This window comes from Hakea prostrata, chromosome 9, assembly GCF_041222555.1.
Source record: "Hakea prostrata isolate BN-2017 chromosome 9, UWA_Hpros_2, whole genome shotgun sequence".
NCBI classification, from domain to species: domain Eukaryota; kingdom Viridiplantae; phylum Streptophyta; class Magnoliopsida; order Proteales; family Proteaceae; genus Hakea; species Hakea prostrata.
The window spans coordinates 27,994,149-28,066,237 of NC_142608.1; the positions used below are offsets into that span (position 1 = coordinate 27,994,149).

General features: G+C 40.1%; 1 protein-coding gene across 1 annotated transcript; it reads left to right on the top strand.

Annotated features, from left to right (window-relative positions):
* Nucleotides 1-13,978: 13,978 nt before the first annotated feature.
* LOC149005082 (DNAJ heat shock N-terminal domain-containing protein) lies at nucleotides 13,979-55,792 on the top strand. The gene is made up of 9 exons (XM_089168131.1): nucleotides 13,979-14,278; nucleotides 15,429-15,557; nucleotides 15,643-15,772; nucleotides 16,023-16,143; nucleotides 17,006-17,087; nucleotides 46,414-46,467; nucleotides 47,091-47,129; nucleotides 50,320-50,419; nucleotides 55,344-55,792. Exons 1-9 carry the CDS (start codon nucleotides 14,051-14,053, stop codon nucleotides 55,469-55,471), a joined length of 1,011 nt encoding a protein of 336 aa, XP_089024257.1. The 5' UTR covers nucleotides 13,979-14,050; the 3' UTR covers nucleotides 55,472-55,792.
* The last annotated feature ends 16,297 nt before the right edge of the window (nucleotides 55,793-72,089 follow it).

A 72,089-nucleotide genomic window follows, 5' to 3' on the forward strand; every position in this document is an offset into this window, starting at 1 on the left:
AAAATCCATTCTCACGAACATCGACAAACTAGAAAACATTGCAAAAACTTATAGGAAGGTATTGCTGATACACCACGAGCAAAAGACCCAAAAGCCTCAGGAAGGAGAGTAGATAGACGGGCGGACCGCCGGGAGAGGAGAAAACGAATGCGAGCGAACCGGACGGAAGAGGCTGAAGAAGAAAGAGGGAAGGGCCAACACTATGGATAGGGTAATCACCCTAAGAGGGAAGACTCAAAGAGGGGATAACATTATCGAAGGGATAACCATGCATAACCTAAAGGTTATCTGGAGTCCTCTACAGCCCAAACAGTAGAAGTAGCTAGAATCTACGAGAGATCCAAGAAGCGAAGAAGGCTCAAGGCATCCAAGAAGGAGATTGAAGGTACACTCTAATAAACCTCACTACCATACAAGGGAGGGAGGATCAATGATAAAAGAATAAGAGAGAGAGATACATCCGATAGACCAAACTATGGGGCATCAGATCACCTTCCCGTTCTCATTCATTAGCTCGTGCTCTAGCGAGCGTTGGATAAGTTCATCAACGACTAGCCTTCGGAGGTGGACTCCCGACCACAGCGGTAGGGCCACATGAGTCCGCTTGGCGGACATCAGGGAGATCCAAGGGCTGAGCAGATTTTGGACGCATCAGGCGCCGTCCGTAGGAAAGACAGAAAAGCCAGGTGACTAGATCAGCCACGCGCACAACGCAATTCCGGTGTTGAGATACACGGAGAGAATAATCCAGATATTCCCGGAAAGCCAAAATCCTATCGAAGTGGATGATGGCGGGAGGGCGTAATCCTCCCCGATACAATCCAAGATCAATTGGATCAGGTAAAGATTCAACTCGGAGGTGAGCCAAGCACTCCGCATGCTCACGGACGAGTGGTTTTACCACAAGAGCACGATCAACGCGATTTAGGGAGACGTGCATTGCCACGTGACCGGAGAAGGTGAAGACCGGAATGTTGATCGAAATTCCGTGAAGGAGACCGAGGACTTCGAAGGATCGATGATCAACCGAGGCGAGGCGATCGGCTGACAGACCGCAAGAGAGTAAAACTAATTCAAATACAAGGTTGGATACGGGGGTAAGAACTCACTCACCCACCGGAAGAACGTCGTGAGATCGAGCAGTCGTGACGAGAGGAATGCTCGGGAAGGACGGGCTGTTCGTGATGATCGAGTAGCACGGGATGATCGTGTTAATCGAGGTCGTGATCATATTGCTGAAGATCACCCGACTCAGATTGGTCAAGAAGTGGCCAACATCAATGAGAAGTTAGGGCGGTTGGCTAAGGGAAGAATAAGCGAGGATATTTACTCATTCATTCGGAAGACTCCTTTGCTGAGCCAATTGCGGGATATCGGTTTCCCCACAACTTCCGTTTGCCTACCTTCTCAACATTCGATGGCTCCGGAGATCCAACAGCTCACATCGGCTATTACCAACAGACCATGGCGATTTCGGGTAATTACGATGAAATTTTATGCGAGGTTTTGGTTCATCTCTAAGCGGGAGCAGACACAAAAGTGGTTTTCTAACCTCCCCTCTAGAAGGATCGTAAACTTTGACGAATTGGCGCGTCAATTCATAGGGCGATTCAGTGGGATACGAGGTCAAGAAAACGGAAGAAACCTGTTTCTTGTCAAACAAGGAAAGAAACGAATCGATCGAGAGAGTTTCGAAAAGATTCAACAAAGTGACGATGGAGATAGAAAACTTGGATGAACAAGCAGCGGAACCGCTCATTCACAGGACTCACTAACCGGAAACTCCCGGAGTTATTACTACGGGATATACCTACGACTTATCCGAGTTAGTCGGAGAGATGCGAAGCGGCTGAAGTCATGGAGATTCTAGATGCGCGCCAAGGAGATAATAAAGTCTCCAATAAGGAACAAAAGGCTCCGAGCGAAGCGGAAGCCAAGGAAGAATGTTCGCGATCGGGTTGGAAAATCCCAGCCTTGGCGCCAAAGATCCCCGGTAAAAGTGAGTACACTCCATTGAATGCTCCTCGGGCTGATATTTTGAATATCCTCAAAAGAAAAAATATTTTAAAGTGGCCGCCTAAAATTCTTTTGAAACTCGGAGAGCAGCGGGATCGGGAAAAGTATTGCCGATTCCACAAGGACTATGGTCATTATACTAATGAGTATCGTCATCCGAAGGCGGATATTGAGAGATTGATATCTCGGGGACATCCGTCCCGGTTTGTTAGCGAGGAGAAGGAGGAGCCACATGGGCCATGTGCGGCTGCTCCAAAGAGGGATCGTTCGGTTAGTTCGAACGATCGAGGGAGCCCCGAAGTCTAAAAAAGGCAAGGAGGTGATTGAAGCCGCTACTCGGTCACCGATCCTTACCATCTTCGGGGGACCCAGAGCCAGAATCATTCAGAGTCGAAAACAAAATCCAAATTTGTTGGAGCCGGAGAGGCGCGAAGCGGAAGAAGCTGAATGGTGAAGATTCTATCACCTTTAGCGAAGAAGACGAAAGAGACGTTTGTTTACCTCATGATGATGCTATAGTCATCAAGGTAGAGATTGCACGGCGGGAAGTGCATAGAGTTTTGATTGATACGGAGTCTGCAGCTGACCTAATTTCCTACCAAGTGTATCAAAAATTGAAGGTGGATCGGGACTTGATGAAACCTTCATCTACACACCTATATGGCTGCGGGGTCATCTGCGGTAGCGGAAGGATCGGTTCGGTTGGATTTATCCATTGGAAGTTTTCCTAAGGAAACAAGCTGTCGAATCAATTTTTTGGTGGTTCGAGAACTACCAGCCTATAATATGATTCTCGGGCGACCATCTTTATCCAAGATAGGTGCTATTGTTTCAACAAAACACCCGAAGATAAAATTCCCGACCGATATGGGAATTGGTCAAGTCTCCTCGACCGGAAGATCTCTCGGCGGTGTTATGTTGCCTATTTAAAAGACAAGGAGGGTCCAAGGAAGGTTACCGCCCTCCCCATAGAAGTTCGAGATGATCGGGAAGAGACAGAGATGCAAAGGCCCGAACCGATGGAGAAAGCTGGAGCAAATCCAGTGTGTACCGAAGATGAGAAAAAGATTACTTATATCGGTCGAGCAATCTGGAAGAGTTTAAAAGATGAGTTGAAGTTTTTCTTCAACGAGAATAAGGATGTATTCGCATGGTCTGCCGAGGACATGCAGGATCTATCGAGCCATTGCAGAGCACAAACTCGGATAGACCCTAAGGCGAAACCGTGATACGAGAAAAAGAAGAAATTTCTCTATTGAAAAGTATGAAGCCGTTCGGAGCGAAGTTGAAAAACTTAAGAATTCTGGTTTCATTGAACCAATCGAGTGCCCAACTGGTTGGCCAACGTGGTGATGGTGAAAAGGCGAATGGGAAGTGGAGGATGTGTACGGACTACACGGATCTAAACAAAGCTTGCCCAAAAGATTGCTACCCGTTGCCTTGGATTGACCTCTTGATAGATGCGACTGCAGGATATGAAACTTTAAGTTTCATGGATGCCTACTCAGGGTATAATCAGATCCTTATGAATAAGGAGAATGAGAAGTATACGGCTTTCATGACTGATCGTGAAAGCTATTATACAGGCAGCCCCCCCGAGAGGGCAAATCAACAAGATTTTCAAAGAGCTGATAGGAAAGAATGTTGAAGCGTATGTTGACGATATGCTAGTGACAAGCTTTACAAAAGCAAATCATATTGCAGATTTGAATGAGGTTTTCTCAGTACTGAGGAAGCATCAAATGAAGTTAAACCCAGAAAAATGTGCCTTTGGAGTCTCCTCGGGCAAATTTTTGGGTTTCATGGTATCACGAGAGGGAATTGAGGCTAATCCGCCAAAATACAAGCTACGATTGATATGGAGGCTCCCAAAACCGTTTGGGATGTACAATGTTTGACGAGGGAGAGTTCTTGCTTTAAATCGATTTATCTCCAAGTACGGAGAAAAATGTTTGCCCTTTTCAAGGCACTTAAAGACCCGAAGAGGCGATAAGGAAGCAAAGTGGGTGAAGAGTGCTAGAAAGCTTTCGAGGAATTAAAAGAAGCACTTGGACAACCACCGATCTGTCCGGCCGGAGAAGGGGAAATATTACAGCTATATCTAGCGACATCCCTTTGGCGATCGGTGCGGTACTTGTTCGGGAGAAAGATAAGAAACAAGTGGCCGATTTACTATGTAAGCCACGTGTTGCTAGATGCGGAGACGAGATATTCGCGAGATTGAGAAGCGAGCTACGGCTCTCATGATGGCCGCCAGGAAGCTAAGGCCATATTTTCAGGCTCATCCAATTGAGGTATTTACAACTTTTCCTCTTAGTAAAGTTCTTAACAAACCTGATTTGTGCGGAAGGATGGTATCTGGTCGGTTGAGCTCAGTGAGTTCCAAGTGAGCTTTAAGCCCAGAACGCAATCAAGGCTCGGGCATTAGCCGACTTTGTAGTAGAAACTACTGCACCGGTGGAGCCCACCATTGAGGATCCCATTATACCAACCACTTGGGAGGTATATGTGGATGGTTCGAGTAATAAAGATGGAGCAGGCGCTGGAATTCTATTAAAAAGTCCAGCAGGATTTATTATTCGATATGCTTTGAGATTCGCATTTGATGCAAGTAATAACGAAGCGGAATATGAGGCCCTGATAGTAGGACTTCGGTTGTCAAAAGCATTAGCTATTGCAGATGTTACTATTTATAGTGACTCTCAGCTTATAGTCAACCAAGTCCAGGGGGAGTATGGCATTAAAGAACCACTCTTGCAAAAATATCGGGAGATAGTGCAGGCATTTCAAAACCAATTTTGGAATTTGAAGATATCTCATATTTCGAGGAATGAAAATTCAGTGGCAGATGAGCTATCCCGACTAGCCAATGCCAAGGAAAAGAATCTAGACCCTTCGGTCTACATTGAAGAAATAACTTTTCCAAGTTATCATGAGAAAGAAATTTCTTATATTGAAGCAGAACGTTGCTGGATGGATCCAATAATCGAATATCTAAGGGATGACAAATTACCCGAGGATCCAGTAGAGGCAAGGTTGATCAAGATTCGATCAGCTAGATTTGTCATTCAGAATGGGAGACTATACAAAAGATCTTATGCTTGGACCCCTTATGAGATGTATAGGCCTCGAAGGAGCAAAATCGCTTTGGTGAAGTTCATGAAGGAATTTGTGGAGCTCACATGGGTGGCAGAGCCCTGGCCCACAAAATTCTAAGACTTGGGTTATATTGGCCTAAGATCCAAGAAGCTGCTATGGACTACGTTCGTCGATGTAGTAACTGTCAAATTCATGCTACAATATCGAAGCACCCGGCGGAAACTATGACTTCAATTCTAAATCTCATTCCCTTTGCAATGTGGGGAATTGATATCATGGGCAAATTCACCAAGGCATCGGGTGGACGGGAATATCGATAGTAGCAATTGATTACTTCACAAAATGGGTAGAAGCCGGTACTGCTGGCGACAATAACGAGAAAAAAGTGGAGAAATTTGTGCTTGAATCAATCATATATCGCTTTGGGATTCCAAAGATTATTGTCCATGACCATGGTACTCGGTTCGATTGTCCACAATTTGAGCAATTGTGGAACATATATGATCGAGCATCGTATGTCCTCAGTGGCATACCCCCAAAGCAATGGCCAGGTAGAGGTTACTAACCGAACGCTACTAGAAGGAATAAAGAGAAGACTCGAAGTTGACAAAGCTTCTTGGGTCGTAGAACTACATAATGTACTGTGGGCTTATAGAACTATGGTTCGAACACCCACGGAGAAACTCCATTCAGGTTGGCATATGGATCCGAAGCATTGGCACTGTGGAGATAATGGCGGGGACGTTACGGGATCGTGAGTTGAGGAAAAAGCAAATGAACAAGGACTGCTTGATAGTCTTGATTTGTTGGACGAAGTTCGGGCAAAGGCAATAGCACGAACTCAACATTATCAAAGAAGGATAGCGTCTCATTATAATACTCGAGTGAAGAATCGTCGGTACTTAGCCGGAGATCTGGTGTTGAGAAACACCCTAGCGTCCGACCCGCGTCACCAAAGAAAGTTGGACCCTTCCTGGGAAGGACCTTATATGGTTGTGAAACCGGTCGGTTCAGGAGCTTACAGGCTGAAGAACGTCGATTCCCAGAAAGAGTTGGATCGTTCGTGGAATGCTAGGCATCTCAAAAAGTTTTATCCTTGAGGATGATTTCAATTTTGTTCGCGATGTAATCATTTTCAACTCAATCAATGCAATTTTTGGCTTTCAACAAACTATCTTTTGATTGGGGGGCATCATACACCACATTCAAGAACAAGATCCAACTAAAAGGCATCGGATGAAAATTCGTATGGGTCCTTCAACACTTCAACACTTCAACACTTATGGAAATTTTTCGAACTTTCTTAAGTCGGGGCATCGAATGAAAGTCCGAGTGAGTTCCTTTTGCAAGGCGTCGGTTTGGAACCCGAGTGAGTTCCTTCGAGACTTATTGAATTTTTGAATTATCCTTAAGTAAAGGCATTGGTTTAAAACCCGAGTGAGTTCCTTCTCAGACTTATTTTATTTCTCCGGAAATCCTTAAGTAAAGGCATCGGTTTAAAACCCGAGTGAGTTCCTTCTCAGACTTATTGTATTTCTCCGGAAATCCTTAAGTAAAGGCATCGGTTTAAAACCCGAGTGAGTTCCTTCTCAGACTTATTGTATTTTTCCGGAAATCCTTAAGTAAAGGCATTGTTTCAGACAACTAAGACCTAATACAACGGCGATTCAAGTGGCTAGCAAAGTTCAAGATAAAGTAATTTCTTATTTCTTTAAAAGATCCAAAGAGGCCAGTATCAAAACAATTACAAGAGCTGGATACAATCTTCGATCAAAGAAGAAAGTCATTACAGGTGACTGTTAACAAGTTATACAAGATCGACGCGACTTTGCTAGAACAAACATATGAGTCAACCATTGGTGGGGATACAAGGAAAAGAAGAGAAGAAATGAGGATTACAAAAATATTTCGGTATGCATAAAATCCTCCGCAATTTCATACTCTTTGTCCAGCTTGTCCAGGAGAAGAATGGTCCTCGACCAAACTCGCATTCGGTACAAGCTCGTCATAATTGACTTCTTCCAGCGGAGAATAAACAGGAGAATCTTTCGAGATATTGCATAATATCCGGATCGGAAGGTGGATGATCAATCTTATCCTTGGTCCAGTCGGGAGGAGGAATACCCGGGTCGGTAAATACTTCGGGATGGCAAACAACCTTTGTAGGGAGTCGTATCAAAATGAGGATCTTTCCTTAATATTGATTCCCATACTTCGTTCTCACCATCCCGAGACGCTTGCAAGTTATAAGCATTCAGCATATCAACAAAGGGCTTACTTGTGTAAATACTTGAAGACACGAGCTCTGCGAACATCAGTTGGAAGGGATTCGGGCAAAGGAACGACAGACTTGCCTTTCGGGTAGCGTTTCGGATCCTTTGGCTCTGACTTTCCAGCTGTTCGCTCCGATCGCCGGATCTTCTCCCTGGCATCATCCAAGTCCGACCGAAGACGACCAATCATCGAATTTTTTTCTCCTGCCACCTCCCAAGCTAGATTCCGAAGGCGAGCAATCTCAACATCTTTAGCTTCAGAGATTTCCCGAAGCCTAGAAACTTCATTGCTCAACCTCTTGAGTCTAGTGCTTGCTTCCACTTGGTTGTGGAAGTTACCAGCAAGACTCCTGCCAAACAACTTCCGAGTTAGCGAGGAGCGGAAAAGTAATTTTTCAAAATCGGAGGATAATGAAGAAAGACTTACATCACCAGTGACTTCGTAAAAACTTCATCTGGAAGTTTGGAAAGAACTGCGCTCTCAGAAGTCATTCGAGCAGCAGTACACCATTCCAACGCTCTGTCAAACTCGTTTGACACTAATTAAGGCGAAGGATGAGAAGGATGAACTACACCAAGAGAAGGATGAGCTTCATCACTTGTCACCCGACGGCGCTTCCTAGTGGCAAAATCCTCCAACTCAGAAGGAGAGGAGGAGGATGCCAAACAAGCACTAGAGTTAGAAATAGGAGCAGCACCCTGTGGGACCACACCTTCATCGGACGCCAACATAGTTGCCTCAGATGCCCAAAGAGTCTCCTTCGGGGGTGCACCAACAGGCTCACCAACAGGCTCACCAGCAGGAGCGCCGGTAGCACCATCGGCAACGGAGTGATCAACATCTTCCTGGGAAAGATGAGCGATCACTTCGGGCAAAGGAGGCGCAGGGACGGCATCAATAGAAACTGCGGGAATCTGACTTGAAGATTCACCGCCAGCAGTCGCCTTACGCTTGGAGGATTCACTAGCTGAAACCACCGCACTGGCCCCAACCACCACCGACGGAACGCTTTTCTTGCAAGATTTTGCTCTGATAAAGTTCGGGTTGATCTTGGGAGCCACTATGCAAAACAACAACAAAAAAAAACCAGCCGTATCGATCTGGAAATAAGCGCAAGGACAACGTGGGGAAACCCTAGTTTTCTACGACTTCGACAAACCAACAAACTAAATCCCAAGTATAACTACGTGCGGTTTACTCGGGGGGGAAGTGGGGAAAGAGATGAGTAATCAAAAAACTCACTTGTTCGGAAATAGATAGAGCTGTTGTTGGAGTACGAGGAATCCGAGCGAGGCCGAAGGACGAAAGGTTGCTTTGGCACTTTAGCAAATCTAACTTGCAAAAGTCAGGATAGATGGAGAGTATCCACGAAGGCTTTAAATAGCCTAAGGTATAAGACGACGGTTGAAGGCTAAGGACAACCGACGACCCAGATCGAAATGACGCTTCGAAATCCGCAAAAAGCAAGATCAACGGTCGAAGGGATGCCACATGGAAACATGTGGAAGCGAGCACCTGATGCAGAGATACCTCCAATTGTCGCACTGCCATTAAAATAATGGATGTATTTCCGATTCATTGGAAGCGGGTGAATGGTATACAAAAGCGAGGAAAACGTTTGAACTTCGCGAGAAGGAAAACGTGCGGACTTTGCAATAAATGAAGTAGTGGGGAAGATTAATGCATCTTCCCGAAACGCATCTTCACAATATTTCTACAAGATTATTATTCGGCGAGGAATGAAAAGTTATGTGATAAGTTTTATCATACTTTGATATTCAAGGCAAGATTTCGGCAGGAGAAAAAAGAAATGTCTATTCATTAAATTGAGGGTAAATCTTTACAAAAGAACAACTCCCTAAGCCTTTTCTTCATTGTTGCCCGAGGGACCACGGTCGGGAGGACTTTTCTCAGGACCATGAGAAGAGCCTTCCTCAAGAGTGGCATCGGCTGAACTCTCTACAACAACAACTTGAGACTCGGCTTGTGATTTCTCCTCTGGAAGTGCCGGCTCGTCATTCAGGTATGCCTCATATTGAGGGTCAGCTGGAAAAGGATCATCTTCTCCCCGAGCCCCGGTCCAGGAGATCCATACCAACTTTCCCGAAGACCTCTTGGTGGCATACCTCAAGAAAAGGAGCGAGTGTCGAAGTCGGGGATCGTTCTAAGGATTTGCTCCCAAACGTCGTTACCGCCCCATGCGATAAGCTTGAATGTTGTAGAAACCTAGCAACTCGGAGAAAGGTACTTCTGTTCGGGTATTTCCGAATGCACTCCTACCGAAGCTCGGCTTTATATGCTCGGGCTTGCTAGGGATCGCCAACTCGGATGTTCTTCGAGCTCCCTACTTTTGATTTCAAAGCTGTCACCAAACAACGTGGCAGCTACCTTTTGCTTCCTGGCCTCGTGCTCGGCAGCAGTGACACGAATTTTCGAAGCTTCGAGGGCTTCCTTGAGGGAGATCACTTCTTCCTCATGCTTTTTCTGCAGCTCCACGGTAGCTGCGGTCAGCTGGTCTATTTCGGAATTGGCCTTGGCCAATTTCTCTTCACAAGTTTGCGGCAAGGAGAGCTGGTGCGACCAACCCGGCTCAATGCTTCCATGTGTTGATAAAAGCTCAACACGGCATTCCTGGGAAGGCGGAAGATATCGGAAGAAGTCATAAGAAATTATGAAAACATAAGTAAGCAAGAAGACCGGTACCTTGTAGATTGACTAACAAGGGAGGTGTCATCCAGGGCTTCAAACTCTGGCGATCGAAGGAGCAAGGCGAGGGAGCTCCATTCTGCGGCTTTCTCGAGATCCCGAGTAACCCTGTCGGTCATCTTCAGGGTCCACTAGGGGATGAAGACCTCCTCACCATCCGTCGAAGCTTTGGATTTTTTATTGGAGGGAGCATCAATTGTGTCATGCCTCCTCTTGGTTCGGGCGGAGGAAGAGACATTAGCCCTCTCCACCATTGGTTTCTTCCCTTTACCCGAAGCATCGGCTACGGGCTGATATTCCCGATACCCCTATAAGAGGGGTCGGGAGAGGGAAGAGAAGCCTCTTGATCTACGGTCAAGACTCGGGCGATCGTTGCTCGGCTGTCACAACGGCCCTAGCGGCCTTCACCCGCGAGGCTTTCGGGGTTCGTTCCGGGAGGCACTGCAAAGAAGAAGGACAAGAATCGGAATTCGGAACATATCACTTCAGTCAAATCAAAGGATGATGGTTAGAAGCTCACAATGAGCCAAGCCCCGATCTTGAAGGATGGAGTTATACTCCACTTCATATCCATGTATCTCTTGATACCACGGAATGAATTTGATCTTCCTGATGGCCGCCTCGTCTTCTCTGGATAAGGGAAGGCCTTGGTTACTCTCGGACGAAGAAGTAAACCTCCTCCAGGTGGTTGGGAAGTTAAGATCTGATGGAGGCGCTCGACAGAAAAAGTATCGTTCGCGCCATCTTTTGTGGTTAGAAGGGAAAGTTCCTTTGACAAGGATGCTGCCCCTCCAATCAAGTTCAGCCTTATTGCGTTTGGAAAGAAAGACCCATCCGGGAGGATGGGAGATAGAAAGAACATGAAAATGTACAAAAAGAGAAAGAGATGGCGTAATGTCAAGCTCAAAACACAAACCCAAGAAGCCGACGATGAGACGCCAGCTATTGGGGAGGAGCATTCCGGGACAAATGTTCCAGTGATTCAAAACTGCGGAGAACAAAGGATTAAAAAGGGAAAACGAACCCCGCTTTCCAGTGCATCTATATACAGAGAAAATTCACCCGAAAGGGATGAATCAACCCTCTCATCAGGATGGGGAGCCCTAACCTGATATGAGGAAGGAAGATCAAAATCTTGGACAACTGAAAGAAGGGTTTCCTCATTGTAAATGGAGGGAACAGAGCCAGGTCCACCATTGGACCCGGAGGTTTGAGGCTGCCTAAAAGACTCGACAATCTTGGAAGATCCAGACTCGAGAAGGATAGGAGAAGTTTCGGTTTTTCTTTCAAAACCTTTTTGAGAAACTTCAGCGAACTCCTACCAAAGGATGGTTAGGGTTTTGTTATCACTATCCGACTGTTCGGGAGCAGGAGAAGCAAAAGCATCACTGCTATTACCAACATGGGGTTCTAAAGAAGCCCTATCGTCCGTCATTACTCGTTTCAGTAAACTACAAAAGGAAAAGACCAGTAAACTTACTGATTCAGTGAGACGGAAGCTTGAGAGCAGGAAGGCGCGAAGGAACAACAAAGGTTCAAATTCCAGACGGGAAGAATGAAACCTACGAAGACAACGAATCGCTTTTAAAACTCCCGCACGAGTGTTCGGGAATCGAACGATCGAGATTGATTCAAAATCAACGATCAAGATTGAAAGACGTTTTGAAAGTTTGAACTCACGAATCCGAAATAGGCGTTCGGAAACCGTCGCTTGGATGACGTGAGCCACGATAGATCAACTGCAACGAGATATGTGGCCTTACATTCACAACGCTAGAGGAAAAGTGACCACCGCATTAAATGTGATATGACATTTAATGAAGCACGCAGAGATCATCACACGACGGCGAACCCGAGTTAAAAACCAAGCCCTCGGGATCGACCGAGCGGCTTGGTGCCGGGGGCTCGTGATATGGAGAGTTTATGATCAGACCGGGTTCATACCTGGTCCGACCCTCGACCCCGGTCGAGACGGAGAAAACCGAATCGCTCCCGAGCGAACCGGATCCGGAAGATGGCTTGCTGAAGAAGAAAGCTTATTCGGCTGCAAGCGTGCCCTAATCTTACTTATGGATTAGGGTAATCACCCTAATGAGGGCAGACTCAAACTGACGGCTGCGGATAATCATTATCGAAGGGATAACCATCGCATAACCTAAAGGTTATCTCAGGAGTCCTCTACTAGCCCAAATTAGTAGAAGTCTATCGCTCAACGGATCTCACTGATGAGATCCAACGACTACCCGAAGAAGGCTCAAGTGCATCCAACGAAGGAGATTCGAAGGTACACTCTATATAAACCTCACTACCATACAAGGTGAGGGACGAATCAATCGATCAAAAAGAATACTATCTGAGACTCAGGTTCAGATACATACTGATAGACCTAAACTATCAGCGTTCTGCTATCTAGATCACCTTTCCCGTTTCTTCATTCATTAGCTCTGTGCTTCTAACAGAGCCGTTTGTGATTAAGTTCATCAACTGACTTAGCCTTCAGAGGTGGACTCCCGACCACAGCGGTCGGGCCACATCTGACGTTTTCGTTTTGCAGGACATCACGTGGAGATCCAAGGGCTGAGCAGATTTTGGACGCATCGGTCTCAAAACCGAATGTGTCAACAAAAATTAGGGTTTATTGTTCAACAAACTAAATGAAAAAGAAAAAAAAAATGGGATATCATTGATCGAAAGAGTGAGGTGCCTTGAAGAGAATGACGGGATTCTCTAAGGACACAAGTCCTGATACTAGCGTTACATTGGAGGCGTGTCACAAATCAATGCTCCCATTGATGCCTGTGCTCGCACCGTTTGTGTCAATCAACACCATGTCCCCAATTGGAATGACATTTGCCTTCGCAAATGCTAGAGCGAATGCCTCAAGCTTTCTTCCTATTTTTCATAGGATTGTCTCTTTTCTCTTTCTTGTCCATGTCGCTCATTTGGTATCATCATTGGCTTTAGTGCATAGTTGGGGTTTTGGCTTTTCCTTTTATTATAATTAATTATATCTGCGAAATGGGCATCCATTTCTTTCACATCTAAAACTAAAACAAGCTGCTAAGAATCAAGAATTTTGTTAACACTAAGACACTGCACAAATCATCCATGCGGAAAATGGGTTATAGGTGCTGTAATTTATTAGCAGGAATCATGGGTCTTCGGTTCAAGATTATGCGACATGGATGATGGGTGCATGCCATTCTTTCAATCTTTTCCTTTTATTGTTGTTTCATTTTGATTGCATCTCATCTCATGTAACGGTGATGACGATACATTTACTTTGAGATAGAGAGCTACGAAGGGATGGGTGCAGGAATTAGAATGGAAAGAAAGAGAAGAAGAAGAAAGGGGAATGGGGGATTTGACATGGAAAAACCTTAAATCGAGTTCAGCTAAATTGAATGAATCTAGGGATTTTTTTTTTAATTTGAAAAATGTGGGTGGAGTTTGGAAAAATGAAAAACTAGTATTTATACTTAAGTCTCTACTTTATCTTCCATAATTATTAATTTTTTTTGTACACGTGACGTGAGAGTAACGATTTGCTACCATAAAAATCCCAAAGCGGATAACTTAGCGCGTTCGCATGTGTTAGAGCACTGTGGACACTTAATAGCACGCATCGATACAGGACTGACACGTGGTGGCTTATGTTAAAGGAAGATACATTTTCTTGGGCAAAATTACTTGGTCGAGAGCTTGATCGAGCATGAGGAAGATACGTTCGGTCCCAATTAATAGAGGAAAATAATATTATAAAATAAAAATCCAAGAAACATGGATGAGAGAATGCCACATCAGCATTGGAAGAATCTCGAATCAGTTTCGTCCTGAATTATAATTTTCTTGTTTAAGTTGAAGAAAAGGAAAAGAACAAAAATGAATCTCACTCACTTCTCCCGCTATTTTCCGTTTCTCACGGCAAAGAACAGAGCAAAACATTTTCGCGTCAATGGCTCAGTTAATGTCCCCCGTCTGCACGGATTCAATCAAATTTCAGAACCCATCACAATTCTCTTCCTCGGATTACCGATGGCGTTGTTTTTCGTCGCAGACCAACGCTCAGTGGTCGGCGACGATAGGTGTTGGCCGGAGAAGATGCTCTAGACTAAAAGCTGCTACCAAAGAATCCAGTTCTCAGGATGACATTGCGGATGATTATTATTCCGTTTTGGGTCTGGTAAGAGTTCGTGTGATACGAGCTTCCCTGGTATTAATTTCCTTCTCTTATTTGTTTTCTGAGTATATCATAGCTAAGTTTTCCCCCCTGATATTAATTCATAAAATTTATGTTATTCATGAACATTTCAGATTCTGCATCTTACTTTGAGGCTTTATGTCGATCTAGAATAAATGATCTTATGTTTCTACTGGTTAAGGGTATTAAATTAGCCGGAAGATTCAGTATGATAAGCATTGACGAAGCTAGGAATTACTTTAGTACCTTATTCTCTATTTCATTAGTCGAATTCGATGTATGTCGTTAAGGAGGAAATATTTTCTGGGTTGGTTTCGGTGCTTAATTCTGCACAGGACATGAGTGCTTTGTAGGGCTAGAGATCAAGGCTGAACTTAAGCTTAGTGTTAAGTAATACTTGGTAGGGAACGGCCCCTAGCATGTCGGATATATTATGTTGTCCCTGTGGATTTGGACTTATTTCGAATATTGCTGAGGTTGTTCTTGATTTCAGTAACTCTTGGATATGATATGCCTATGACAAAGCAATGCTTCTGTTATATCCGCAGCCTATTGAGTCACAAGACATTGAGGTGAGGTGAACCAAATAAGCCACATACAGAGGGTCTTACTCCTACTGAAATTATGCTGTGATGGATCTCATTTTCTCAATCACAATGTTTTTACTTTTGAAAAGATTGACAAATATATTTCCTTACTCCCAACAGGTCCAAATATTTTGACCACTTCAACTTATTCAGTCACGAGAGTTGATGATAATCAGAAGGTTGGACTTTTGGGTTCAGTGGATGTAACATTTTTATTTTTTGTTTGGGGGCAAGGGGTCGGGGGAGTTCTCTAAGAGGTTGACACTGACGGAATCTCATTCCCTTGGTTACCCTGTTATTTCCTTCTCTATGTACAAGATTCTTTGAAAGACATGATCGTCGGGATGCTTCGTTGAATGTTTTATACTAACATCATATATGGGTAGATTGTCATGTCTTAAGTAGTATCTAGATGGCCTAAGTAATTAATTTTATGATTGCTGGTCCTGATTGACTGTTTGTCCTCTTTCCAGATCTCATTTTGAATTTTCTCATTCTGTTGGGGATAATTTCATTTCTAATTACTGCATGGCCTATTTTACCAGCTGCCTGATGCAACAACAGAGCAGATTAAGAAGTCATATTATAATTGCATGAAAGCTTGCCATCCTGACTTGAGTGGCAATGATCCTGAGACAACAAACTTTTGCATGTTTGTCAATGAGGTTTATACGGTGGGGTTTGACTCTGAAAAATGTTTAATGGTATCCTTCACTTTTGGTGTTTGAACTTTTTCTAGTTAATGAATTTCATGAACAGGTACTCAGTGACCCAGTGCAGCGTAGGGTGTATGATGAAATTCATGGTTATGCATTGACTGCAATCAACCCTTTCTTGGATGATGAAGCTCCAAAAGACCATGCATTTGTTGATGAGTTTAGTTGTATAGGTACGATCTGTTTTCACACCTGAATTACTGCATGTCATTTTCATGGGAGATGGAAAATTTTCATGGGCCCTCATTGTCTCTCATTCTTTTCTGAGGCTTATTGTTCCTTGTTATGCTGCATTACATTCCATGGAAGCTAAATGCAGCTGGAAATAGCATTTGTAATGTTGAAGAACAGTTGTAATTAAGTCCAACCATGAGCATCTTAACTTCACCAAATGGTTATTACATGGTTTTTTTGCAATCACAGGTTGTAAAAATTGTGCTAACGTGGCTCCTGATGTCTTCCAAATTGAGGAAGACTTTGGAAGAGCTAGAGTCTACAACCAATTTGGAAATCCTGATTTAGTTCAACAGGCTATTGACAGTTGGTAAGCGCCTGCTTTATGGACATGGCTGTTGACACTTGACAGAAGTTCTCCTTCAACAAAATGTTTAAACATTTCAAAAAGCTTCAGCAACATATCTATTTTGAAAATTAGTTTACATATTAGTTTATTAGTTGGTTTGCATTCTGGCATTTTATTTTGATAGAGTGGTCACTGAAGATGCACTCCAGGTCTTTCTAATTAGTGGAAATCGTTCTCTAGGTTTGGTGATGGGGGTGTAAATATATGTAGTGTTCTAACACAGATACAGGTATCCAGCAGTAACTTTTTGGCACCTGATTTGAAAATTGTGAGTCATTTTTAAGTTGAAAAGTGTCAGTGATGGTGTTTTTCTAGTCCTTGGGTACCTTTTAATGCTCTTCCTCTGTATTATTATATGCAATTCAAAGACAGGCGGAAAACTCATGAGAATACAATAAGAATAAAAGCAGTACCAAAGAAGCTTAAAATTGAAATCCTCATATTCTAGACATTTTTTTGTTAGGCTGTTTAGAGTATTTCTAGTTTCAGGCCATGAATTTTGGGAACTTAGAATTGAAGTAACTGAGAGATAAGTCTGGTCATGAGATGCCATGCTGAAGTCCTTGTACATATCCCAGATATGCAGCTTCTATTGATTGTAACACGAAGTCATTGTGTGTATATTGTTGAATCTTTCTATAAGAACATCTGTGCTGTAACACTGTTGTAGTTAACTTTGTTAGATATCTCATATGTCTTGCACTCTTGAGAGCACTCATTGGAGTATCTCCAATTATTTATGTGTACTAATTAGTCAAAATTATGAACTGGACAGTAAGAGCTTGTAGGTAGTTTCATAACTTATTTTTCTGTTCTCTCTCAGCCCAGTTGATTGTATTCATTGGACTTCTGCTGCACAGCTATCTCTACTTGAAGATGAAATGCGAAGGGTAGAAAGAGTAAACGTAAGATACACACCCATGATTTGCATTTTTTTCTTCTTTTCTGGCTAACTTCTTGTTTTCCTTCATGATTATTTTGATGATAATCTTCTTGTTTGACAGTTATTGTTGAACTACATGCTATGCTAACAGATTTCGAAGGTTATTCATTTTACTTTTTATCTAGGTTGAGGATTTTGAGATTGTGGGAAGTACTAAACTAGAGATGATGAAGAAAGGAGGTGAGAGAGTTGCTCAGAATGCTTAGCAAACTCTCCTCCTCACAAGGAGAACAATTGTGAAACCAGGACCTGAGAAGAGGAATAAAGAGCGGAGAAGAGATGGAAAGGAAAAGGAGAAAGAGGTGCAGGGAGAGTTGTGCAAGATGCAGCAACTCTCCCCCACAATATCTTTATTTGCAAGAGCTGGGATTAGGAGAAGTTTCCCCACCTTGGATGTTACAAAAATAAGAAAATAAATCAAAATAGAATATTAGAAACTGTAGAGCTTACGACAGGTTACTTGGACTCCATGTAAGGGTAAAAAGTAAAAAGTATAAGGGGGGAACCCTTCAACTAAAATGTACATGACCAAGTGTACCCCAGGGATACAGGGCCATGCATCCCTGCATAATGTTTCAACTTGAGCAACTAAGCCCACAATAGATATCTTAAAAAATAACTTTCAGGGACATAAAAGTAAACTTACATTATCCATGTGTATCCTTGTGGTACATATGGGTAATGTACACACAACTAGCTATTGTTTAGACTCCCCCTCAAGCTGGTGCAAATAAATTACCTATGCCCAATTTGAAGTTGAAACACCCATCTCTAGAAGTAGGACCAAACAAGGGCTCTATAAAGATGTTACTAAGTTGCTTTGCTGAAGGAACAAAGGGAATAGCAAATTTTTCTTTAGGGAGCCATCCCAGGCAAAAAGATGGTCAACCTCAATGTGCTTTATGTGCTTGTGGAAGACAGAATTGCTTGCAATGTTGATAGCAAGGTTCAAAATCTCAGTTTTGACTAGCCTCGAAATTGAGATGCGACCGAAATTTCTGAAATGTCGGTCAAAACCTGGAAATATCCATAGTTGTTTCGACACCAAGTTTTAGGGCTTTTATAAGGTTTTTTGGTTTGGTTTCTGGCGTACTATGTATTTAAAGCATAAAGAACATGGCGGCATAGGTATTTTGCTAAAAATTGAATGAAAAGTCATCTTTAAGTGTTAATACACATGAGATGTTTCGAGAAATACAAACGTTTGATAGAAAATTATAAATACAAAAATATACAATCCAGGGAGAAGCTCTTACGTTTCAGTTCCAAGTTGAGTGCCTAGGTGGATCCATCCCTTGAGTCATATAGTACTCTAAATACTGTACAAAAGCAAGCCATGGCATGGTACACATAAACTTGTCCATGTAGTCCGTCATTGGCCTTCTATAGGTGGCCTTGTTGACATAAGCTAGAATTCCAAGCCTAGGGAATGTGTTGTCAGGCCATGGACTACAACCCGATAACGACGGTTGAACTAGCATAATTAGCTTTGATGGTCTTGATGGATATCCAGAGATGGAGTCCACGAATGACGCACTTGATCCATCCCTATACCCATATGCAAACATACTATTGGCTTATGAGCCCCTAACTCCACCATATGCTCCATCATATTCATATTCATATTCATATCCATATCTATAACCCCCGTATGGTGCAGATCCTACACTCTCCATGCCACTGTCTTGGGATTGGGAATCCATGAATGATGATGGTCTCCAGTATCGAGATCCTCTACCTTCAGACTCATCCAAGCTTATAGATCCCATTAAAGTTGCTAAGCTGGCCATATCCATTTGAGAACTGTCATCTTGATTCCATGGTTCTGTCTGTGACAATTGTGTATACATGCTCCATGGTGTGAATCCTGTGTTGCACGCGTGAATTGAGATTCCCCTGTGAACTTCATTGGCAGTACCTCCTTATGGTAGGAACTCCCTCTATAGTAGGGTCAGTTGGTGCTCGACCATCACTATTACATCATCATCATCCCCAGATCCATCACCCCCCCCCATCATCATCACCCTAGGCCCCCTAGATGGCTCCAAGAAGCCCCCATGAGCTGGCCGAGCCCCCTAGTAGGATTGTTTATGGCATTTTCAAGCCTCTTTTATTGTTGGAATTATTTCCAGATTTATTCCTAGAGTTTAATTTGGGTTTTACTTCTTAATTCGAGTTGTGTTTGAATTGGTTAAGCTGTGGATAAGAAAGGTTCTTATCTTTTAGGAGTTTTCTTTTGAATTTTGATTAGTGTTTGTTATGAGTTAGTTGTTGAGTCGTTGGTAATTTTAAACTCTAGCATGTGTGCCATTAGACTTTTAATTGAAATAGAATTCAAGCATGTGCTTATGAGAGTTTGAGATAACTTAAAGTTTTATTTTCAGCGTGTCTTTTTTAGATTTCATTTCAAGAGTCCAGATTATGTGGTGGGATCCTAGTTTGTTAAGGAATCCCACTTAGTGTTAGAGTTTTTTAGTAGGCTATAAATAAGCCTATTGTTCTTTGTAATTGCTTAAGTGTGATTGAATAAAATTAAAAGTATTTGAGACATAGGATCGTGGTTTTTTTGGGAGTGCCGCAGCAGTTTTTGAAGTATTCTTCTACAATCAGCAACTAATCTTCTTCAACAGCATCCATTAATCACCACAGGAAGCCTCAATCAAGTATACTCAAGTCCCAGCCCCCGCCCCAACACCCTTGGGCCATCACACCCTTCCCTACCCCTTCCCTTCCTTGTGCAACCCTAATAGACCCCTCTCTCCCCATTGCAGCCCCTCCCTGCTACTTCTGCACTCCCAACCGCAACCTAATTCCCCTTCCCTACTCCTTGCGACAGCCCCCAACCCCTCCTCCATCTCTCCTCTGGCCCTGTTACTTATTCACCCCTTTTTCTTCCCTACGGCAGCACCAAAACCTCACCCCCTGCAGCTCCCATTCCCCAGCCCCTTAACCTCTCTTTTTCTCTCACTAGGATCACACCAACCCCTAGATCTCAGTCCTACTGTTATTTTGCCAAATAAATCCTATTTTCCCTAGGTCTGAAATTTTCCTACACATCATCTTCTTCCTCTAAATTTTCTGCAACTTATCTTCAACCTTCTGAAACCTAAACCCACTTCAGACCATCCTCTACATTCAAAAATCATTAAAACAAGGCAGCAACTACAGCCCCTCCTCCCACCCTAGCTGAAAGCCTGAAACACCCCAAACCATAGTTTTTCAGATTGTAAATTTTCAGATCCGAATTGGACATTACAGCAGGATTTTCTGTGCTTTAAAACACCCTACACATTCTAGAATAACCATTCTTTTTGCTGGAAAATCCTAGGCAGCCCTTAGTTTTAGGGAAATCGCCACTGTTAGGGTTTACATCAGAAGGTCCAGTACCTTCTAAGTAGTACAAACTTGATTGGTCAAGCCCTCCAGCATCCATCCTCCTGGTCTGCAGATCCTATAAGACACTACAAGAAGGTAAAAAGTAATTGAACAATTAAGATTCTTTATGAGTTTAATAACATATAACAAGCCAAGGGGAGTTTAGGCACAAAAGTGATAGAATGCAAATTCATGGAGTTTGTGAGAGACATAACGCCATGACCTGTGAGCTTAGTAGGGGAAATCAGCAGGAATAGCTGGTGAAGAACTAATACGATTAGATAAGGAGGAAAATAAAGTGGAGATACCAGTCATGTAGCACGAAGCCACAGAGTCAATTTCCATCTACTAAAAGTGAGAGCAAGAAGAGGCATATTACTTGTATATGCTAAGCTAGAACTGGAACTGGAGGCACTAATGGCTTCAAGCTGTCGTACATGCTGGACAAGCATAGCATAGCAAGAAACATTGGACACAGTAGCAGGCCCCTTTGGCACAGATGGCATAGTAGTAGTAGTAGTGGATGTGTGATCAGTAGAAGTATCAGTAAAACTGTGTTGGCCAAGTCAAGAGCCCAATAAGCTTCCCACAGATTGTATACTTGCAAGAAGATCTAAGGGTCTATTGTCAGCCAGTGACACAATTGGTTGAGCCATGATCACAGCCACAAAGTTGTCCATGACCTCTACTGTTTGTTTTACCACGATCAACAACAAAATCAGTGTTCTTTGGTAGGGGTAGCATTAGAGGGCTTGAAGAGCCATTAGCTAGTTGATTTAGATGAGAGAAAACTCTATTGAGAGAAGGCACGGTCTCACGAGTGAGCAATTGACTTTTAACAACCTCATAATGAGGGTGAAGGCCAGCTAAAAACTTGGCCACAGGGAACTCAGCCTGTTGTTGCTTTAATTGATCAAGATCAGTAGTAAGGGGCTGATATCTTTGTAACTCCTCAAGTCACCTGTTGTAAGTATGAAAGTTATCATTAAGAGATTTATCTCCATGGGAAAATTGAGAAAGTTTCTCATACAGTTCATAGGTACATGAAATATTTGACTTGGGAGGCAGTTTGGAGTAGCTCTCAGCAAGGTCATCCCAGACTCCCTTAGCCAATACATGGAACATTACATTGGCAGCAATATTTGGTTCACCACTATTCCGCAGTGAGATTTAGCAATAAAGTTCTCACGCATCCAGGCCAAAAAATAGAGCCGAAACAGATCTTAGATAAAGGAAACTTCTGAAAGTTATTTGTAGTTGAATTACCTTGAACTACAGATGGAAAGTGATTCCTGAATAATTAGAATAAGAGGAGATAGGCTAAGAACCTGGAGGTAAAGTTGCTTGAGTGGAAAAACTATAAAAAAACAGGGGTTCCACAAGCTCTGAGAAGAAGAATCAGGAAATAAAATCAGGCCTTTGAGAAGACCTGAAAATTGGATGGAGTCCTCCTTTTGTTGAGACTAATTAGCTGTCAAAGTATAAGTATTATTAGATGGCAGCAGCAGCAGGTACAGCTTCTACAAAATTCTGAGAGGAATAACCCAGAAATACCATTGCAGGCATACTAGGTAGTTATGTCTGACATGGAAGATCTTAATTCATTATCCTGTTGATAGTCTGATCCAAGAATACCAGTAAAATATTAAGCAGCAATCAGATGTGAAAGGTAGGAGTTGAGAGAGAATCAAAGGAGATTCTCAAAACTAATAAGTTCTTAGTTTTGAAGGTTTGAATGTGAGTTCATAGCTCCGATGCCATGTCACTTAGAACATTACTGTGAAACTAGAATCCAGAGAAGAGGAAGAAGAGATATAGGAGAAGGGAAAGTTGCGCAAGATGCAGCATGATGAGCACATTTATGTGTGAAATATTAGGGCATAAAGCATGCATTTTACACACTTAGAGTGGAGCTACCTTGAGTTTTATGTTGTTTTTGCAGATTTTAGGACTTTTCAATATTTAAGCAAATATTTGGAGTTTTGGGTATGAATCATGCAATTTTACACGTCAAGAGGTCCATTCAAATTCTCAAATGCGAAAATGGGCCTGATCTGGAGCATGATGGGCTAGAGATGTGATTATGGGCCAACTCTGAAATATTTAAGAGATAAAGAAGCCAAATTTGATCTACGGCTGAGATTATAAATTATCAATCAAATCTACAGAGATATTATTGAGAGAGTCCAAATGGAGAAAAGAGTCCTTGCATACCTCAATATCTTATTTCCTATTTGTGATTTGATTAAAGAAAGAAAAAGAGGAAAAAAGAATTATATTCAGATAAGGAAGAAGGAAAAATCCCGTTTTTGAATGTCTCTGTTCAATTTCGATCAAAGCCCTTCATCGAACGGTCATCCGGTGTGTGATCGAGCTGATTTTTGGAGGAGAGCTTCACGACTTCTTGATCCTCAAATCCAACGGTGGAATTGTGCGTTTGATCTCTCTAAGTTAGTCCGATTAGTACGTCAAAACCCTAATTGGTTGAGTCAGATAGAAACCCTGAGTTTGATTCAAATTCTGTCAAGATTCTTATCCCATGTAAACTCTATAAAAGGAGAATGTGTTTTAGAGCTTAGTAGAAGCACTATTTCTTCTCTCTTTAGTTTATTTAGGCTTTCTCTAGTTTTCTTTGCTTGCATTTGTGAGATTTAAATTTATAGATTGAATGTTTAGGTTTAATTTTTCTATGTAATGCAATTCAAGTTCAAGTTTCAAGTTTTAAGATTCGTTTTTCTCTGGGTCTAGCAATTGTAGATCTAGATCATTCTAGATCTAGATCTGGTTGTTAGGGTTGGTTGAGATTCGAATCGTTTGTTCAATTTGCAAGTAAGTAACCTTCTTCAATAATCTTCTCTCCTCCCTCCATTCTTGCTTCTATCTACCTCTCGATATTCTTAATTTAGGATTTACTTTCAGCATTTATTTATTGTTCTCCCTTCCCCTGGGTCCTTGATCAGAGATGCCTACAGTCGTGTCTCTCTTTGGTTAAGGTTTCCCTTTCTTTTTATTACTTTGTTATTTACTTTCTGCAATTTACTTTTAGCATTTATTTATTGTTCTCCCTTCCCCTGGGTCCTTGTCTCTCTTTGGTTAAGGTTTCCCTTTCTTTTTATTACTCTGTTATTTACTTTCTGCAATTTACTTTTAGCATTTATTTATTGTTCTCCCTTCCCCTGGGTCCTTGATCAGAGATGCCTACAGTCGTGCCTCTTTTTGGTTAAGGTTTCCCTTTCCTTTTATTGTTTTGATTATTTCTTTTCTGCAATTTCTTTTTCTCTAATATTCATTCCCCCGATCGGTGGACTGTAAGCTATGGCAAAGGGTCCACGGTCAAAGTCATTATAATTATACTCTCCTTCCCTAGATCCAGAGTTGACACTTGGATCACTTCCCTTTTATTTTTATTTATTTATTATTCGCATTTTTTTTGCCTTTATTAATTATGCGTTGGTTATGTTTGCTTTATTTTTTGTCTCAATTCGATTGCATTAGATGTATGGATTAGGACCGTTCGTTTAGTTTAATTAAGTAATTAACAAATTTGAATCATTGCACTCTCGCATCATTAAGAAGTTAATTCTAAAGTGGCATATCTCCTTGAGATCGACATGTTAGCTACACGATACCGTGCGCTTGCGGTTACAACACTCACCTTAACAACAACAACCATAGCTTTATCCCAACTCAATGGGATTGGCTATATGGAACCTTAAAGGTAAGCAAAAGAGACAAGAGAAGTAACACTAATAAATTTATGCATGTATGAAGATTGTTAGGAAACATAGTCAAGGTAGCATGCCAGGAACATCTCTTTATATTGGATCAGTCGCACTGGTCCTAGTCTTCCAGACAGCTCTATCAACACTCATATGGGCATCTAGTCCTAGCACATGCATATCCTTTCTTCTACTTGAACAATCGATTTAGGCCTACCCCTAATTCTTTTAGCTCCATCAAGTCGAATCTGATTACTCTTCCTTACCGAGATTCCGATCCTTGCCCCCATGGTAAACATAGACCCATATACCTTTACATATTTTTTGGTTAACAGTGTTGAATTCCTTTGGAGTGTAAAAAGGGTTCTGTCCCTCGTACAGAAATTATGCTTTAGTTCCTTTGTCTGAAACTAGTATGCTTGCTTCCAAACCAGCGATACACCTATGTAGCCACACTGGAAGTTTAAAAGAAATGTTGTCGAGGAATTTGATAATAAGCACTGGTAAGGAAATTAGTTGGAGAACTCATTTATCTTACTCTTACTGAACTGGACATATCATTTTCAGTTGGGTTATTAGTCAGCTTATGAAATTACCTGAAAAGCCTCTGGAGGTGGCGAGTCAAATATTAAATCTTGAGGACTCTTCCAGAAGGAAGCTCATTGATTAATCTAATCAACATATTTATGTTTCTGTCTACTTGATGCAGAGTGGAATGATTTCAATGGTGATTGAAGGTCTGCCAAAGGTTACTGTTTGCTCATTGGTGGCAATATTGTCACATAGAGAAGCAAGCAACAGGCTACTATGGCTTGGTCAAGCTTGGAACAGTGCTGAGGCTGGGATTAGAGTTATGGCTCATACAGCTGCCGACCTAATGAGGTTGAAGTTGTAGCTTCAAGAGTTGGAACTCCCAGTCACTAAACCTACAGAGATGTTCTTTGATAGTCAAGTTGGTATCTATATTGCAAGCATCTTGGCATGTCTGGTTCAAACACATTGAAGTTGATGTCACTTAGAATTTTAGTAACATGGAATTTGATTGCCACTTTTACTCTGTTTCCTCTTCAAATCTGTTGGTTTTCAGAAGAGTCGTGCAATGCTGGGTGTAACAAAATTAAAATTGAAGTAACTAGAAATAACAGAGAGCTCAAGGAAGAGAGAAGAAGTGGTGGAGAAGGAGGGAATGGAGAATTGTGCAAGATGCAGCTCTCTCCCTCAGCAGTTTATTTGTTGGTGAAAAGTTTCCAGATTGGAGAGATCTTCAAAATATCCCAGCGACAAGTCTACCGTCAGAATCAGGACAAAGACAAACCAGATGCTAGAATGAAGATGGAAGCAAGGAGGTAGAAGAAGAAGAAGGAGAAGAAGAAAAACCAGCAGGATTAGCACAGCTCCCTGCGATTGTAGATTGATTTTTTGGAATCGTGGGCTCTTTATATATATGGGCTGCAGTCTGCAATTATAATCTACTAGGACAGGATATCTGTCCACTAAAAAAGGAAAACAAATATTATAGAATATGACAGAATATTCTATCCAAAATAGAAACAAATGTTGCAGAATATGCAGTCCAATATGCTGTTCATATAAAAATAGAAAGCAAGAAAAAGGAAACTCCAGGAAGATCTCCAATCCAACTGCAGCTGTATCCAAATCTCATGCAGATCTTGACACTCCCTCTTAAGCTAGAGCATACAATTACTCATGCCCATCTTCCAATAGATGGACTGAAAACCAAGGTACGAAGTGTCACTGACACAAGGGGTGTCAGTGGCTGTCAAAACCGCCAAAACCCTGAATGTCGGCCGACATTTGGAATGGTTTCGGTGAAAAATCGACCCCTAGTTTCCCGGGGGGGGGGGGGAGGTATTTAGGGTCATTTTGGCTTGATTTTTGTTGCCTAGCCTAATTTGAGGCCAATAAACATACTGGGAGCATTATTTTGGCCTAAAACATCACCTAAACTAATGTTCCCGATCGGCACATGCCCAGCTGTATGCAGACAAAACTGGAAGTGTGGAAAACTTATATAAACCAATGTAAACATGCAAATAGAACACAAGTACACTCTAGTGAAGAGAAGTACTAAAGTCTACAATTCTTTATACAAATATACAATTGGTGAAGTTAGGTACATATACAAGATACAATGGAACTACAAAAGTACAACTATGTAGGCAAGTACATAAAGTCAATCATCTCAAATCTTATTATTAAGAACTGTGCCTAGGTGGATCCATCTCCTCTTGAGTCTCCGACGTCATACCCACAGTGGCAAACACCCTCTCGCCCAACCATTCTACATATTGATCCCATCTCATTTTATACTGATAGTTGTCCAGATAGTCTCGAACTACAGTTCTATAACGGTCATCTTCCATGGCCAAGAGAACTCCCATGTTAGGGAAGTGGAATAGGGCCAAGGAAGGTGCTGTAGTGAGGGTGGTGATACTACTGGTGCTAGTGATAGTGCAGATGGTGGGCCTATCTGCCATGACCCAAATATGGACTCCGCAACTGACTCTGACCCCGAGAGACCTCGCTCATAATAACCATCGTCATGTGCGTGCCCATAATACGAACCATTGGAGGGGATACCCATACCCATACCGTAATGTCCATAAGGAAGTGGGACTCCATAAAGACCGATAAGCCTATAAAGTAGATGTGGAGCCTACAGACTCATCCAAGCTCATGGATTCATCGCTTCCGCTAAGCTGTCCACCAGATCTGGAGTTGAAGGATTTACGTAAACATTGTACAAATCCGTAAGATTGGTGTAGAAATGTGACATCATTATAACCACCTCCGTGCTGGTGTTACTTCCCATGGCCCTTCCCCTTTTGGTTGTAGGTCGTAGTACGACCACGATGATGGTCACCACCATAATCCTGATTCTGGGTGGCATGTGTGAACTGAGTCTCCCTAGTGTATCTCACTGGGGGCTATTATGGCTCTGATATTGAAACCTACAAATGCTCCTCAAGTCCACCACCACCACCACCACCACCATCATCTGAATCACTCCGACTCGGATTAGGAGCTGTTCCATTTGGATCATCATGCTGCGTGCAAGTGTTACCATCCAATCCTCATCAACAGTAGCAGCCACCTTCGGTGTATGTGCCTGCTCATCTCGGGATGCCACAAACTCATCCACATCAAGCCCTGCAGCTTGAGCTTACTCTGCATTAGGCCTTCCTCTAGGTTGATCCAACGCTAGTTCACCCCTATCCATCAACCAGTGAGTGAGGGGATCCTGCTTCTCTGCACCAACCTCGAATATATCATCGAGGTCGATGTCCTGTCAACTACTCTCAGCCTATTCTTTGGCGTGTTAAATCTTCAACCTCACATTATAGTGGCAAAACACTAGATCGTTTAGGCATTAGCTTCCCAACTGGTTCCTCCTCTTTGAGTGAATTATGTTGAATGTACTCCAATTCCTCTTGGACCCAGAGGCGGAGCAAGTCTGAGACGAGATCCTAATTGCCAGTCTATGAAGGTTGGGTGCACTATTCCCATAGAGAAACCTCCATTTAACAACATTATCACAAATATATTAAGTTTGAATTTTAATACTTAACATAAAATCAACTTATCAGTAGTAGCAGGAGTTGTAGTAGGAGCAGGAGTTGTAGTAGGAGTAGGAGTAGCAGTAGTAGTAGCAAGAGCAGTAGCAAGACCAATAGTAGTAGGAATAGTAGGCGGGGCAATGGCAGTAGTAGGAGCAGGAGCAGTAGGAGTAGGAGGAGTAATTATTATTAATATATCAAGGATGTATTCGTGCATCTAAGATCTAACTTGGATTAGTGTTTTCTCGACCCTATATAATAGCATCTAAATTGAAGGACCCAAATGTGTACCTAAGCAACTTGATTTACAATCATTTGTATTAATGGTTAGCTAAATTCTTTAAGGAATAAAATACAAGTTCTAACCATTTGAAATCCTTGATATCTCACCTCGTTGTGGAAAAATGATTGGACCATCAGGTCCGGCTCCAACCCCAACACGGCATCCAACAGGTTTGGTTTCCAACCCCAAAGGTTCACTATACTAATATTTAGGGTTGAGATAATAGACTGCACAATTAAAAAACTTAAAGTTAGAAGTTAGAGGCTTAGAGTTAGGATTGAATGAATTACCAATACTTATAAGTCAACAACCCACAATATTTACTTATCGGCCTTATGCAGTGGATGCATCAGATGAGCGGTCCATCATTCATGCACAATATTCAAGGAAGCCCGGTGCCCTTTGGGTTTGCTCTCTGTATGGAAACCTTCATACACTCAAGGGCTGCATACAGGTGGGGCATATTGGATCCCCTAAAGGAGTCCACCATATGCAAAACCTTTATAATGGGCTCTAAGGTGTGCAACACCACAATCACATTTCTCCAAAACTCTTTAGATGATATTGCGCTCTATGCCTTATGCCTACTGTTTGTATTGAATTATCACAAACACATTAAGTCAGTAGATAGTAGATATACAAGATAGTCATAGTATAATAATTTGTAAAATGAAACAGTAGATAGTTATCTTACTTGTATCCAACTTAATCAAACCACTCTTTGGATGTAAACATGGATTTGAGGCCTAACTTCTTCACTTGCATACTGCTCAAGGTGCTGAAATTTGTTGCGAATCTCGTCGGATCAAGTCACACCAACTCACCTCTACATGATCTCCTTATTATGTTTACTTGTTTAGCCCTTTCCACTGTAGTCTGAACAATGTTGATTTTTCCAATGTCCTTTGGCATGAGGTCGATAGAATGAGCTGTGCAACATATCCAAAAAAGATGATAGTCTGGTGAACTCATCAACACCTTACCTGCCTTCTTAAAGTTAGAGCCATTGTTGGTGACAATTTGCACCACATACTTCTTCCGAAACCTCATCTATCACATCTTGGAGGAGACCAAGTATATATCTATGGTCTTTTATTTGACTAATAGGATCTACAGATCTCAAGAAAGTTCCTATCACAGTACACCATAAAGTTGATGGACTTTCTTATCAGACTGGTCCATCCATCAAACATGATGGTGCATCCATATGTATCCCATAAGGGTCTTATACTGTCTATATACTATCTATATACTGCTACAACTCCTCCTCTTCCTGAAGGAAGGTGGTCATCAATTCTTTAGGGGTGGGACCCTTATATCCAGGACCTGCATTGCAATAGTATCAATTATGTGCCTGTAGTATGGACCCTGTGCTGTGTTTGCTAGAATTGAACTCTATAGCATCCACTTTGACATTGCCCTTTTAACCTTCTTAGCTATACCTTTCCATGCACCAATTATTTTGGGTTGCTTGACCCCCTTCCTCCTAAAAACTTTAAGATCTTACTCTAGGATCGGGTCCCCATTGTGTAGATAATCAAATGGTGTCTATGATCTACTAAACATGCCAAATATACCACCCTCCCCCTAGATCCAGATGCTCCAGCCCTTGTAGGCCTAGAGGGATTAGCTCCTGAAGCCTTAGCTTGGCCCATCCTGCTCCTGATAGTGCATTTGCCTATTCTCTGCTATGGCCCACCTTAAGTCTCTCTCATCCTAATCTCTGCTCACATCAACAAGATCAACATCCTGATCAAAATCTGAATCATCTTTGTATATCGATAGTCCCTGGACTGCATCATCTAGTGCTTTGTTCACCCTCCTCTTATCCTCTTTCTTCTTCCCCTTCGCTTTCTTTAAATCCCTAAGTGTCTTCACCACATCTAGATGGGCCTTTGTGCCTGTGGTCACATCCTTCGAACTCTCGATGATGTGACCCTTAAATTTGCTGATGCCACCTGAGCTCAATCTCTTCCCACAGAAATTACATTGTGTTCTATTTTTATTTCCATCAATAGCCACCTGAGTTCAAACTCTCACTCTTATTGCCTGTCTCTGAGGCTCTCCCTACCCTATGCTATGGTTGTCCCTGTCCACCCTGTGAACTAGCTCCTCTTTGACTCCCACTAGCAGATATGATAATTCTTGCATTCAAAATGATTGCATAAGTCACTGAACAACAAATAATTTTCTCTACACAAAGAAACAATTATGTACCTAACTGGCAATTTTTCCTTTATTTTTTCATTATAAAATGATTTTTTACAAATTTTTGGTAGAAAATATGCTGCCCATAGCACCTGAAAAACACTTACATAGCTATTCCAAGCCCGGGTAAAGGAGGAGGGTTGGTGCGTTAGGTTGGCAGCCGGCACCGGAAAAAAAATCTAGCCAAACCTTTTTTTTCATGGATTCGACCTTATATGATAAAAGCTATGCTAGGGCGTTCCCCGACAAAAGAAGCGACGCGCTACACTATGGCCCGGGTGTAGTGATAAGTGGGCAAGGGTTAGCTAGGGCGTCCCCTCTAAGTGACGCGTCGCATTGGCGCCCGGATGCGGTGATAAGTAGGCAAGGGTTCCCGTGCCGTGGACGAGTGCGGGTAAAGAAGCTAGTCCATAAGCGTAGGATTAGATTGGCATTTTGGAACATAGGATCTTTAACTGGGAAGAGCTTAGAATTGATAGATGTTATGAGGACAAGAAGGATTAATGTAGCTTGCATCCAAGAGACTAGATGGAGGGGTAAAAAAGCCAAAGAGTTGGATGACTTTAAACTTTGGTATACTAGGGATAAAACAAATAAAAATGGAGTGGGTATAATAGTGGATAAAGATTTAAAAAATGATGTGGTGGATGTTAAAAGAGTGGGTGATAGGATTATTGCTATCAAGCTTGTAATGGAGAAAGAGTTCATAAATATAATTTGTGCATATGCACCTCAAGTAGGATTAGATGAAAGTCTAAAGCTAGAATTTTGGGAAAATATGGATGGATTAATGCAAGGAATTCGTCAAGGGGAAAAGATTATCATAGGAGGTGATTTAAATGGACATATTGGAAAAGCTCAAAGAGGATATGAGAATGTTCGTGGAGGATTTGGTTTTGGAGAAAGGAATGAGGAGGGGATTTCAATTTTGGATTTTGCTACTGCTTTTGATCTATCTATTATAAATACTTACTTCAAAAAGAGAGATGAACATTTAATTACTTTCAAAAGTGGACAGCATAGAAGCCAAATAGATTTCTTCCTAACTAGAAGGACTGATAGATTGTTGTGCAAGGATTGCAAGGTGATACCGGGGGAAAGCTTAACTGCACAACATAAACTTGTGGTCTTGGATATGTGCTTAATCCCAAGAACACATAAAAGGTCCAAGGTAAACTATCCTAGAATAAGATGGTTGAATTTGAAAGGTGAGTACTCTAAATCCTTCGTTAATGAAGTAGTCAAACAAGGAAAAGGGGATTTTAAAGGGGATACCAATGCAATGTGGAATGAGATGGCTATGTGTATTAAGAAGGTGGCTAAAGATGTTCTAGGTGAATTAAAAGGAAAGATCCATTTTTATAGAGAGACGTGGTGGTGGGATAGTGAGGTTCAAGCTGCCATTAGGAATAAAAAAGCTAGTTTTAAGACATGGCAAAGAACTAAGGATGTTGAGGATCTTCAAAGGTATAGGTTGGATAGAAATGAAGCTAAGAAAATTGCGGGAAAAGCAAGGGAAAGGAAGTATGAAGAGTTATACAATAAGTTGGGCACAAAGGAAGGGGAAAAATATATTTATAAGATAGCTAAGATGAGGGATAGGAAGAGTAGAGATCTTGACCATGTTAGATGTATTAAAAATGGAGATGGTAAAGTATTAGTTTGTGAGGAGGATATTAAGAAAAGATGGGAAACCTATTTCTCTAGTTTACTAAATGAGCATTCTTCAAGCTCTTATGTTTCGGACGATTACACTTTTCACCAAGGCACCAATGTCCGAACTTATATAAGTAGAATTTCGATGTCCGAAGTAAAAGAAGCTTTAAGGAGGATGAAACTCGGCAAGACACAAGGTCTTGATGAAATCCCAATTGAAGTATGGAAGAGCTTAGGAACCCATGGACTAGTTTGGTTGACTAAGTTGTTTAATAAGATTATGAGCACAGGGAAAATGCCAGATGATTGGAGGAGAAGTGTTGTGGTTCCAATTTACAAAAATAAAGGAGATATTCAAAGTTGTAATAACTATAGGGGCATTAAATTGATGAGCCATACAATGAAATTATGGGAGAGAATACTTGAAACACTTAACTACAATTACGGAGAACCAATTTGGGTTTATGCCGGGAAGATCTACAACGGAGGCTATTTACTTAATTAGGAGACTTATGGAAAGGTATAGAGAATGTAGGAAAAATCTTCATATGGTATTTATTGACCTAGAAAAAGCTTATGATAGAGTCCCTAAAGCGTTAATTTGGCAAGTACTAGAGAAAAGAAGTGTTGCAAGTAAATATATAGATATAGTTAAGGATATGTATGATGGTTTGGTGACTAGTGTTAGAACAGTGGGGGGACAAAGTAATGAATTCCCGATAACAGTTGGGCTACATCAAGGGTCAACTTTAAGCCCATATCTATTTGCATTAGTAATGGATGAATTAACCAAAGACATTCAAGATGAGGTCCCCCGGTGTATGCTTTTTGCGGATGATATTGTGTTGATTGATGAGACCCAAGTGGGGATTAATACCAAATTAAAATCATGGAGATTAGCTTTGGAATCAAAAGGCTTTAAACTTAGTAGATCGAAGACATAATATTTAGTTTGTAACTTTAGTCATGATCGGGCAGATGATGAGGTGGTGATACTTGACGATAAAGAGATTCCTCAGAGTGATTGCTTTAGGTACCTAGGTTCAATCATAAGTAAAAGAGGTGATTTAGAAGATGAGGTTTCCCAAAGGATTAAAATAGGGTGGATGAAGTGGAGAGGTGCGTCCGGGGTCTTATGTGATTGGCGTATTCCATTAAAGCTTAAAGGAAAATTTTATAGGACCGTTGTTCGACCAGCTATGATGTACGGTGCAGAGTGTTGGGCTGTTAAAAAGAATCATATAGATAAACTCAGTGTAGCAGAAATGAGGATGCTAAGATGGATGAGTGGCAAAACTAGGATGGATAAGATAAGAAACGATCATATTAGAGTTGGTCTAGGAGTTGCTCCCATAAGTGATAAGCTTAGAGAAAGTCGTTTGAGGTGGCACAACCACGTTCAACGGAGACCTATAAATGCTCCTGTACGGAGAAGTGATATAATCCATATTGAAGGAACTAGAAGAGCTAGGGGTAGACCTAAGATAACCTTAGGAGAAGTGGTGAGAAAGGATATGTATAGCTTAGGCCTTGTATCTAGCACGGCCTCGAACAGAACTGATTGGAGGGCAAGAATCCATGTAGCCGACCCCATTTAGTTGGAATAAGGCTTATTGTTTTTGTTGTTGTTGTTGTTGTATTTATATTTTTTATTAATATTTTAATAGTTTTTAAAAAATAAAATAACTATTATTGGGTAGAAAAATATTTCGACTCTGTGAGTCTGTAGATCGGCCCATGAAATTCCACATTTGTTTTTTCCATCACCATACAATAGATTTATCACATAAAAAGTAAGCATTTTCAGTGTAGAAAAATACAAATTTTTACGCCAAAAAATAAAAAAATAAATTACTTTGCGAAAAACAGAAATTGTGAGTTCATAGATCGGCTCACGGTGTTCAACATATTTTAATTTTATAACCATGCAACAACATTATGGCGTGCATTTTTACAAAAATTAGTTGGAGAACAATGGTTACCTGTGAAACGAAAAAACTCACAGATCTATGTGAAGTTCTAGTTGATCGATGCAAACAACGTGATAGCCGGCAAGAACGAAGCAAAATTTACTAGTAGAGGTCGAAGAGTGGAGCAAAGTGGGGGTAAGAATGCAAAAAAAGGTGAGAGAAGCTCTAGAGAAGAGAGAGAAAATGGCAAAAATCGAGTGAAAAATGGCCAAAAATTCGGCTGAAAGTCGCTTAAATATTGCCAACATTTGGCAATCCAATTTCGATTGCTTGTGTTGTGTCGGTACTTATCAACATGACGATATATCGCCGATTTTTCGTACGTTGCTGAAAACTAGGACCAAACAAGGCCTTAGCGAACATGTCAGCAAACTAATCAGCAGAACATACAAAGGGTGTCACAACAATTTTCTTCTTAACAACATTACGGACAAAATGGCAGTTCACCTTTATATGTTTTGTTCTTTCATGGAAAACATGATCACGGGCAATATAAGTGGTAACTTTATTATCGCAAAACATCTTCATGGGAGAGGAAATTGGAAACCACATCTCCTCCAGTAAAGAACGAAGCCACATCAACTCTGCAGTCATGTGAGCCATAGCTTTATACTTTGCTTCAATGCTAGAACGGGCAATAGTAGATTGCTTTTTACTTTTCTAAGTCACAAGGTTCCCTCCAAGAAATGCACAGTAACTTGTAGTAGACCGATGGTCAACTGTAGATCTTGCCCAATTTGCATTAAAGAAGGCAATCAAATCTAGACTTTGATTAGAACGATAAATAAGTCCCATACCAGGAGCACTCTTGAGTTATCGAAGCACTGCCATTGTTGCTTCCCAATGGGCTTTTTTGGGAGACTGTATAAATTGGCTCAGCATGCCTGTAGAATAAGGGAGATCAGGCCGTGTAATTGTGACATAGGTAAGTTTTCCAACAAGACCTCTATAAGGATGGACATCATCCAACATTTCACCATCATCTAGTCCAAATTGTAATTGAAGCATTCTAGTCTCTGTAAAAAAATCCAAAGCATAATTTCTCTGTGATAGGTTGATTCCCTTTTTGTTGTGGATTACCTCAATTCCAAGAAAGTATTATAAAGGTTGCCTAAGTCTTTAGTTTGGAACTATTTCTGTAATTGTGCTTTAACTACATTAATGCATCAACATCATTCCCTAAAAGAATTATATCATCAATGTACACAACAATAATAACTATACTGTGGCCTTAACCTCGTTTTAACAAAATAGAATGGTTAAACTAACACTAATCAAATCCATAAGAATCCATAATACTACTGAATTTCTCAAACCAAGCCCACAGAGACTGTTTGAGACCATAAATTGCTTTATGTAACTTGCAAACACAAGGTCAATCCTTCCCTTGAGCAACATACTTAAGAGGTTGCTCCATATAAACCTTCTCATAGAGGTCACCATGTAAAGTGAATTTTTGATATCCAGCTGAAGAAGAGGCCAGTCATGATTTACAGCTGAAGAGAATAGAACTCTAATATAGTTGAGCCTAAAAATAGGACAAAAAGTTTCAAAATAGTCAACACCATGAGTTTGAGTATAGCCTTTGGCTACTAGGTGAGCCTTGAGCCTTTCAGACATACCATCAAAGTGATACTTGACATTGTACATCCAACAACAATGTTTCAAATCCATCCTGGGGTGTAAATCTACTAGAGACCATGCATTACGAGATTGTAAAGCATCCATTTCCACATCCATAGCAGCCTTCCACCCAGGGATTTTAAGGGCCTTAAGGTAATGGCTTGGAATATAAGTGACTAAAAGAGAAACAACAAGATGATGAAAAAAGGAGGTAAATGAGAGACAGATACATAATTAGAAATAGGATAAATGACATTTGATTGTAGTGTACAAGTACATTTACCTTTTCAAAGTGTGATAGATAAGTCATTCAAAGTGAGAAGAGGGGCTCCACTAGAGGAGTCCGCTGGTGGGGAGGTGAAGGTGAAACTATAATGGGACCGGTATTGTCATGCATTGGAGGAGAAATATCAGTATCACTATGAGGAACTATACCATCCACAATACGATTTGGGCTGTGTTTTCACTGATAAACTTGTATAGGGGCATTATCTGTTGTCGGAACTAAAGATGGAATGGGAGGAGCATCATCTAGGACAAGATTGTTGGAAGAATGAGATGGACCCGATAGTATGGGGAATCCTCAAAGAAGGTCACACCAGCACTCAGAAACTGCTTACGATGAATAGGATCACAACATCGAAAACCTTTTTGAGTGTGTGAGTACCCAAAAAGATGCACTTAGTAGAGTAGGGAGAAAGCTTGTCAATAATGTGGTTTGCATTATGAAAAAGCTGACACAACCAAACACTTTAGGCGGCACAAAAAAAGGGTTCTCCATTAGGAAAATCAATTGAAGAGGAAGACTTGTCAGAAAGTAAAGTCGAGGGCATTTGGTTGATCAAATAACATGCAATCAAAACCCTTTCACACCAGTAACCTTTGGGCACATTCATATGAAGCAAGAGAGCTCATGCAACCTACAAGAGTTGACGATTCATGCACTTAGCCACTCCATTATGTTGAGGAGTATGAGTAACAACTAGTTTGATGAATCATGCTAAGAGAATTGCAAAAACCAAATACCACTTTGCACAAATTTTAAAGCATTATTAGATTGAAACACTTTAATAGGTAAAAAAAATTGAGTATTTATTTTATTTATAAAGCTTTTGAATATAGGTAAAAAAAAAAAAGAGTGATTCCCTAGAAGATACAACCACGCGAGACAAGAAAGTTGTCCACAAAAGTCTCAAGATAGCAAAAACCATGCCTCTTACTAGCTCTACAAGGACACCAAATATTAGAATGAACTAAGGAAAATAAGGACTCATTGGCCATTGCGATGGATAGAGTGAGGACAAGAGTTAGCAAGATGATGCTTCCTTAACTGACATGCCTCACAATTTAATTTAGATAAGGACTTGAAAGACAAAAATAAAAGTTGCACCTAGTTAAGGAAAGATGTCCGAGTCGACGGTGCCATTGAAACACAAAGATGCCATTATTAGAGAAAGCAACAATTAGAGCAGCGTAGTCTAGATAGTAAAGTCCCACCAATTGTCTTCTTCGTGTAAAGATCTTAACAAAAAATAAGAGATAAGGCGTATAGATTACAGAACAATTCAAGGGTTTAGTCAACTGGCTTACAAATAAGAAATTGAAAGGAAAGTGAGTAACATGCAAAACTGATGTTAGTATAAGGGAAGGTGTGGGAGAAACACATCTAGAACCTAAGATAGGTGTGGAAGTCTCATTAGCAATGACAAAAGAACTATTTGTAGTTGATTTAATGAATGAATTAACCAGGGATGATTTACTAGTCATATGAACAAAAGCCCCTAAATCGATGATCCAAGGGGTGGATATATAAGTAAGGTTAGGTTACCTACATAAGAAAGGGTTGTGATAAGCCCTTGTGTCACGAGTCTACACTCGTAAGCGTGGCAAGGGGATCCACGCAATCTAATCAAGAAAAGATCTCCAGATTCATATTGCATTCAGATTGGGAAGGAAATGGTTGTGAGATCTTGCGATTCAGATTGAGATCAGATTGCATTCAGATTGCCTTATAGGTTGAGATTTGGGGAGATTCTATGGAGGGATATTGTAGGCAAGTAATTACTATTAATAGGGGGAAGGTAGAGTAAGTTGGTATGCTTTTGAGTTATTAGGGAAATAAGGGAGAGGGCGATTGCTCTTGGGTAGCCGTAGGTATTCCTACTGCTGGTAGTAGGCTATGTTCTGTTTCAGCATTTAATCCAAGTTCATTATTTTTATTACTTCTTTGTGTCTTTCTTCCATTGTTGAGTCACTCCATTTGGGTACTTAACAGGTTGCATCAGAAGTACTAGTGGATGTGGAGGCAGCTGTTTCAATATTTTGTAAGCAACAAATTATTTGACTCGCATCATCTCGTAGAGTCTTAGAAGTTCCCCAGAGGAAGACCCAATAGCATTATCATTAGATGTCACTGTTTCCATACCACCATCAGATACAACATGATTGGCAAGTTGCTTGGCCCACTCTAGCCTCTTGTGCTTAGTCCAAAAAGTATCTACTGCATTCAGTTTTGCCACAATGGCTACATTGGCAAGTAGATTAGTTTGTTGGTTGACCATCATGAGTACCAGATGATCGACTAGCTCCCCTTGAACCATGAGCATGATGCCTACCACGAGTAGAAGTAAAAGTTGAACTTTCTCCTTTGGAACCATTGCCATGAGAGGTATCTTCAGATGATACGATTCCCTGGAGTCGGGAATAGGCATCATTGAGATTTGGAACGCGCTCACTAACTAAGAGAGATTCTTTGACTGCTTTTAGCTTAGGATTCAAACCAGCAAGAAACTTGGACACAAAAAATTTATTCCTTTAAGCTTGAAGCTTCTCAATATCAGTAGAAAGAGGCTAAAAAACATTTGACTCTTCCATCATGCCTTTAAAAGAATTATAGTAATCCTGGAGTGTTTTATCAGCCTGCTTAAACTTAAATAATTTCTCGTAATTGCTATAGATATGTGTCATATTCTTGTCTTGGGAATATGTTTCTTGCAAATCTTCCTATGTTCCTTGGATTTTTTGTGGAACATAACATTTGCAATTATTTTAGGTCTCATGGTATTCCACAACCAGTTCTCAATGATAGCATCTTCTTGGGCCAAACTTGTATAGGACTTGTCAGTCTCGACAGGGGGTCAGATTCAATAAATTTGAGTTTTCCTCTTGCAAGAATATAGACACGAATAGCTTATGACCATAATAAGTAGTTGGAACTAACTTTTAATTTAATGGATGTGATCTGTACATTCACACTATCTTCTAAAGGTCCTTAGATTCAGTAGTCGCACGGTGGACTCGCCAGTTATGCCCGACATGGGAAACTGAAATAGATCTTTAATGAAAATGCACCCGGTGTAATTAGTACTAGCACTGTAGTGGAAGTCATAATTAGAACATGAACAGCAGCCTAGAATCACAAAGAACAGCAGCCCAGAACTTGGAGAGCATATAACCAATGATTTTCTGCAGAATATATAGAATAGATGGGTAGATAGGGTAGTATAATTGAAGTCGATCCAAGCTCTGTGGTCTTGAGTACAAGCTGTAGATATAGAAAGATCAGATTGAGTGAAAAAACTGATCTAAACCATATTAGTTGCAGCAATGGGTGGCTATGCACGAAGACAGAAGAAACAGAACCTTTCTCAGAAGACCTTGATTTGACAAACACTGGTTTGACTACAAGAGCTCTGATACCATGTCAGAAATAGACTCTAAGAATCAAAACCAGATGCTAGAATGAAGAAGGAAAGCAAGGAAGAAGAAGGAGGAGAAGAAGAGGAGGAAGAAGAAGAAGAAGAAGAAGAAAAAGAAGAACCAGCAGGAATAGCATTACTCCCTGCAATCTGGATTGATTTCCCAGAGTCGCAGGCCTCTTTATTTATAGGGTGCAATCTTCAATTACAATCTACTAGGATAGGATATTCTGACCACCAGAAAAGGAAACAAATATTACAGAATATGACAGAATATTGTGTTCAAAATACAAACAAATATTGCAGAATATTTAGTTCAATATTTTGTTCACATAAAAATAGAAAACCTGAAAAAAGAATCTCCAGAGAATCCAGATCTCCAATCCAACTGTAGCTGTATCCGAATCTCATGCAAGTTTTTACAACCTTCAAATACAGCTATCCTAAAATTGATTTGCTTGATACCCAAGTAACAATAAGGAAAAGAAACAAATCTCCCCAAGTATTGTTTGCTATTCATGCTATATAAAAATAGAAAGTAATACCCTAATCTAATAAGTGGGAGCTAAGGGAATACGATAAAATCTAGGAGAATTGAATTGAATCCAATCCGTGGTGGATCTCAGATAATGTGGTTACCATTGAAGTGGTAAATCATGCAGATTTTAAGACTCCCCCTTAAGTTGTAGCATATATATCAAAGGCTCCAGCTTAAAATAACGTGATCATATATTAAAAGCTTGAATCTAGAACAAAAGTAGCAAGAGTAGAAACTGCTAAACACCAAGAGAACTTCAACCAGGAGATAATCGACAACATCTTAAAGAAACAACTTTTAATTCTTTCATGTCGAATGAATCACCCAATAATGGGAGCAATTTGTTGGTACTGAAGAAGAACAAAATCCATAAGTATAGTAGCATCGAAGGCACTATTCAAATAATTGCTAGTAGTAGGGGGGAATCTCCTCACGAATGGATGAAAGTTGTAGTTCCAATGTCCACACATAAGCTCTTGCAAGAAGGCAGGTAGTAGGTGAAAGTATGGGGTAGGTAAAAGGCGGTATTGGTTATTATGGACCAAGTAGATATGTAAAAAGCAATGTAAGTTATTGTGGTCCAAATAGGTAGATAAAAGGTAGTATGGGTTACTTCGGACCAAGTAAGTAGATAAAAGACATTATAGGTTATCATGGACCAAGTAGGTAGATAAAAGGTAGTAGGGGTTATTACTAACCAAGTAGGTAGGTGAAAGGAAATAATGGATTATTGCGGACCAGTAGATAGATAAAAGGTAGTATGGGTTATTCAGACTAAGTAGGTCGGTAAAGAACAGTATGGGTTCCTGTGGACCAAGTAGGTAGGTAAAAGGTAGTGTAGGTTACTGACGACCAAGTAAGTGGGTAAAGAGCTCCAATTTCCCCCTCAAGTGTAGTATTACATGTGGACAAAAAATAACAACCAATTACCAACATCTGAAAGTCTTTACTAAGGAATTGTTTGGGTAATTGAATGAAGCACATTACTTGAAACCAAATACAAGAACTTTAGTCATTATTATAGTAGAAAAATATGAACCTCCAACATAAACTCAAATGGGGAAATAAAAAAAGTACTACTTCTAACACAATAGCAACAAATCGTGTATCAGTAAGGGAAGCACCAACCAAGATTAAGGTAGTGAATGCATCAGAGGAAGAGTAGATAACCAGTAGTATATCCGAAAGATCCAAAATAACAACAAATTAAATCAGAGAAAGTTACTGAACTAGCAACAATGTTATAGTAGTAGTAAGACAAGGTCTTATTTATTTGGTGATATAAGACATCAAGTCATCTACATAATAGTAGTGCTTATTGGTCAAAATCAGCTATGAGTAATGACAATCAGAACTTTTTTCCAAAAGAATAACACAGTTGAAGTCGATTCAGTAGATAGAGTAATTGTACCATTCCGTAATTTTTTTCTTTCAATTAGACTGTTTAAATAATTAATGATGCTTGGACCCCTAAGTGGGCCCCGTGTAAGAGATGAGAATGGTCCCATAAGCCCACAAGGTAGGCCCTTTGATTTCTTAATTTTTGGTAATACCCATTGATTAGTTAATTAATAATACCATATATGTGTACAATATTATATGATTTTAAGCTTGAGGTGGCACTTTCCCAAAGTAAAATACTAACCTTCTAAATCTGGAGGTGGAGGAGAAAGAGAGAAAATGAAATTATGTGAGAAGTCCTTATTTTAGTGAAATTAATAAAATATAGAGTTTTTTACGTGTGGGTCCTCTTTGTAGAGCATAAACTTATGTTGGGTCCCCTTAATGTAATAAATTACATCTGGGTCCCATAACAACTAACACTGTCTCCCACCGTTAAGTTTTTTTTTTTCAAATTTCAAACCTAAAATGACCAAAATGCCCCTTAGGTTGTTTAATGATCAAACTGACCCCACTTACATGTCTTATTTTTATTCTTATACCATCAATGTTAGTACCCAAAGAACTTTTTTTTTTGGGGTAGAAAACCCTAAGAAGAACTTGAAGCATCTTAGTTTTAAGTTCGAACAAGGTTTGGATTTGATTAATGGGCTTCAGAGTTGGATGATTGATTGGGACACAACTCACAAGCATACACCACCAAAAAAAGAAAAAAGGCAAGACAAGTATTTGGTTGCTGTTGGAAATTGGGTAGAGAGAGGTACATTGATGAGCTAGCGACCAAATGTGAGTGGTGTATGGTGGAGGTTGAGACTACCATGCCAAGAGAGGGAAAGATGGGGGAGGGGTTTGTCTCATATGAAACTGAAACTTCGACACCTCAAAATCCTTCTCAAGTCAAGATATCATATCCATCATGTGCATCTTTCTTTCATCCCCCCTTTTTCCCACCTTCCTAAATGAAATAGACTTCTACCTCGTACATATTATGATTTGTTTTGTGACTTTCCCCTTAATTGCTTAGATCCATCTTCTTATTGATTCTATATCTTCTTTCTTCTCCTTGACAAACATTTCGACTCGTCAACCTGAATTGAATTCTTAACTTTCATCAAGAAAGAAAGAAAAATGAAAATTCTTATTGTAGATCGTTGGAAATGCTTTGACGGTTTGCCATGCTTTCTTTTCTTCTGGGAAAAACTCTCTCTGTTTTGTATTGAACACCATCAATTGGACATGGACGCTTGCCCAATTGCTAACCTAGATTTAAATTTGACACAAACAGTTTGGTGATTCATTCCGACCAGCTGATCTAACAACTTTGCTTGGATTGCTTTTTGTCACTGAGATCTTGATCTCCCAAAAAGTTTGAAGGTCCAAATGTGTTGTGTATGCTTATGAGTTGCATCAATCACTTTGAAACCCATTAATCAAACTCAAACCTTGTTCAAACGTAAAACTAAGAGGCTTAAAGTTCTTGGTTGGGTATAAGGATTGATGGTATAAGAATGAAAATAGGATATGTAGGTGAGGTCATTTTAGTCATTAAACAACATAAGGGGTATTTTGGTCCTTTTAGGTTTGAAATTTGAAAAAACTTAATGATGGAAGACGATGTTAGCTGCTATGGGACCCAAACGTAATTTATTGCACTAAGGAGACCAAACATTAGTTTATGCTCTACTAAGAGGACCCACGCGTAAAAAACTCTAAAATATATAATAATCGGCAGTGGGGGTGTTTGGTAAAAAAGCCTATGGTTGAGATTAACAAGAGAAGACAGAGAAGAGAGAGACAAAAGATAGGCGTGGTGTTAATGTTTTATTAAATAAAGATTTATAAAATGTTAATATATGCAATTTGATGGCCTATTACTACCAACCATAAATAGGACTGGTATTTTGTGGCAAAGGAGAATTGTGCTCTTTAAGTAGCGAAAGAGATAAGAGGAATAGAGAAACCTTTGCGTTTCAAGGATAGAGAAGACAAGAGAGAAAAGAGGAGAAAGAAAAGAGGGAGAAAAGAGTAAGATAAGAAAAAGAAGAGAGAAGGAGAGAGAAAGAGAAAATTTCATTTGATTCCCTGCCAATACCTTGAGTAATCGAAAATCATTTGGTTTCAGAGAAAGGATTTGGTCAAGGGAAGACAGGTGAGTATTATGACCAACTCATGTTATGGTCGCTTGCAAGATTATATACATTTCGGTTACACAATATTATTTGTGGGATTCTGTATTTGATTATTATGTACTGATTGATTTGCGTACTATGCGCCTCATTGATTCGTATACTATGCCCCTAATTGATTCACATACTATGCCCTTGATTGATTTACATAGTATGCGCTTGGTTTATTCACATGCTATACCCCTGATTAATTTGCATACTATGCCTTTGATTGATTCGCACACTGTGTGCCCAATTGATTTGCATACTATGCCCTTGATTGATTCGTATACTATGTGTCCAATTGATTTTTCATACTATGCACAAGATTGATCTGCATACTTTGTGCATGATTGCATACTAGTATGTGTTTTAGGATTTGGCTATAATTTGGTAGTTCAAGGGATTTATTTATGCATTTATTTTTATTCTTGCATTTTAAATGATTAAATGTAAAGGTTAATTGCAAGACTAAAACGGAATAAAAGACATAGTGCTGACGAGCACAACCCTTGTGGCCAAGTAAAGTGGAAAGACCAAGTTTGTGCCAATGATGGTATTCTACGAGGTGTACATAGCCTTGTACCTAGAGAATGAAACCACTTGGGTGGTAAGAGACAGATACCACTTCGGTGGTAAAGAGAAAGAGGCCACTTCGATGGGAAGAGAAATGTGCATCCTCTGGAGTTGCCTAGGCTTAAGACTATTAATGCCAAAGAAACAGAGATGAAAATATGTGAAAGAACTTGAAAAAAAGGTATGTTGAACATATTTTCTATATATGTATTTTTTGCAAAGAGTTTTGTTGCAAATATTTTTCATAAAGGAAATGCTTTATTTTGGCATATGTGAGAACTTTGATTTTCATGTTATGTCATGATTGTGGCATGGTTGTGTTATAATATTCATTAGGCTAGTTAGCTTATTCCCCCCCCCCCCCTCCTTACTGTGTACAGACAGGCGAACTCAGACAAGGGTAAGGATATTACAATCTAAGAAAATGATTGAAAGCTCAAGCTCCTGTTAGAGTTCAGTAGTTTAGCTTATCTCAGTCCAAGGGTTATATTTATACTTTTGAGGTTTTGTACAAGATAATAGAAATATCCTATTAGATGGTATTGTAATATTGAAGACTGTGACTTTGTATAACTATATTGTGATAGTTGTCATCAGATAATCTGCAGTTGTACTTGCCCTCTCTTTAGCATAAATGTTTCCGCTGTAGTGATAATGGTCTCCATTATTTCCAAGATGAGAGATAAAAAAAGGAAGTAACTGCCATGTCTCCCAATAGGGTTTAGGTATCATGGGCTCCACTTGGTCCTAGTAAATGGGGGCGTGATATAAGTCTTGTATTAATTGAAACCAGTAATAGAAAGTGATTGGAAGGCAGTACAACATCCACCGAAATTTTTCAGAGCAGAAAGCTTCAATAAAACAGGGGCAGCAGTAGTATATCTTGCAATAGAATCCAGGATGGCACCAACAGATTTTTTTTTTCTTTCAAGAACATAAAGGCTCGATGAAGCAGGGGCAGCAGCAATCTGGGCAATGGCAGTAGTAGTACTTACAAAATAACTAGAAACTACAGCAGAATTGGAAGAGAAAACCCAACAGGTTAGGGAATACCTCAACCATAATGCAGTAACAATTGCAGAAAATTTCAGGTTACCAGGGAAAACAACAGTCTACGGTCTTTGGCAGTGCAGATCAGAATTCATCATGTAAATTCACCAATCTTCATCAAAACCCTAGTTCTCCTTCTCATATGAACTAGGATATTACCACAAATAAGGAAACCTTGAAACAATTCTCAAACTGGTAATGTTTGTAATTTTAGAATTGGATTTGTACTCACTGCTCTGATACCATGTAACAAAATTAAAATTATAGTAATTAGAAATAATAGAGAGCTGAAGGAAGACAAAAGAAGTGGTGGAGAAGGAGGGAATGTAGAGTTGTGCAAGATACAGTTCTCCCCCTCAGCAGTGTATTTATTATTAAAAAGTTTCCATATTAGAGATATCTTCAAAATAGCCCCAAATTTGCCTACAAGATCTTCAAATACCTTCAAATATTACTATCCTAAAATAGACTTTTTTGATACCCAAGCTACGATAAGGAAAAGAAACAAATCTCCCTAAGCTTTGCTTGCTAGTCAAGCTACATAAAAATAGAAAGAGTAGAAAATAGTGAGTAATACCCTAATTTAGTCACTAGAAGCTAAGGAAATAAAATAAAATCTAGGCAGACTCAAATCTAATCCAATCTGTGGTGGAGCCCCCATAATGTGGATTCCACTGAAGTGTTAAATCATGCATAAACACTGGGCACAAGTGATTTGTATCTTCCAGCTAGAGGGGAGAGTAAAGATGTGTATGTTATACTGCAGGTGTATGCTTGTCAAACCTTGTGGTAGTCTATTTTAGTTGATCTTTGTTCATGCTAATTAGTCTTCTACATCAAGCATTGAAGGGCATTCTTGTCCTTGTGGTATTTTAATCTGTTTACCCTAATATAATTTGCTGAGAGGACTTCTACATGTATGGGCTGTTCTTTCTTTTCTCGCTCACGTATTCCTCTCTTTTGATCTACGTTGCTAATTCTGGTTTTCTATTTCTGGTATTGTTTCTAACACTTCCTGGTTTATGCTGTCAATTCTTGATCCGCTCCCATTAAGCTATTATACCGCAGAAGATGACTTGAGTGTTGGCCTTAAAAAGAAGTGAATTAGTTTTCATTGGATTCCATGCTTATAAAGACCAATGTTGCGAGTTTGAGATTTGTATCTCAAGTTTTTTAATGAATGTGCATGCACCATTTAAGGAAACCTAGTTATTAATTTATCAACTGCACCTCTTTTTCTTTTGCTTGGACCAGAGAGGGGAGGTACTATTTTGCGTGTAGTGTACCATTTCATGTCTAAAACCTTGCTACAATGCTTTTTACTGGTCTAAGTTGCACAGGAACATTTTGCTCTTTGGTTCTGTTCAAGTGGAAGGAACAACTATTTATTCTACTATGTCCTTTTAATAGTATGACTTAAAAATTACGATGTTGGTTTAATGTGACAGGTTGCTATAATGCTTTCGGGAATGGGAGGTGGTTCATTGGATGTTTTCAGAATGGTGAAGCAATCATGTTTCTTGATTTTCATATCTAGATGTTGTTTGCGTTTTATTCATGTGTTTAAAAGAATGTTCTGTTAAAAAGTTAACACTGATGAGAAAAGAAGGTAGGACTTTTAACAGTGGGGAAGATGGTTTCTCCGAACAGCCAAAATGCTTACAACATCGGCAATCTGAACTTACTATACAAGGAAAAGCAACTTCTGTCAGCAGAAAACAGTGACCATGGCTGAGAATTACTGTGGACTGGAAATATGTTAAAAAAAAAAAAAACCAACACTTTTCTCCACTTACAGAAATGGCACCAAAATATCAATGACTGATCCTTCTGTAAAATACAGATAGACACAACACAAAAGGAGGACTGTTTAGCATTCATAGTCATTTGCAGTTGTCTAGATAAGCCATCACGTCTTAGTTGGGGTTGGATAATTTTGATTCTTTTTTTTTGGGGGGTCAAGGATAAATTTGATTCTTTAACTCAAGCAGAAAATGGAGTACAAGACAGGATGATTTAAGTAACACATAGCATATTATTGTCTTGTACTTCATTGTCTGGATAAAATATTTTCTGCTTTTGGCATTGACTTTCTTTTTCTCTGACACCTTTAATAATGTTGCAGGCAAGCACTAGGTGGGAGAAGCGACAGTCTAAAGTCTTGGTAAGTATTCTCATTTTAGGCTTCAGATTTATTTTGACCAAGCAATATTAAGATTAGAAGCATTCTTGGCTCTGTTTTTCTCATGGGTGCTGCAGTACGCAAAGAAAAATAGTTTTTTAATATTTCATAATCTACACTCCACATTATTCTTATTTTCAAGCATTTTATTATAAATCCTTCTCAACATTCTTTCGCATCAATTAGACTTATTAATGATGCACAATCAGGATTTTAGTTTTTGTCCATTTCCTTTGTATGGTGAGTTGTGCAAACTCTGTTATCAGACTTCCATATATTATAAATTTGACTTATTTGTCATTTCTGCAGCTTAGTTTTCTATAATCCCACTTGCATCCCTAGTATGAAATTTCATGAGATTTCAGTGAAATGATCTCGCAAAATTTCAACGAAATCTTGCCATTTCAGTACTCAGTGGAACGAAACCATGACCTTACCTGCACCCAGCGACAGCCCTAGAAGCTATCACCTCCCTTTGCGAAGCCTCTAAGATTGTCGATCAGCCATTCCAGGCCTTCCGTCAGCCAGCCACAGCCTCTTGGGTCATCGCCTCCTCTTGCAAGGGTCCGAGAGCTGTCGCAGCCTTGCTGCAAGCCCCTTAAGACCCTTTGATTCCCTTCCTCTTATCTCTTTCACCTTCTAAAGATTCCATACTTAGAAACCAAAATAAAAAAAAGACTTCTACTTGACTCCCACCCTACTAAAGGACTCTCACATAACGCATCCTAGGATGATTCAAATTACATAACAAGAGTAGGATTAGAATCCTTGTAGGAAGTGGAGTGCAAGTAAGGAGTTTGCTATCTAACTAGGACTCCCAACTTGATTGGGACTCTTCCATAACTAATCAGAGACTAACTCTAATTAAAAAATAAAAGTAGATATGGACTCCTAATAGTACTATGAATTTATGGGGTCCATTAGGACCCCAAAAGAGAGGAAAAAATCACCAATTTACCCCTGTTCAGATTCGGCCATTCTGGACGGCCACATGAAAGAAGGGCAGGGTCCTCCCGGGTTACGTCACAAAGGACATGGGAAAAAAATGCAAAAAATTGTGGCCACTTTGTCTCCACCAAGAATTTGGGATTGAATAGGGTCAAACTTTTTACTAAGGCCACAGAAACACTGTAACGGCTTGTTGTACCTGCTGATTCTGCATCTCAATTACATTAGAAGTAATTGGTAAAATAGTATTTAACTTCTCATATATTCTTTTAAATCAGCAAGATGGCGGGTCCAAGGATGACCCTTCAGATCAACCCCATAAAACTCTTGTGATAACACATAGATGCGAGAAAGATTATTGCTTCCAAAATACAGAAATTTTGAGTACTCTAATTCCTGAGAATCAACATGGGTAATTGAATTGACAATGTTTCTTTCTGTTGAGTTTTTACACCTGTCATAAAATTCGAGCATCAACTGCCTCCCATGATTTACTGTCTTTAGGAGTGGTTTGTGATAGATGATTTTGTTGCCCATGCCTAGTTAATTCTGATTTAATAATTTTCTTTCCATTGATGAAAGTTTGTAGCCCTTTCCGATTTCCATTGAGTTATACAACAAGAAGCTGAAGACACCACTTCACTTACTGTAGTCTTGGCCTCATTTAATTTGGTTTTTGCCTCAGCCATAAGAGATAATCACATATTAATATGGTTCAATCTAGCAGTCGTTAAAGAACAACTCTAAGAATATTGATAGAGGAGCAACTAATTCGAAAGAAAAATAAACGTCGATCTGAGAGGTTAATATTATGATGATAAACTTATGTAGTTTTTGTCCTTAAAAATAATCTATTCGATCGTCAACAATAATGTTCACAAACTCAGAACCAAAAGATGCAAAAAACCGTAGGCAGGAAACTTGTATCAATTTGCTCTAGATTAAGTTTTCAGAAATATAACCAATGCTAACCTCCCCCAAAGGACAAGAAGCTATATCTTCAAATAACCGAAGAGGAGGCCTAGTTTCTCATTGTAGTTTATGAGGCAGCCTCAAAAGATCTGCCAAATAGTGGCATAGGTGCTGCTTCCCCTAGTCAAAATATTATAGACCTTCAAAATTGCTTGGATAAGTTTTCAATGGAAACCGAATGAGGAGGCCTAGTTTTTTCATTGTGGTTTATGAACCAGCCTCAAATAATTTGCCGCGAAGCAACATAAGGTGCTGCTTCCCCTAACTGAAAATAGACTAGACCTTTAAAATTGCTTGGATAAGTCTTCAATGGAATATTGAGTATTGACTAGACGCAAAACCAGGCTTAGGATTTAGAGGAAATCTTATAACCACAGCTTTGATTTCATGTTAAGAAAATAAGAAAAACAGAGACAAGAAGAATGAAGATGCTAACCAGCCGAAGAGGCTTCCCATTAACTTGTGAAAGCCTCAAACATCAGGAATTTATTTATAGGTATCAGCATACAAGAGTTCTAATCAAAGAAGGAAGAAATTCCTCTGTAAGAAACCCCCTTAAAGCTCTAAGCGAGGCACTAATCCCAAGACTCTTTTCCCCCTTCAAACACATATATACCAACAACTTAGAAATGCTGAATATTATCAAGGTGTTTTCATGGTACAACTGCTTCACAGATTTAAAAGGTAGAACAGAGCACATGGTAGATCTTCATTGTACAAGTTATGGATTTAAATGCAAGGAAGTTAATATGGTGTATACATGGTGCAAATGCATGTATCATATTCCCATTTTAGTATTAGTTGCATTTCCCAGAAAAGATGCTTTGAATCATTCAACTTTTATTTGTATCGGTAGATTTGGCAATGCTCCTCCATGAGTGGTAAGTTAATTTTCGTATTTCATTGTCCCTGTTAAGCAAATTTAGTTTCCTTAATTCTTTTCTTCTTCTTTTTTCTTTCTTTCTTTCTTTTTAAATTTTTTTTTGGGTGTTGAAAGATTGTGAATGAACTGATTTTGTAAATCATAGCATTAGATACCTTTGCATAGGATACTGGTCTTTTTCTACTTTATTTATTTCGATTGCCTCAGCTGCTTATAATGTAATTGCAATCTGTGGGACCTCATATTATTATTTCTTAACTCTTATATGCATGTGCACGCATAAGCATATTGTTGAGCTAGAGAGAGATGGACCATGCTAGCATACCTCTGTCCATGTGATTGATTCAAGTATTCTTACTTTTGGTGCAGGAGAAAGCTAAACAAAGGATGATGTACCAGAAAGATTCGGGTAAACGTGGATCATACTGGAGTGACCTTACGGGAAAACCCAAAGATTATAAAAATACAGGTATTATGGGGGGGAAAAAAAGGAAATAGTAGTAACAATAGTGATAATTGTTAGGGAAATGATGAATATGAGATTATGATGTAATACTATAGGGGAGCCCCCTATCGTGGTTTGGTTGTTGCTTTAGGTCTACTTATTAGTGTCATAATCTAAGTGAGTTTTCTTGCTACATCATAATATCTCATATCCCTAACAATAATGATAATAATATGGAAGGGGACCTGCATTGGTTAAATGCTACAGAAGCCCTTGATCAGATGTCTGTGTGATGCAGTTGGTAGGTGCAAGGAGCTATTTGGGCTCTAAGTCACATAATTTGCAATTTGGCCCGACAGCCAATGTGCCTACTTATTATCATGGGATTCATGCTGCTTATATTTTTTCCGTTAACTTGTTTCTATGACACACGGTACTACTATTATGTAGATCATAAGGATGACATGCTTAACAATCTGTTAAAGGTCCGTCCAGGAAACACCTATTTAAGCTGTATGCAAAACAACTTTATATGGTTCAGTGACCTTGAGTTTTTGGGCCCATTAGTATTATTTAGTGCGTTATAGGTTCCCAACCATTAGATGGGAGCAGGGAATTTCTTGTACGTCTCAGCAAGTCAGCATGGTCTAGGTATTTTTGTTCTATTTAGTGTAATGCTTCCATTGTAAATAATAGGGCGAGAGAAAAAGAAAAAAAAAGGGGAGGAGAGAAAAAAAAAAGTGGAGGGGGAACAATGAGTATTTATGAAACTGTGTGACCTTGGACTTGGAATCTTCTGCATAATGTTGGTGCTCCCACTTTATTAGCTATATTATGACATAAAAAACAGTATAGGGTAATACCAAAATTAGGAACTATCTAAAACTTACATGATAGTAGAACAGTGAATACTATTTTGTGACTTCTTCTCAAGCTGGAGCATAGATTTTGATCATGGACAACTTGTTACTAATATAATTCATTGTAGCACTTCCTAAAGACTTTGTAGACATATCTAGAAGTTGTTCTCCTGTATGAACATGACTAAGAGAAATTAATCTATGTTGTAGCTTTTCTTGAACGAAGTGACTATCTTCTTTAATATTTGTTCTTTGAAACAACGAATTTGAGGCAACATGAATCGCATGCTAGTTATCGTGCCATAAATGCATAGTAGATGCACTTTTACATAGTTGACTCCTTTCTCACCACATCACCTCACATGCGACATGTGCCATAGTTTTGTACTCTTAATTCTTCAGTGGTTCAAGCCACAATTGTCCGTTTCTTGCTTTTCCATGACACCAAGTTCCCTCCAAGAAATGTTTAGTAACCTATGGTCGATCTTTTATTGTTGTAATTTTGGGTATAAGGGTAGAATGTCCCTAGGGTATTATGTTGTAATATCCCACATTGGGTATTTTTACTTTTCTTGTATCCATTTATTAATATAAATAAAGGGTGATTGTGTCTCTCGATACCGCAGAAGTTTGAGAAGCATCTTGCTCTAAACCTAATTGTATGTAGTGAAGGAGGCTCCAGCTATATGTGATCATGACTCCCCCTCTTCTTAGATGAACTCCGTCCAGCTTAATAGGGTCAATTATATGTGGTGGTCTTGATATGTTACACTTGTGGTTGGTTCTCACAGTCTTGCCAATCATCTTCATAGCACTTACATGAAACCTAAAACTCTTGGTCCAACTTAAGAAAAATAGGAAATTGATGAATGTCTCATGATGGTTATTTCCTCTGGCAGGGTCAATAATCCTTCAAATTCCTTCATCATATTAGTTAAGCATCAATTTGTAGACCTATGTCTGAAGGAGGCCTAGGAATCAATTGGGATTATAAATTTTGACATTATAGGCCTCCTCAAATTGATTAGGAAGATCACTTCCAAGCAAAACTCCATGTGGATTGATTGGGTCTACTCCTGATTACTTGAGTTGGATCAGAATTGCTTTGCTCTCCTCCACACCTTTATGGTATGGTGTAAACTCCTCAACTTTTGATATTTGACCTTATGGGCTACTTCTTACGTCATTATAGATGGGACTAGCATCTCTGTGCTGGACCTTTGGCACCCTTAAGGTAGGGGTGCAAGTTTTCCCCTGGTGGCCCTGAAACTCTCTTATGGCCCTGAGGGTGGGTCAAGGCTAAAACATTCCGACCTTGATTAGAGCCAAGGGGAGGCCTAGGATTAGTGTTTGTCCCACCCGGCCCTGACCCATCCCTAATTTTGGCCCTAATTATAACCTTATTTTTTGTGGTACATGCAACAATATAGATTTATAAATTGTTTTATTGTTTAATGACTAGGAAACAATATGGAGTTTTGAGTTGTTTTATATGTTTAGGCATTTTATTCAGTTTGCTGAGATTTTTTTATTTTAATTTTTTATATAAGATTTAATGGCATTTTAGAAGTTTTGTTGCTTCTCTATATTTTTTATATATCAAATGGTTCAAATTTAACATGTTAGATTAAGATTTTTTTTTATTTTTTATTGTTCATATAATTAAGATGTTATTGATATCAAATTTATCAAGGATATAGATGGTAAACAAAGATTGGAAGTTATGTCGTTTCTTTACTTTTTTATACTAAACAATTTAGATTTTATATAGGTAAGTTATAGAAGTTCTATTTTTCTATTATACGTCTAGTTAAGATTTTGTTTTATTTTTTTTGGGGGTTCATACATCTAGTTAAGATAATACCATACCTTCTACCAACAAATATAATATCCTACTAGATTTAATAATAATAGCTTGGAAGTTTTTCTTTTTTTAATTCTTTTTATTTTTTATTCTAAATTTGGGAAGTTTCATTATTGGGCATCTCATTTCAATTCAATTAAGATATTTTTTTATATTAGAGTTGCTAGTCTAGGGCTAGGGATAGGGACATGACTAGGGCAAGGGCAACCTGTCCGGTCCCGGTCCCATCACGGACAATCAAGGCGGGACAAGGACATGCTTGGCCTGTCAAGACTTAGGGTTAGGGGACAAGGATCTTTGGCCCTAATTCAGGGTCAAGGTTTAGAAGGCTTATCTATTGGTATTTAGGGCTGGGATTGGGTTTGAAAAAGCCCAGCCCAGCCTGACCTTGTTGCAGCCAGGTAACCTGTTTTTTCTTCTTTTTTTTTTTGGTGAAAACCTATTTTATCTCATAGGTCTTAGAGGAGTCTATTCTTTTAGTATCCCCAAAGTTACTCCTCTTTTCCTATTCCTCTCCAATTGCAATTGGTCTCCCCCTGTATCCTCTTCTTAACCCCTCATCTAGACTTCTTTCCCCTCCTCCCTATTCCCTTTCCCCACTATGACAAATTAGTTTGGATTTCTCCCCAGGCAAGCACCTTCTCTACCTCTTCTGCTTAGAACATCACGGACTCCCTTGGGCCCACCCCATCTGGTTACTAGCCTGCATTCCTTGCCAATCTTTCACCCCTTAAGAGAGCTCTCCAATTGCCTCCCCAGCCAAGTCTTATTCCTAGACACATCCAAGTTTCTTCCACCTGCATCGTCTACCTGTAGAGACATGGAATACTCTTACCATTGCTTCTTTTCTTGCCCCTTCTCCCTCTGTTGTTGCCCCCTTGCTCTCACCTCAATCTGGCTGCGATGTGATTGTCCCAGTCCATTCGTGAGTGTAGCTGGTTTTCGTCCATTGTTTGTGATACCATTGGCAAGATCATCATCAGGGCAATGATCTCTCATATTTGGTTGGAAAACAACCTTCGTAGATGGGACCATGAAATCTCAATCATCCAATCAGATTTGCAAGCCACCTTTAGGGTGTCAATCCAAAATCCTTTTGCTTCCTATGAAACTTAAAATGAATGCCCCAAGGAACAGGCTCCTTCTTGTTACCCAGGGCTTAGACTCCTCTCTTTGGACTGTCTAGGCTCCCCCACCCCCCCGGTTCGCCTCTTCTTCTTTTCTTTTTCTCCTGACCTGGGCTGTTTATATGTATTTTTATTCACCCCAAAAAAAAAAAAAAGAATGATAAAAGCAGAGAAAGAAGAATGATGTGAATCAGTGTGTGACCCTTGGAGTATTCATAGTTTTGGAGCTTCTACTTCATTAACTATACATAATGACATAAGAAACACCATAGGGTGATATCAAATAAAAAGATACCAAAACTACCTGAGATACCATAACATTAAAATGGTAAAACTATTTGTCAAAAGGATATCACATTCATAGCACCTGCATTTTTTTATGTTTTTATCGGTTAGATAGTCACTGCATTTGTAGTTAAGTAATACTTGTAGAAGTCACCATTTGTTTTCCAAAATTATGTGATCCTCCTAGCTTAATTCCATAGATTATTACATTTTCTTGGTATGGTTAACAATAGTTGATTTTCCGTTACATGAAAGTAATAGCTCACTTCATTTTTGGAAATCCTTTCCAAAAGCCAATGGTCACAACTGACACGATCTGCTGACATAGGTTTTAATTTTGTGATATTACAAACTTCTATTATGATCAAGAGTGTAATTTTCAAAAATTACATTCAAGTTCTGGATCCTTTGGCCTTTAATGGTTGTGGGAAACATGACTCGTTGCCGATGGATGAAGAGTATAAATCATCTGATAAAGAATGGTGTATACTAATCGTAGCTGATATGCATTTTGTGCTAAAAAATTAGTTCAAGTATGATACTCTAATGCAATAGTGGACTTTGTGGCAGAAATTAGCATGCATTGAAATATAGTTATTTTGTTTGTTACGGAATTCCACTTTATTACAGAATTGGCTGATTCAGAACATTTCTTCAGGAATGCCCTCATTATGTCTCTCTCTCTCTCTCTCTCTCTCTCTCTCTCTCTCTCTCTCTCTCTAAGACACACACACTCTCTGCACGTTACATGGGAAGTGCTTTCCACTCTTATGGTATAGAATCTTAAATAGGCGTGGTTTGGTTATTGGCAGAGGAAACTGCGAAAGAAAGAGCAAAGAGAGCTGCTGCTGCAGCTCGAAGATGGAGGGAGTACTCAAGGAAGGGTGCTGATAGGCCTCCCACATTCAAACTTCCAGAGGCAATTTCTAACAAAGAATGACCCAGATATTCCAAGTTCATGTAATTAATCATGTAAAGATAATTGATGGAATCTTTCTTCCTGTAATTTATGTAAAATTGATGCTCAATTCTAGAAATTCTCATATCAGCTAAATGCATTGAGGAATGAAAGAAGAAGTAACATACAAAAATGAGGGAGTGTGAGAAGCAGTATCCATGCTTTGAAAGTATATAATTTGTATATTTTCATATTGTTGCATTGGATGAGCTCTATATTCTTTTATTTGGTAAGAATGCTTGATTCATCTAGAAGGGCAGGAAACTGCTCGGCCCATAAATTGAGATGACTTAATGGAGGCATCTTCATGTGATAGAGGCTCTCAAAATGCTGAAGTCTACATGTGTTCTTCCTGCCCAACAGGGACAGACACCTCTGTACTCTCCATTCCGACCTCTCTATAATTGATAACTTTCCTTTAGTTTGTGGTTCTTCCTTTTTCATTGTAGGATTGCAGCATTTGTGCATTCTCTAGCAATCTCCCGTGTCGTGGATAATCTATCAAGCATTCCCAGTACGAGGGCTTCGTTATCTGCGGCTCAGTTTTGGCATACAATCATTGGATTTTTTGCTCGTCTCACCCAGAAAAACCTTATATGTGAGGATACAATCTGCCGTTTCTGCAGTTGGATTTTCTATTTTTGGAGGCTCTTTTAAAGTAGGTGGGGAGTAGTACTCTCATCTCCGCATGGAGAGGCCAGAACGTATATGGTAGTGATTAATAAAGAACTCTTTATAGAGTTACTTTCCTAGAACAACTCATATTAGAGTTACATTTCGAGTATAACTCTATTATCATACACTATATAAAGACCCCAAGTAAACACTATGGGGTAAGTATTCATATTTTGTGTGATCAATTACTTGAATTCGCTATTGAGTAGTTGAGATCATATCATTGGTATTGACTTGCTCATCGGAGACATACCTCGACCACACAAGGTCGAGCACGTATTTTGCAGGTTCATGACAAGGAAAGGCGAGCGAGATTCCGTAATCCAGGCGCTGTCTGTGGGAATTTGCATCAAAAAGTCATGGTGTGACCAAGATCAAAGATCGTGAGCGAGAGGGAGGTTGGTGATGATGTTTCTAAGGGAGATCCTCCACCTGAAATTCCGGAAAATCCCGAACAAAGGGAGAAAAATCCCGAACAGGGGGAGAAAAAAAACCCCGAACACTCTGAGCAAGGCGCATTAGCAAATCAAGTAGGGATACTCCAGAAGGAACAAATAGAGCTTCGAAAGGAGATATCCTCCCTGAATGAATTAGTCAAGATGGCCATGTGTCATATAATTGCCCTGACTGCAGAACCTAAAGAAACTCAGAAAGTACTTGAGGGGAGCAAGAATAACCTCTTAATCATTCCCGATCAAACGCCTTGAGCATCTCAAGCAAACGGACAAAAGTTAAAAGAGAAGGTAGGCGAGAAGTCTCGAGCATCTGAAAAAGAAATTCCAAGTAAGGATCCTCTGATCGACGAGGACAACGACCGAGGTAGCAGCAACAATCCGCCCAAAGAACCAAAAGACAAAAGAAGCGAGACCGGACTGAGCAAACGTGAGGAGCGCATGAGCAAACAAATTAAAGAATTAGACGAGAAGCTAAAGAAGTTGAAGGATCCAAACAAAGATTAGCTATATGCTTTTCTAAAGGAGGATCCTTTCATCAAAGCTATCTTTGAGGCGGAAATGCCGAAAAGCTTCAATGCCCTACTTTTACTTTGTTTGACGGATCACGATGTCCAAAACATCACATCACTCCTACAAATCGACCATGTCAACATATAAGCATAGCGAGGCGGCCATGTGTCAGAGTTTCCCTGCCTCTCTGACCGGTTCTGCATTGGATTGGTTCTTGGCACTACCAAGCGGCTCGATAAAGAGTTTCGATCACTTAGGTCGAATGTTCGTATTACGCTTCCAGAGCGGAGTTGGAATGAAGAAAAAAGAGGATAATTTGTTTGCTATAAAACAAGGTCGAACGGAATCCATACGGAATTTCCTCCAAAGATTCAACAACCTTACCTTGCAGATTGAAAGCTTGGACGAAAAAATTGATTTCCATGCATTATATCAGGGACTTACCCATGAAGGATTGCTAGAGCAACTACTCCTGGATATGCCGAAAACATTTGCAGAATTGAACAAAAGATGCCATAAACAAGCGGAAATTTCGGAAACCCTAGAATCTCGAAAGAGAGAGCCTAGGGCCGAAAGAAGGAGCATTCGAGAACGAGCACCTCCGACCAGGATGATAAGGATAAGCTCGACCAAGAATGGTCGAGCAGAATCCCTAAAAACTCAAGAGATCAGTAATCTCCCTTTGAATGCAAGAATGTCAGAAAATCTTGATGCAAATCAAAGATCAAGGGCTTCTGAAGTGGCCAGGTAAAATCTGAGCACCACCGGGAAAACGTGATAAGCAAAAGTATTGTGAATATCATAAGGATCACGGTCATTGGACGGACGATTGCAAAAATCTAAAGATGGAGATAGAAAATTTAATTTCCCGAGGACACTTTAAGAGGTACATCCAACCTAAGCAAGAAGGCCGACCACAAGACAAATCTGCCTGAAAAGAGAGAGGTCGGACTACAAGGAAGAAAGAAGAAGTCCAGCCAAACGCCGACCTGAGGCGGATGAAAGTCAAAGAAAAAGAAGTCCAGTATATATTGTATTTGGTGGCCTGGTGGAAGAATCAAGTCGACAAACAAAGAGAAAAGTACGATATATTGGGAATACTGAAACCAATAAAAATATATCTATTGAGCCAATTACTTTTTCTTCCAAGGATCTATGGGACATCACAATCCCTCATGATGATGCCCTAGTAGTCAAAGTTCTCCTAGAAGGAACTGAAGTCCATAGAGTTCTAGTAGATACTGGATCCTCAGCAGACATATTATCGTTGGAGGCATTCAAAAAGATGAAGCTAAAGGAGAATATGCTTGTTCCATGTGAAACCCAGCTTTATGGTTTCACAGGATCATCCACCCGAGCAAAAGGTACGATTCGATTAGAGCTACGGATCGGAGAGCACCCAAAAGATAGGATCGTACAAACCAATTTTATGGTCGTATGAGACTTATCGGCATATAATGCTATTATAGGACGACCAACCCTCTGTGCACTCGAAGCAGTGGTCTCCTCGCTACACATGAAGATGAAATTCCCGACGACAGAGGGAATTGGAGAATGTGTGGCCGACCAGAAAAGTAGCTGGGAAAGTTACAACAACTACATGCGAAAGAAGAGAAGGACAAACTCGACCATGGCTATCGAAGTCAGGGACGATCGCGATGAAGAAACTTTGCAAAGAGCCGAACCAGTGGAAAAGCTAGAAAGAATCCACCTCAATCCCGACCAGGAGGAACAAGGCACCATGATAGGGTCTGAACAAGAAGCAAATTTCAAATCAGAGCTCACCGAGTTTCTAAAGAAAAATTATGATGTATTCGCTTGGTTGGCTGAAGACATGCCAAGGATTGACAGGGAGGTTGCTGAGCATAAACTCTGTATCGATCCACAGGCAATTTCGGTGGTTCAAAAAAGAAGAAATTTCGCCATTGAGAAGCATGAAGCCATTCGAATTGAAGTGCAAAAGCTAAGACAATCTGGCTTTATAAAGCGCACAGACCACCCGAAATGGATGGCTAATGTGGTGATGGTCAAAAAAGCGAACGGGAAGTGGCGGATGTGTACTGATTACACAGACCTCAACAAAGTTTGCCCGAAGGATCACTATCCACTTCCAAGGATCGATCTTCTCATAGATGCAACAGCTGGGCATGAAATGCTCAGTTTTATGGATGCATATTCAGGATACAATCAGATCCTTATGCACCCTAAAGATGAAAAACATACAGCATTCATGAGTGACAGGGATAGATATTACTATAAAGTAATGCCTTTCGGTCTAAAAAATGCGGGAGCAACATACCAAAGTGTGGTAAATAAAATCTTCACACATCAAATTGGCCGAAACATGGAGGTATATGTGGATGACATGTTGGTAAAAAACATCTCAAAGAAAGATCATCTGACTGACCTAGCAGAAGTATTCAAAGTACTTTGAAAATACAAGATGAAACTTAACCCTGAGAAGTGCGCTTTCGGGGTGTTTTCTGGAAAATTCCTCAGATTCATGGTATCTCAAAGAGGAATCGAAGCCAACCCTGAGAAAATCAAAGCAATCTTGGACATGAAAGCACCCAGAACCATTAGAGAAGTCCAATGCCTAATTGGTCAGGTGGCAGCGCTAAATAGATTTTTTTCTAGATCAGGGGAAAAATGCCTACCACTCTTCAAAGTTTTAAAGCAGGTAACAAATCAAAAAGTCAACATCTTGAATGATGAGTGTTAAGGAGCATTTGAAGAACTAAAAGAGAAACTATCTCGACGACCTTTGCTTGTGATGCCGACTAGCAAGAAGGAGCTACAACTATATTTAGCAGCGTTGTCAGTGGCGGTTAGTGCGGTTCTCATGCAAGAAGATGGTAATATACAACAACCTGTCTATTATATCAGTCATGTTCTAAATGACGTCGAGACTCGCTACCCAGAAGTGGACAAACAAGCTCTGGCACTAGTTGTAGCGGCCAGGAAGCTCCATCCATATTTCCAATCTCATCCCATTATAGTGATGACGAATTTACCACTCAAAAAGATCCTTCACCGACCAGACCTGGCCGGAAGAATGGTGACATGGGCGGTGGAATTGAGCGAGCATCAAATAGAATTCAAGCCCCGTCCAAGTATCAAAGCTCAATCCCTGGAAGACTTCATTGTTGAAATACAAGAAACATGCCAAGATGAGGACGAGCAAGTGATAGAATCAATCAAAAGATGGACTTTGTTCGTAGATGGATCAAGCAATTCGCAAGGAAGCGAAGTAGGCCTATTGATGAAGAGTCCAGGGGGATTTTGAAAAAAATATGCCCTTCGTTTCAAGTTTAAAGCATCCAACAATGAGGCTAAATATGAAGCCATGTTAGCAGGACTCAGAATGCCCAAAGCTCTAAGCATTCAACATCTGGAAATCAAAAGTGACTCACAGCTGATTGTAAATCAGGTCAAGGGAGTCTATGGAGCCAAAGAAAGAAGAATGGAGAAATACCTAAATCTGGTCAACAATTACAAACAACACTTTAAAGAGTTGGAGATAACTCAAGTACCAAGGGTTGAAAACGACTAGGCCGATTCATTATCTCACTTGACCACGGAAGGAATGGATGTCCAAGCACCAGTGATCTACCTTAAAGAGCTTGATAGCCCCAGCATCAATAAGGTCGACCACATGCAAATTTCAACCGAGCAGGGTTGGATGGAGCCGATCATACATTATCTTGAGAACGACCAGCTCCCGGAAGACCAAAAAATTGCTCGAGCAATAAGACAAAGAGCAGCCCGGTTCACGATCAGGGACGGATTATTATACAAAAGATCCTTCATCCGACCACTACTAAGATGTCTGGGACCACTAGAAGCTACAAAGGTTTTAAGAGAAGTGCACGAAGGGATCTGCGGATCTCACGTAGGATCCCGAACACTCTCTAATACGATTTTACGCCAAGGATTCTATTGGCCGACCTTAGAAGAAGATGCCAAAGACTTCGTTAAGAAATGCGACAAATGCCAGGCATGCGCAAAGGTCTCCCACACCCCCGCAGTTCCTTTGACATCAATTCTATCCCCGATACCTTTCACAAGATGGGGAATAGACTTGGTAGGGAAGTTACCTAAAGCGTTAGGAGGTAGAGAATACTTGGTAATGGCAGTAGACTATTTTACAAAGTGGGTAGAAGCTGAACCCCTTGCAACTATCAACATCGAGCAGATGAAACGCTTTGTCAAGCATAACATATCATACAGATATGGAGTTCCAAAAATATTAGTAACCGACCATGGAAAACAATTTGAGAATGCAGCATTCTCAACATTCTACAAAGAACAAGGGATTGAGCACAGATTTTCCTCAGTAGCGTATCCCCAAAGTAACTACCAGGTTGAGGTTACTAATAGGACCATGTTCAACAGGCTCAAGAAGAGGCTCAACCAGCTCAAAGGGAGAAGGGTAGACGAATTACCTAGTGTATTGTGGTCGTACCGAACAACTCCCAGGACGACCACTGGAGAATCACCCTTTCGACTAGCCTACGGAGCAGAGGCTAGAGTCCCTAGTAGAATCCAAATTGGATCACTTTGGGAAATAGAATTCGAAGAAGAGGCAAACATCGAAGGAATGCGAACCAATATGGATCTGATTGACAAAGTAAGAGACAAAGCCCAATTCCGACTTGAAGAATATCAGTGAAGGATAGCGACATATTATAATGCCAAGGTTCAGAATGAACAATACTTACCCGGTGAACTAGTGCTTTGCCGAACGGCTGCTTCAGATCCAACCAATCAAGGGAAATTATCCCCAAATTGGGAGGGACCATACATAGTCATATGACAAGTTGCCCCTGGAGCATATCATTTACAAGATCCGGAAACGAGCGACAAGATCCCTCGATCATGTCAAACAATCTCTGAAAATACTACCAATAAGCATAGTCTCTGAGAAAGTCACGAACACGACAAATTTTTTTATTTACTTCAATCTTGTTATTTATTTTAGTGTGTAGGCAACTTGGGAGATTCATAATCCCAAGGTTTCGGATTTTTTTATATATATAAATAAAGACATTCGTGCAAGTTACTACTCAACTTCAACAAGACGCACAGAAAAGACCTGAAACTCTCAGGCAGAAAGACCTAATTTAATTAGGCAGAAAAGACTTGAAACTCTCAGGCAGAAAGACCTAATTTAATTAGGCGGAAAAGACCTAGGCAAAAAAGACCTAAGATTCTTAGGAAGGCCCTATGAATCTTAAGGCATAAAAGACCTAAGATACTACTTAGGCAGAAAAGACCTACAATCAATAGGCAATAAAGACCTAACATTCCTTAGGCACGAAAACTTCAAAATCATACCAAGTTATCATGCCCGGGAGGTAGGGGTTATGAACGAGCAGTTGTTGACGAACAACTACTTAGTCCATGACCGAGCAAACCTTACTATACCGAACAACATGGCTTGGAATGATACAAATGCATGCCATGAACGAGCACACCTTACATACCGAACAAGGATACCTCACCGAACAAGTATATTTGGTGTAGAACAAGAGAAAATACCAATGACTACACCGAACAAGTATACTTGGTGTAAAAAATAAAAGAATACCATTGATCATAAGTAATCGAGCAAAGGTAACAACAAAATAATTTAGTACTAAATATACAAAATATTCAAGTACTAAATATTCAAAAAAAATTCATGGTTCAAAGACGCCACAGGTAGTAAAAAGTTAGAGTACTAAAGGTCGGAAATAGACAACTACTCGGCTAAAACATCATCTGGAGATCCCTGATCGGTGGCTTCAGTGTTCGTCGACGGGCCAGCTTGATCTTCCTCCTCAGGGGCCGGCTCCTAGTCGGAGTCAAGAAAATCCTGGACTTCCACTTCTTTGGGAAATCCAAAAGCTTCCTTGCCTACTGCCCATGAAGGCCGGGGAATTTTGAGATCGTCGTCTATGCTCGGATTGATGTATTTCTCTAGTTTCTGAAGATCAAGATCTCTGAACTCCCCGATGATGCTAGAAAAAGCTGCACGCCGACCATATCTAAAACCAGGAGCAGCAACCTTTGCAACAAATTGTTGACACCCCTTAGTCCGGACCCATCTACGGATTACTTCATGGCGCAACTCATTGAAAAGATCATCAAATGTGGCCGGGGAAGCTCGAGCAAGTTGATCGGTCAGATCCTTGATTAACTGATCCTTCTCAAACTTCTCTTGTTCGGCGGTGGCAAGACTCATATCTTTACTTTCCAAAGATCCCTTGAGATTGTCAATCTCTGACTTATAGGCAGACATCTGATGTTTGGCAAACTCAGCCCGAGCATCTGATTTAACCTTCTCACTGGTCAACTTTTCCACCTGAATGCTCAAGTCTTTGATCTTATCCTCTAGCATATGAATGGCGGATACATCTCGCCGGGCAACCTCCAAATTTCCAGCCCATGTTTGTGTCAAAGCACACACCAACCTAAAGGATAAAGAGTTAATCCAAAGGTCAATAACTAAGGGAAAATGATAAAGTTGTTCGGGAAGCAGCATACCTCGTCATCATGTCTTGCATACGAGAAGAACCGACACCCAACAAAAACTTCTGATCGACAGGAAGAGTCACTCCCAACTACCACTCCTTGGCCACTTCAGTCCCATCCTTTTGATTGCTTAGAACATGTGAAGAAGAATTGAGCGACCACGAAGGCATGAGCACCGAGGAAGGGACTGTTGCAAGATCGGGATTGGGAGTAGAGGGTAACACACTCTCCTCGGACGAGCCAGCAATGAAGGACATGGGAGCTTTCTTCTTGCTCGCTCGAGGAGGAAGTTCGGGAGCACTGTGAGGTCTCTTTTGAGCCGTAGAAACAGAACTCTGCTTACCTTTAGTACGACTCCAATCAAGTTTAGTCGGTACTCTCTCCTCGGCCTCTGCAGCATCTGCCTTGGCAGCCTCAGCAACATTACGATTTAGCCTCACTGCATAAAAAGTATATCTATACTGTTAATCTTGGACAAGGTCACGTAATCTATAAACCAAGGGAATAGAAGTACCACTCACCGGGAAGGAATCCCCAATGACGCAGAATATTGGGGTATTTCGGACAGTACCCATGAACGGCAAACATGTTTCTATCCTCGGAAGGAAGATGGCAAATCTTCTCCTTAGCACGCTCCTCGGTCCTGGTTAGCGAAGGAAAATCATTTGACCCCTGAAGTGGTCCTCGGACCCAATATATAGGAAAGGAAGGTTTGGAAGGAGGTCGGACAAAGAAATACTTGGGATGCCACCCCCTGGTATTAGATGGGAGGGTACCAGTCCCAACGAAATTTCCTTCCCAACCACATTGGGAAGCTGTCCGTTTCGATAAATAAAGCCACCCGTCTTGCTCTTGCTTTTTTGTCATAAAAAAATGAAGGAAAAGAGCAAGAGATGATCGGACATTAACCTTTCTTCCTTGACAGAAGCCCCAAAAGCAAATGACATTCCTTCAACTGTTTGGTACGAACATCCCAGGACATATACCGAAATGGATACTAATTTCTCTAAAGAGAGGATGGACGGGAAGACGAAAGCCACTCCTCAATGTGTCTTCATAAAGTGCAAACTCCTCGGGCCGAGGAGAATTCGCTCGTTCATCAGGGCTCGGGACACGGATGATATGATCAAGAAGGTATTTCATATTTCGACGAAGATACTCTAATCTCTCTTTGGTCATCGATGAAGGAAGGAAATTGGGACTTGAAGAGTACGGATCATAATCAATATGGTCGGGAGTGAGATCTTTGTTCTTCTTAAGGGTATACTCCTCTAAGAGGACAGACTATCTTTCCAACGTTGTCTATCAGCCTTAAAACGAACCCGAGAACTTTTGCCAATTACTTGTGGTCGGGATTCTACATCCCCTTCACCGTCATTACTGGGAGGCTCTTGACCAGATAAAGTCTCATGGGTTTCTTCGGTCCTATCATCATTACTCTGATCGGGGCCTGTCGAGAGCTCGGGTTCATCAGAAGGTTCCTCTTCTAAATCTCTCCTACGTCTCAGGGCCATAGGACCCTTCTTTACTATTACCATGGGTCTCTATTGGACTAAAAAGAAGACTTTAAGCAGAAGGGGGTAGGAAAAACACACAAGACAAAACAAAAAGGAGAGCATACACAAAAACGTACCCAGAGACAAAGGAAAACAAAAACACAAACAAATAAGACTCTGAACCACTGCTTCAACAACTACAAACAGAAAATAAAAAGAGCAGAGTACCAAGGACTTACTTGTTGGTGATCATACGACAACGAAGAGGAAAGAAATGAGTGACAGACCTCCCCCAAAGAAAAACCAAAGCTTGGAGTGAAGCAAATAGTAAGTACCCAACAAAGAAAAAAATTCACAGTGGCAGAGACACAGTGATGTTTAGAAGCAGAAATGGGAAGAAGAAAGAACCTGAGGAAGATATATATAAAGATTTAGATGTTAATCTAAGGGCTGGTATGAATACGTCATCAACGGTAAAAATTCATCATTTCGAAACATTCACATCCAACGGCTATGGCAACGCATAGGTGGACGGTGGGAGATGAAGAGTCTCTTCATCAGTTCTAAACATCCATATCCAACGGCTATGACAACGCCTAGGTGGACGGTGGGAGATGAAGAGTCTCTTCATCATGATGATGAGCATTTATTGAGAAGCGACAGTAATGACACGTGTCAAACACGTACTAGCCTCGAAGGATGTGCATTGATTTACCCGTGCAAAATCGGCGGCTACTAATGAGTGGGACGTTATAGATTTCGAGATAAAGTGTTTTGGTCGTCTTGACCATGGACTCCATGAACGGGAGGAATATATCCCCTTGAATCGAGCACACACTACTCGACCACAATGGACTAGGGGGCTTATGTTAATGACTAAAATGGTCATCCTATATATCTCGTCTAAAGTCCATGGTTACACGGTCCGACCAGGTTCGTTACCTATTAAGGTTCGACCTGGAGGTTCATGGTAGGACCAACCATATCAAGTTGAAGAAATCTGACAAAGGTAGATTCATACCACCCACCAATTGGATGAGATAGTATGATTAGTAAAGAACTCTTTATAGAGTTACTTTCCTAGAACAACTCATATTAGAGTTACATTTCTAGTATAACTCTATTATCATACACTATATAAACACCCCAGGTAAACATTATGGGGTAAGTATTCATATTTTGTGTGATCAATTACTTGAATTCGCTATTGAGTAGTTGAGATCATATCATTGGTACTGACTTGCTCGTCTAAGACGTACCTCGACCACACAAGGTCGAGCACGTATTTTGTAGGTTTGTGACAGGGAAGGGCAAGCAAGATTCCGTATCAACAGGTAGTGTTGAGTAATTGCATCCAAGCCACATCCTTCTATAATTTCCATATAATTCTTCAATTAAGATATGCTGGCAAAGGGCTACAAAACTTTCTGCAAACCAAAAGGATTCTGGACCAAGAAATTTTAGACCACAAACAAAAACGAAACATCTTCATGATTCTTGGTGAAAGAAAGAAATATATACCTACTCAAATCTGTTCCCCCCGTAAAGCTTGGTAGCTTGCCGGATGAACTTCTTTCACATGGTTGGCCAATGGACGTCTTTCTGGTGAAACTAAAGTCATGGCACATACACTTGTAAATGAGAAACATATTGCCGCCTCTGATGAAAAACATGCCAATGGCTCTCTCTAGTTAACTTGGGTGATTGCTCCTTAAAGGATTGTTGATATGCTTTGTATTCCTCTTCATAATCTGTTGTGATTAAAATATCCACTTCTGGTTTATACCGGTCTAACCAGGTTCAACCGGATTTAGCTGATGAGATGAATGAATTTAAGGGTCCGTCCGAAGGTTAAACAAAAGCTTAATCATAGCCATTCAATCCTATGCTGTAATCCGACGGTCACAGTTAAAAGCAAGACAGACGGAAAATCTATATATAAAAAGGGATGATGAACTCGTCAAAAGTAAGTTTCTCAGATCAATTTAAACACCATTACTTTTCTAATTCAATACCATTAGAGCATCTCAGAAGCTCCTTCAAACTCTGAAGCATTGTCTTCATTTCTGACTAGACCGTTGGAGAGGCGACGCCGATCAAGACGATTGGCTCCATTTCTCACTAGTGTTCTATTTTCCAGGAGCGAGAGATTGATTCACTATGGAGCAAACCAGATCGATCCAGATCTGAGTGATTTGGTGCGAAGATTGCGGTTCAAAGGCTCCGGCAAATTTAGCACCAACATTTGGCGCCGTCTGTGGGAACTAGCTATGACAAGTTCAGAATAGAGGTCATGGCTCAATCGCCTAAGTGGGAGGAGACATTACCGGTTGAAATGGCAGAAGTAAGTCAGAGGGAGCCGAGGAGAGTCAATCCGAAGAGAAGAACAAGAGAAATAGTTCCAACATTGCAAATTCCAACAATGCAAACTTGGCAAAAGCAAAGAATGACGGAAGATCGTTCTCATCCTATTGAGATTTTCAAAAGACAAGAAAAACAACTTGTAGGTACACTGGCTGCTTCTCAATTGGAACTGGATTCAAATCAAATCACTGAACGATTTGAGAGTATGCAACATCAAATACTTGAAACACAAAATCTGATGAGATCGTTCATCAAGCAAGTTGGAGTTCAACCAGAGGAAGAGTTCTGGTCTCGCCTGCTAGAAGATCTCACACTCTTTCTATGAAACCCGGCCCTAACCTTAACCCGGATACTCTATTGTCTGTAGGTCCAAAGACCCAAAGTAGAAGTGAAAGTCAACTATGGGCCATATTAGTAGAAGACATAGTGTTCAACTCCGAACCTATGGAGATTGGCGATGATGCCCCATACTTGAAGACAGTGTTGGATATAGAAAAGAGACTACGCCTTGATGAAGAGAAGATTGGTTGATGACCATAGAGCTTGGTTGGATATGATTTGAAGCCATTTTTCCATTCTAGGTAAGTTATAGTTTATGTGTTTAAAGTTTCGTTTGATTTTGAGTAGTGAAAGGCCCTCAATTCCCTGATTCAGGCTTTGCTGTTATCTGGGTCGACTGCTTGGGTCGATTGGGCTAATCTACCTAGCCAATCAACCCAAGGATGCTGAACTCGAGCAGAATTTGCTTTTTAGGTTATTTTGCTATATATACCTCATGACTTCATGATTTTAGTATCCCTAGCCTCCAAAACACTTAGAGAACGAAGGGAACTCATCTCCAAGCCTCCAAAAGTGTTGAAGAAGACCAAACCTTGCAAACTTGCAAGTTCTCTCTCTTGTTCTTCAATCAAAGGTTAGTAATCTTACTTCTATGATATTGATTTATTCTTTCCATGATCTTTCTCTTCTTTAATCTGAGATTATGAAGAAGATGTTGCATCTCTGCAATTGTATCTTCTACAATCTCCATTCATTCTCATACTATGATCATCATAATCAATTCTTACCATGATTCTTATGTTTTCTACATGCATCTATGATCATATTCTTATTTTGATTTCTTCTAGCATTATAGATGCCTCTCCATGATTATTCATACCTTTGATTTACTGTATTCATGTACTAGAATGAGATCTCATCATATCTAGTTCATCTCTTTCATTCATAGCAAGTTTTCAATGAAAACCATGATTTTTACCAAAATAGAAAGTATGATTTCAAATTAGTAAGTAATGGTTTTAATCGTTGTTTGATGTCTAAAATATGCCTTTTAGTCTTAGACTACTGTGTTAGACATTCTCTCCAAGTTTCGTAGCATTCTGGATTGTATAGAATAGGTTTTGGATCAAAATAATGTTTTTGGATTCGGATTTCTCTTTGGGCAGACTGCCTGGGTCGACTGAATCAATCAACCCAGCCCAATCAACCGCAGTGACATAATTGGATTTCTTTGTCCGTTTCAATTTGATTGATGCTCATTCTTTTAGGACTACTTCCTAATGACTGTATGATGTTATTCTAGGGTTTGTTTGCTAACTTTGGATTCATCCTCTTGTCCGTCTGGAATATATTTGAATATATTTAAGGTAAGGAAAGTTGTTACCATATTAACATAGATTGCATAGATTTAGTTTCTAATTCGGGAACTACTTAGATTTGCTACTGTTATGATAGTTTCTATTATGATATGAATGCTGTAAGTACAGTAGGATCTTATTTCCTTATTTACTTTATGTACTTGATCATGTATGAATACTTACTCATGTATATTGTACGTTCATTTGATGAGATATCTATCATGGATGATATGACTGAGTTATGATTGTGATTGTTTAGGTATGATTTGGGATTGGGGAATGTCCTTTTGACATTTATGTCCTTGGACATCAGTGGGAATAGTATGGGATATTTTCAATGTTGCCCTTTGACACTTTCCCAGATTATTGGTTGTCATACCTAGGACTTGTCTAGCAGTGTTTGGCTAGGATATTTCCTGTTATATCAAACCCGATTCGGAAGGGTATTGAGACCGAACGACCCATGGTAGCAATGAGGATTCATGGGTGTTCAAGACCGGTAACCAACCCATGAGAAGACATGAATCACATTGTGGGGGCCATTTATGGGTAGAGTTGCATATGGATAGACTTGGGCTCATGGGCGCTCAAGACCGGTAACCAACCCGTGAGAGGACATGAGGAGCTTCCCGTTTACTATATGTGGATGACCTATAGGGTTGATGAGTCTGTATTTGAGAGAGTCGGATACGCTGACTCTAGTGTGAAGGATACCGGAAAGGATCCCGAGAGGGGAGGAATGGACGTATCTAGATCTGAGTTGATATAACTAAGTAGATGACTTGCATTGGGCTAGGCTTAACCCTGACATGCGCCAGTACTTAGACCAATGGTGATGTGAGAGAGCGGTGACTTAACCCCCAGCCATGGATTGTCCAAGATGGATGAAGGACCCTTTGCCAACCGAGGATGAGTAAATTGAGACCTACCCAAAGAAGTATGGTGCTATGACTTAAAGCATGTCTGCCTATAGAGACCAGCATACATAGAGTTAGACTCATACATGCATTGTCTATCTCATATCATATCACATTATGCTTTGTTTATGCTATCATGTTATTTATGCTATTATGGAATAACTTGCCTTACTGGGTTTCTTTTGAAACTCACTCCTTTTGTACAATATCTTTTGTTAGATTACTCTATAGGCACTGATGACTATGAAGGCCAATATGAGGAAGCGCAAACCGAAGAAGCGTACTACACGCAAGGTGTTAGCAACTATGAAGATTACGTTGATGATCCCTCGAGTGATCATACTTCGTACCATGATTAGCCCTACCGTAGAGTGGAAGCGTTTGAGCGTCATTGATGAAGTCTATGTTTATGAAGACGTTCTTTATAAAGTAGAATAGACTCTAGCTTAATTTGATTATATCTTTCTTTCTTATCTTTAGAACTAGTTGTAGCCTTCTTTTGACTTTTGATCTACATTCCGTTGTACTCGTGATGTGAGATTCCGCCTCACTCTACATTTTGATTATATATATCTATTGGTATCATTTCCACACTCTGATGATTATTTCGTTACTTTTCTTTGATTCATTTAAATAATATTGTTAACCTTGATTTAGTCTTGTTCTTGATTATATTATTGTGAATGTGGAAGGTTGATTTTCTCGATACTGGATCTTGTGGATTGTGGATCACACACTCGGGTATGCCAGATAGGGTACCGGCTGGGTGGATGTGACACTTTCCGGGCTGAGGCTATTTCTGTTCCAAATCCTCGGATCCAGAGGTAAAGAGAAAGTCAGAGGAGATCGATTCTCAGAGAAGGATCAGGAGAGAGTGCAGATCCAAACTACATTCCTCTGGAGTCAGATGACCAGGGATCGTCTAAGGATGATCGTTTAAGCCACATTCAGAGTAAAAAGAGCAAAACTCTTGGAGATCGAAGAGATAAGAAAGAAACGGGGAGATCGGAAGGTTGCAAATCTGAAGTTCATGGATTTGAAATCAGTAAGAGATTTCGTATCCTGAGCGATCAGATTCAGTGATTGACAAATAAAGACAGTGGAGAAAAGGTGGAAGAAGCAATGAATTAAAATCCATTTTCTAAAGACATCATGTCAACACCATTGCCGCATAATTTCAAACTTCCAATGTTTACAATGTATGATGGAAGCTTAGATCCGTTGGAACACCTGGCTTAGTTCAATTCTGTTATGATGTTGGCAGGTAGCTCTGATGTTTTAAAGTGTCGATCCTTTCCATCATCATTGAAAGGTCCTGCAACAACCTGGTTTTTTAGTCTGTTACCGAATTCAATTGGAGATTTCAGAGACTTGACAAAAATATTCTCATCAAGATTCCAAAGCAGCATGAAAAGTAGCAAAACGGTGGATAATTTGGCTGCAATTCGCCAGAAGTCAGGGGAATCGGTTCGAAGTTATATGAAGAGATTCAATCAAGAATCAATTCAGATAAAGAACTTGAATGAAGCAGTGGCTTATGATGCTATGTTTAGAGGTTTGACGGACGATCATTTGTTGGAATTTCTGATTATGAACAAGCCGGTGAACATTGTAGAATTAACAACATGATGTAATCAGTATGCTAACATGAAAGATATTCTTCAGGCCATGAAGGAAACTAATGGTGATGGGAGCAGAAAGAAGGAAGATGGAGTCATGCAATCTGACCAGAGACATTGAAGAAATAACATAAATTATTCGAGGAATGGTCCTGATTGTCAAATTAGAAGAGATATTCCAAGACCATTCTAGGAAAATTATACTCCTCTTAATACCAGAAGATCAGAAATTCTGATGCAAATCCAACATCAGGGATTTGTAAAATGGCCAGCACCGATGATAGCAAAGGCAGAAGAGCAGAATCCAAATAGATTTTGCAGATATCATAGGGATCATGGTCATGATATTGATGATTGCAGAATTTTGAAGAATGAAATTGAGCGATTGATCAATTAGGGGCGGCTAGATCG

Coding starts and splice junctions, on each gene's coding strand:
- LOC149005082 (XM_089168131.1), top strand. CDS start 14,051: ATGGCTCAGTTAATGTCCCCCGTCTGCACGGATTCAATCAAATTTCAG. Junction 46,468..47,090: donor CATTGGATGTTTTCAGAATG/GTGAAGCAATCA, acceptor ATAATGTTGCAG/GCAAGCACTAGGTGGGAGAA. Junction 50,420..55,343: donor CAAAGATTATAAAAATACAG/GTATTATGGGGG, acceptor GGTTATTGGCAG/AGGAAACTGCGAAAGAAAGA.